At 41.8% G+C, this 72,089-nt stretch overlaps 1 protein-coding gene and 1 pseudogene across 4 annotated transcripts; one reads left to right on the forward strand and one right to left on the reverse strand.

Moving 5' to 3' along the window:
- Window positions 1-10,149: 10,149 nt before the first annotated feature.
- AZIN1 (antizyme inhibitor 1) lies at window positions 10,150-40,924 on the reverse strand. Of its 4 annotated transcripts, XM_068525524.1 has the most exons (13): window positions 40,592-40,924; window positions 36,033-36,170; window positions 28,797-28,942; window positions 22,616-22,813; window positions 20,568-20,741; window positions 19,211-19,383; window positions 17,419-17,553; window positions 15,993-16,074; window positions 15,559-15,633; window positions 14,806-14,965; window positions 13,517-13,632; window positions 12,977-13,191; window positions 10,152-12,387 (listed from the first exon to the last, which is right to left on the reverse strand). In XM_068525524.1, exons 4-13 carry the CDS (start codon window positions 22,715-22,717, stop codon window positions 12,276-12,278), a joined length of 1,344 nt encoding a protein of 447 aa, XP_068381625.1. In that variant the 5' UTR covers window positions 22,718-22,813; window positions 28,797-28,942; window positions 36,033-36,170; window positions 40,592-40,924; the 3' UTR covers window positions 10,152-12,275. The 4 variants fall into 4 exon arrangements, with proteins under 4 accessions (XP_068381627.1, XP_068381625.1, XP_068381626.1 ...); XM_068525526.1 differs by lacking the exon at window positions 28,797-28,942 and having other exon boundaries at window positions 10,150-12,387; window positions 13,517-13,629; XM_068525525.1 differs by lacking the exon at window positions 28,797-28,942 and having other exon boundaries at window positions 22,616-22,795.
- Window positions 40,925-54,260: 13,336 nt separating this feature from the next.
- LOC137751052 (large ribosomal subunit protein eL8 pseudogene) lies at window positions 54,261-55,060 on the forward strand (annotated as a pseudogene).
- Window positions 55,061-72,089: the final 17,029 nt, after the last annotated feature.

Genomic DNA, 72,089 nt, shown 5'->3' on the forward strand with positions numbered 1-72,089 from the left:
TTCCAGAACATTTTGAATTTGAAGAGACTGCACTAACCTCAGGCACAAGGGTCTGAAGACGTGAGTGAGTCTCTGCTGTGTGCGCTTGTTTTCCCATTTGCCTCAGTCTGTGCTCGGTAATCGCAGGTAATTGAGGTGCCAGCTGATGAGAATTGAGTGAATGTGGGGTGCCATGTGAAAGGCTAGGATATGGTTGGGTTAGACTTTTGGATGTGGTCACACCTCCTTCTCTACTCCAGGCTGCCACCTTCAAACCAATGGACGTCACCACTTGTGTGGTTGCCTTTGTTTCTTCCTGGATTCACTTCTAGGGCTATGCTTGTCCCATGGACCTCACCTGGGGATTTTGGAAGAGAGCCGAAGTCCCCCAGAACACCCGCACCCACCTATGACCAAAGGGGCATGACAGTAATTTCTCCAAAAGGGCATGTCATTCAGCTGACATTCGTTGGTTGTGCTGTTACACATGCACAGAACCATACGCAGCCTCTGGGCTGGGCCTCTCTCTGAACTCCAGACTGAGTACCCAGCCTCCCACTGACATCCCCACCCCAAAGTCACCTCAAATGCAACATGTCCAAGACCACACTCACAAGCCTCCCCTCAAAACCTGGTCCTCTTCTCTTGTGACCAACGTGTCAGTGACCGAGCCCATTATCCAGTTACACAAGCTAGAAACTCAGAGGCATCCTCCCCCTCTGTCTCCTCCATCCTTATCCAACTCATCACATCTTGCCCATTTACCTCTGAAACAGCCCTTCACTGCACCACCACCATCTGGTCCCAATGCCAGAGCCTAACCAAGCCGCCACTCCCAATTCTTGCCCTCCTCAGGTCCTTTCTCCACAATGAAGCCAGACGAATCCCTTCGAACACAAACTCAATTACTTCACATACACTGCAGGACCACCAGGAGCAGCTCCAAGGTTTATGGCTTCACCTAGGATTTCTGCAAAATCGTTTGACAGCTCTGAAACACACCCCACCTCTAGCTATAAAAAGAGTAACGCCACCCCCATCTTTCTTAGGATAAAAATAGAAATCCATAAAAAGGCCTGCAGAGCCCAGCCTGGGCTGGTGCATCCTACAGAATGCTTGTGCTATGAGTCTCTACCCTCCAGGAGCACTGACCTTCTTCCTCAGGCCCTTGAATTTCCATCTCCTGGCCTTTGCACTTGCCGTACTCCTTGCCTGGAATATTCTCCCTCCATCTCTTCACCTACTTAACTCCACTCTTCATTCACATCTCAGTGCAACTATCATTTCACCAGGAAATCTTCCTGACCAAGCCAAGTGCCCCATCATCTGCTCTTTAGCACCAGTGCTGTTCCTTCAAAGCTGAGACTCTATTGTAGTCTTATATGTATTTGTTGATTCCCTCAGGACATGGTCCTGTCTGGTTTGCCCATCACAGTGTTCCCAGCACCTGGCCCAGTGCCTGGCATAAAGCAAGTACTTCTTGAATATGTATTCCATGAATCCGCTACCTTGTCTGCTCACCCATCTTGGGACAACCCCGGAAAGGAGGCGGTGTTGTGAGTTCATTCACCCACCCAACAAAGAGCATCTGTTATGCACCGGGCTTTGGGGATATGAAAAAGATACAGGCATGACCTCAAGAGCTACTGGAAGATGGCAGACTGAGAAACCAGTTGACTGACTGCCTTCAAGATCTTAACTTCTAAATCACAAAAACTGATTCATGGATCTAGCAAAGCCATAGTCACACAGAGAACATTCCCCACAGATAAAAAGATCCCTTCTTTGAACCTGAACCAATCAGCAAAATTCCCTTTTCTCCCAACCCACCAGCCCTAATCGTTCCCTGCTTTTCAAGCTGGCCTCAACCACTTGATCCTACGAAAAGCCCAACCTGACCTTCAAAGACTGAGAGGGTCCAAAGGCTTGCCTGGTGTGTGGGTTCCTTGGATGCATCAAGCTATGTAAACTTGGTTTTGTGTGGCCATAGGTATGTCATTGGTGGACCTGACATCCCAACTTGGAGTTCAAAATGCACCTGGAAAAAGCCACAAAGTTTAACCACCACATTCCTTGAGTGTCTGGGTCTTCTAGCCTTTGGTTATATTGTCTCACACCCAAGAACAAGGGTCCCTCTTGGGCTCAGAGTTGTCACGGTAACTTGTCAGTGGGCTCAGCTCCAGCAGTTGTCATGGTCACTGCAAACCTGTACTTTGTTTGGGATTTGCAGTGGCAAAAGCTGTTGCTAATGGGGGTGGGTGAATGGAGGAGGGGAAGGAAGGTGAGGCAGAATCCCCTCTTCCTCCTGGCTCCGCCCCACCTCGAAACCCACTGTAACAGTGGATTAGGACAGAGAGGCGGAGGCTTATGTGACGTTCAGAAACATGGTAGAACGTAAGAATTTAATACTACGTGAAATCAACTAAGAAAACTGAAAAACAATTGCTTGCTGCAACTTCGAGGCACTATGAGCAAAGATAATCCACGAGCGCCATCTAGTGGGCAGATCAGCCATTGCCGCCCAACACCTGAGCCCTTCTTGAGTGGCAGCGATGTCTGCTCTGTTTCCACCAACAGAGAAGGCCAGCTATCTGCATCTGGGCCCTTGCTAGAAAGAGCATTTTGAGCTTAATTGCCCCTGGCACTGTGCTCTGCACTGTGGAAAGAAAGCTTCACTCATATCCTATGGATACTTTGAATTTTGTTAACATTTTTTAAATTTGAATTTAAAGTGTTTCCCTTTTAACTCTGGCTGCTAGGAACCTCAGAGACAAAGCGTGGTCAGACTTTAGCAGCACCTTGTGACGATCACTTTTGGACTAACCTTGACTCAGTTTTATCTAATATTTAAAGTTGTTCTCCACTTTACTGCCATATTCTTATCAAGTTTCTTTTTTTTTTTTTGGCTGCATTGGGTCTTAGTTGCAGCACATGGGATCTTTCCTTGTGGTGCACGGGCTTCTCTCTGGTTGCGGTGCACGGGCTCTAGAACACACAGGCTCAGTAGTTGTGGGCTTAGTTGCTCAGCGGCATGTGGGATCTTAGTTCCCCCACCAGGGATCGAATCTGTGTCCCCTGCGTTACAAGGCGGATTCTTAACCACTGGACTACCAGGGAAGTCCCCTCTAGTTTCTATCTTATATGAAGGATATTTCAAAGAATTTTTGGAAGAAGGTGGAGTCACCAGTAATTCCACACAGACTCCATTACCAAAACATCTTATTCAGGAGTCATCAGGAGCAAGAGGGTTCCAAGCCCCAGGGAGATTCAATGAGCAGGAACCCAGGAGATATAATGGCAAACACATACTGAAATTTTACTACATGCTGAGCACTTTAAATGTAAAAACTCATTGAATTCTTACAATCCTATTTTTTATAGATGAAGAAGTGAAGCTCAAAGTTTGGGGGCAATTTGTTATACATCAATACATGGAAGAGGTTAACTGAGGATCAGAGAAGTTAAATAACTTGTCCAAGGTCACACAGCTAGTAAGTGGTAGAAATGGAGTTACGATGCCCCAAGTCCATGTTCTTAACCACTAGGCTCTACTGCTGCTTCATGAACTCTGAGTCAGGCAGCAGCCGAGGCCAGAATGGGGAAAAGAGGCTTTGTTTCAGGGTCGCAGACTGAAAGAGGAACTCACAAGCAGAGCTGTGTGGCACAGAACCGCCTGCAGTTGTTGGTGTGTAATTGAGGTTGTGTGGATATTACACAGTGGCTGACTCTTGTCCAGCCCAGCATCCTGGATGAGGGATGCGGGGGACCCTGAAGGGTCAGACCACTTACTGTAGCAGGCCTAAAGATAAAGTGGGGGCCGGTCCATCCCTCAGAATCCAGAAGTGAGCTGAAAGCCTCTAGGATGCCTCCTGAGATGGAAGTGCCACGTGGGCCGGGATTTAGGGGTATTTTGTTTACTGCTGTCCCAGTGCTAGAATAGTCCCTGGCCTGGAAATATCAAAAGATATTTGTTGGAGAATAAATGAACAACCAAAGGAATGAATGAATGAATGATAAGGTTGAACTCACCCTCGGGCATTGCTGTGAAGGAGCTACACTGTCTGAGAGGTGCTGCGGGATCTCACAGGATGAGTAGCAAGATGGCACCTTTGGGGTTTTTTTAAAAAATATTTATTCATTATTTATTTTGGTTGCGCTAGGTCTTAGTTGCGGCATGTGGGCTCCTTAGTTGTGGTATGCGGGCTCTTAATTGCAGCATGCATGAGGGATCTAGTTCCCTGACCAGGGATCGAACCCCAGCCCCCTGCATTGGGAGCATGGAGTCTTAACCACTGTGCCACCAAGGAAGTCCCTGCACCTTCAGTTTGAAGGCTGACCAGGGCCTAGAAAGCACAGATCCCAGACGGGACTGCAGAGGGAGACTTTAAAGCAGATTAGTGATTTCATCAGACCCGTTTCAGGAGCTCACTCTGCAGCCATAAGGATGGTGGCTCGAGGGGAGACCCTAGTAGCAGAGAGACTAGTTAGAAACCATTGAAATAGTCCAGGTCAGAGAGAGGAGGCAAGGCTCTAGAACCAGGTCTCTAGCCTGACTCCGTCCCCGCTGTGGCGTTGGGGTAGTTTGGGGCTGCAGATCTTAGGGGTCACGTGGTGTGGGTGGTCTGTCAGCAGGTGGAAGCCGGCAGAGGTAAGGGAGCTACAGCAAAGTGGGTGATGGCCTTCTGAGCCGCTGGTCTGGGGGCTGAGTTGTGGGAAGAGAGAGGTTAAAGTGTTGAAAATAAAAAGGGGCCACTCAGGTTGAGGAAATTAGTTCTTGGACATGCTCTCACACCTCCAGCTGCCCTCTGAGCCGGGCTGAGGCCTGAACTCAGGCTCACCTTCCCCTAGAGAACCATCTGGAGGGTGGCAGAGTCGCCACATCCCTTTGAACTTACCCTTCCCAGGCATTGCAGGCGTACCTGAGGGCTCGCCTGAGGGGTGAACCGACTTCAGATGGTCTCCCCAGACGTTCCTCTCCTGCAGGTTCCTGCACTGTTCAAGATAAAAGATTTGAAATGATTGGAAGTGGCAGAAGTAAAATGCTGGGTAGTGTCCATTATGGTCAGACATTTTCCCGAAGGAGAAAGAGGGTTGGAATGTTGGAATAAAAACAGGTATCTAGAAGGTAGTGCCACAAAATATTAAAAGCAGTTGTCTCTGTTGGATAGTTTCAGGTGATTTTTTTCGTCAGTTTTTCTAATTTATAAGAATTTTATAGTAATAGGAAAAAACAAAGATCCTTTAACCTTGTAAGAAAAAGGGAAGATAAAGAAAAGATAAAAAGCAGGAAGCCTGAAAATGTGCTGAGGAAAGGAAGGCAGCAGAAGAAAGGAGCAGCTACTGTCAGGGAAGGGAGTGGGCAGGCAGGGGCCACCAGGGCAGCTACAAACATATCTGTGTTTATAGGTTGTGTCCCCCTAAATTCACATGTTGAAGTCCTAACCCCCCAGTACCGAGGAATGTGAACTTATTTGGAAATAGGGTCATTGCAGACATGATTAAAGTTAATATGAAGTCATTAGGGAGTGACCTAATCCAGTATGACTGGTGTCCCTGTAAAAAGGGAAGTTTGGAAACAGACTCATATGCACAGGGAGAATGCCATGTCAACATGAAGACGGCTGTCTACATGCCAAGGAGAGAGCTTAGAAGAGATCTTTTCCTCACAGCCGTCTTAGTTAACCCTTATCCACACCTTGATCTGGGACTTCTGGCCTCCAGAACTATGAGACAATAAATTTCTATTGTTTAAGCCCCCCAGTTTGTGGTACTTTATTACAGCAGCCGTAGCAAACTGACACACATCCTAGCAGAAATTGCAGTTCTGACCTTCTTAAATAGAAATTGAACATGATATAGTCTTTTTCTTTTAATGACTGAGTACAGAGCGCTCTGTCAAGCTGCTCTGCAGGGCTGATGGACGCATCCCCCAGATACTAGCTAGCAGCCACTGAACGCTCACAGCTGCATTCTTCACTGGGAATTGGCTCACAACTTTGTTCATCTCTGAGAATTGCCCTCTGCCGCAGGGAACTGCTTGCCCAAGGTTATGTCTCTTCACAAGGTGCAGCTTTGTAGCCAACGGCTGGCTAGTACTGTGATACAAAGTCCCAGCCCCGCCTTCTCAATTTGGTCCAACTCTGAAGGGCCAGCCCAGCTCCAGAACCCCCCACTGGCTCAGCTAAGGACTCGGCTAGAAATACATCATGGATCAGCTTCTCCCTCTGCCCACTCCTGCCTCCCAGCTCCTACGAGCACTTCCAGTCAACCTTCTGCGTGCAGCTGTCTTCACCTGTGTTCAGGAAACCCAGTCTAAAACAATGACACAGGTTTATCAAGCCTTAGGTTCAAATCCCTGCTCTGATACATCTTAGCTGTAAAATTTGGGGGCAAATTCCTTTACCTATCTGAGTCTCCATTTCTTCAAGTGTAAAACAAAGAAATTAGATAAGAATATCCCTAGGATACTTTGAGCTCCATATTTGTGTGTCACACAGAGGTATCGTGAGGCTGTGGAGTTGCTTGTCCTTGACGAAATAGCTTAGGCTAGGCTTTTAGTTCCACTGTGTCCTATGTTTTTGCTCTTCTTTTCTCAATTGCCGTCAAACTGCTGTAGTAAAGACTTGAGTGTAATCCTTTATTATTGATACACTCTTCAAACCTACTCCCAACAGGGTGAAGAGTAAGTCAGTTTTGAAACCGTTTGTTCCAGGGTGATTGGTTCATTAGGGGTCAACGTTAAGATAACTTGAACTTCGTGGTTCTTAACATACGAATATGCAAAATACACACTCCTCAAATATCTACCAGCTACCTCAGTTCACCAAGTGTAACAAGCCACACCCACCCGTAAACTGATGTTACCACTTTCAGATAACCCCCTTCCACCACTTCACAACTCACAAGCTGCAACACTTCCACAAACTGTGGGTCTTTTTCAAGGTGACGTGCTACAGTGGCTGTAGTATCTATGTATTTGTTTAACATGTGTACAGCCGTACAGCCATTTTAAATTGGCTACCATCAATATTGTAATGTCGCACTGACAGCATGAGTGCTCCCAACCTCATATTCCCCATCAGCCCATGGTGCGGTTTCACATAGTGTAATGATTTTTAGGAAAGCATATGCCAAGTTCTAGCAAAACTGACTGTACATAAAAGGGAGGGGGCAGTAGCATTGTGCCACTTGGGTAGTTACTTTCCTCCTCAACGTGAACTTCTTGTATGTCCGCATAGGTTCTCACATGAAGCTTTACATGCCCTCCCCGACATCAATCTAAAATACTCTAAACCCAGTTCCTATTGGGGCAACATGAAGGTAACACTAACTAAACCCATTTTTAAAAAAATTTATTTTTGGCTGCGTTGGGTCTTCGTTGCTGCGCATGGGCTTTACCTAGTTGTGGTGAGCGGGGGCTACTCTTCGTTGCAGTGCACGTGCTTCTCATTGCGGTGGCTTCTCTTGTTGCAGAGCATGGGCTCTAGGCGCGTGGGCTTCAGTAGTTGTAGCACGCGGGCTCAGCAGTCGTGGCTCAGGAGGTCTAGAGTGCAGGCTCAGTAGCTGTGGCGCACGGGCTTAGTTGCTCTGTGGCATGTAGGATCTTCCCGGACCAGGGATCGAACCTGTGTCCCCTGCATTGGCAGGTGGATTCTTAACCACTGCGCCACCGGGGACGTCCCTAAACCCATTTTTAAAACACATTTAAAAATGATGCCTCTCTTTTGGGAAACATTAAAGTTCTCCTCCCTCTCCCAGCAAGCTCTTTACGTGTGTTCTCTCGTAGAATCAGAAAAGGAGGAAACCAAACTTCAAAAATGCCCTCGCTTCCTTTATTTCTGTTGAGAATTTAACAGTAAGAGAGACTATTAAGAGGGTAGGTTTAAGTCACAGAAGTAACTAAAGCTGAGGGGCATTACTGAGCAGTAAAACAAAGAAATTGCCTAAGTGCATTAAGACTGGTTTGAAGCAACAAAAGCTGAGTATGTGACTGTGTTGCATAAACTACAACTTAAGAGCATCCCACTAAAATTAAAAAAGAACAGTTCTAAATAAATGCAAATTAAAATTCTATTCCCATATATCCCTTATAGTAAAGGGATTGTTGGTATACCCATAAAATTATAAAACCTTAAAATCCCCCCAAATTAAGCTCAGTGAGCAGATGGAAATAGTCTGAGTGGTCTCCCCAAATTTAAAAGTTCTCCTAATTTGACTGCTCATGCACGTAGTATATATTGAGAGGCACGTTTACAATAGTGGACTGGAAACACATCTGTTTCTTCCTGAACTAAGGCGAAAACTCACAAGGATGGAGACATCAGATGAAAAAATGAAGCTGGAAAGTGCACAGACTAGTAAATTATTTAGAAACTGCAGGAAACAGAATCCCAAGTTGCCAGGGGGTACCAAAAAACCCTCAAATTCTAAAACATTGCAGAGAAATTGGCAGCAGTCCCATCTGGAGGTGGGGCAAAATAAGGATTGTCTGGAAGTCTAAGCATTCAATTCCTAAATCCTTTCTCCTACACTGCACAGCTGGGCAAGAGCCCACTCTCATTCGTCATGACTGGAGATTCCTTCTCTCAAGTGGGTAAATGGGCCTCTGGAATAATGGACATGGAGCACTGCTGAGGGCAGGGGTACCCTACTGCACACTGAATACAGAAGCCCAACCCCTCTGACTCCACTTGTCTTCTAGAATGCTAGCAGATGGCCCATTATCCTTCAGGAAGGAGACATGAAAAGTGTTCACTGAGAATGAGCAAAGACTTCAAAATTATGACATGAGGTTCCCCAACCGATCCACTAGGACAGAGCACATTCAGTTGACAAACTGCACTCACAGCTTCCTATTCGCTCTTTAGCCCCCCACTCAGATAGAAGGGTTACCACACATCTGAAGAATGCCTCTAATAAAGATACAGACCAATCCAAAAACATACAGAGGAAAAAAAAAAAAAAAGACTTCCAAAAACAGAGAGAGAAAAAAAAAAAAAGACTATCTACGTCTGGGGTGGGGGTGAGGGATGCGGGGGAGAAGGGCTGGCTGGGGGGAACTTCCAAAAAGCTTTCTTGGGAGATCATTAGCTTGTAAAAATTGCAGAGATAAAAAAAAAAGACTTGGGGGACTTCTTCGCGGTCCAGTGAGTAAGACTCCGTGCTCCCAATGCAGCGGGCCTGGGTTCCATCCCTGGTCAGGGAACTAGATCCCACATGCATGCTGCAACTAAGAGTCCACATGCAGCAACTAAGACCCAATGCAGCCTAAATAAATAACTCTGCGCTTTCACTGCAGGGGGCGCAGGTTCCAACCCTGGTCAGTGAACTAAGATCCCGCATACCGTGCAGTGAGGCCAAAAATTTAAAAAAAAGATGGGAGGAAATCAATGAGATCCAGAGAAATAAAAATTTCTGAATTTTAACCGTGTCCCCCTTGCTCTGTACACCATCGCTAAAAATTGAGTGGTGACAGAACTGTAAGCACAGGCGGACAGGATGAAGTCTGGCACCGTCATTTAGGAAAAGCTCTAACTGGAATCTGAGACTGAATCTAATCAGAATAAGATCCTGCTGGTTTACCAAAGGATCTTTCTTCTCTTGCACTCTCATGCAACCCCTTTTTTCTATTGCCAATACATGCACTTCACCTGTTAGCCAGCTGTGGATTAACTTTCCAATTTCCCATAATTGATCCAGTGCTAAATTTCTTCGTAAGCCATCAACTACAAAGGGTTTTGACAGGCGTAAGAGGTATTATGTTAGAATCAGGATTTCAAAGATTAAAATGGAACTGCTTTTGAAACTAAAGCCAATATAGGTCATGGAATTCAGGAGTAAGAAAGATGGTGCTTACCTGCTCCAAGACAACACACAAAAGCTGAAATCTTTGGGCTCACATATATATTGGACTTTACCGAAGCCTTCAGTATTCCGTATGTAATATCCAGAATCATTTTACCAGATTCAATTTGTTACTAAGTGATAAAACAAGTTAAGATTCTGAAAGAATGCTTACAAGTTAACACACAAAGCTGATATGTAAAATTCCAAGTCTTTCACGACAGAAGCCAAAGCAAAGCAAAACTAAAATATGAGGAGGAATAAAAACATTTTATCTGTGTATTCAGAATCACACACAAGTTACCTTTACAGTTCAATTTACTATATAGAAATCATTTGGGTTTTATAGTTTCAGTTAAATTCTGAACTGAGATTACAATATTGTTTTTTAAAAAATGGTTACATTAATTCATTATTTTAAGCAAACCAAATTGAAATACATAAGTTCAAACTTCAGATTTATGGCAAACAGTCTTCAAATACAACACAGATATTTCTTAAAGTTACCGTATCATTCACGTCTTACTTGCAACTCTGAGCTGTTATACACAGAATAGCTCTCCTATAAATATGGCAAAATCGACACGCCATGAAGCTCAAAGTTGTATAGTCAGGCCAATGAGTCAAAGTTGTACCATCTCTTAAAAGATTTGGCATTTCTGGACCAAAAAGCACAACAAGTAAAGAAGGTTAGGAACAATTCCTCCTCCTTATTACAGTTAAAAAAAGTTGCATGGTAGCTTGGAATTCTGCATAAAACCCCACATTACGTCTTGGAAAAGCCCAAGGGTAATTAGATGACAACAGATTGGAGTCTTTTTTTTTTAAATTAATAGAACCCACATAATTCAAATGGGAATTAATCAAATCAAAAATATTAAGCACCTACTGGTTTAAGAGATTGAAATTTATTAGAGATTCATGATCAATTTCCTTCCACCTTGAAATCAAGGTGTAAAAACCAGCTATTAAGTGCATTCCAAACTTCTCCTATGTAGCACAGGTAGAATTTTCTGTCCATTGGCACCAAAGTGAAGTCACATTTCCTCTTGGTAGACAGAAATTCCACATCTGAACATAGAGTAAGTTAGGAAAAAATGACCCCTGTTGTTTATTACTATTGTGATTCTGAGATCTAGGATTACTAATATACTAGCAGTGAACAACGCAAATTCCTGGCAACAACTGTCATGTTAGTGACTCTAACTCACTTCCCCCAATCACCATAAAATTTTAGTATGAAAAGAATTAAAACTACACTAAGCTGAACAAATGGGAAATAACAAGAAGCTAAGTGAATAGCTGAAACAAAACAAACCCTAAGTCTGAAATCACTGCAATTGAGAAACTGAAAATAGGTGTGCTTCTCCCCACCCCACCTCACAATTTTCAATTTAAATAATATTCCGTGCAAAGGAGCATCAGGTTTCTGGATATAGATGTAGCCCTTCTTTAAGATTTAGTGCGCTGCAGAGTTTTCTGCAATTTTATTTCCCTCCCCCAAAGTTTTTTCAAGGTACTTAAGAGAATCTTCCATTTCAGCCAAAAGATTTGTGATTCTAAGATTTACTAAGGTACTCTATGCATTCTATCTGTACAGAAACACCTATTAATTATTACAATTGGTTTATGCAGGATTAACATTTTTGGTGTTAAAATTGTTAAACATCATGCTTACTGCACATCAACTCTCCATAATGAATCTCAACTTCACAATGATTTACCAAACATTTTACTTAAATTACTAATTAAATAAATGAAAAATGTACTGAGCCAAACTAAACTTAAATGGGCTATAAAGGAAAATAACCTTCTAAACAGTCCATATACACATCTATTTCGAAACTACCTTTGCTAGCTAGCCCCTCTCCCAAAGTTTTAGCCTGAAAAAACAGTAAAATCTACACAAAATTTTATTGCAATCATACAAGGGTTACATTAGGTCAAATACAACAAATACTATGATGCAATTTTACATTTATTAAACTACAGTTCAAAGCACAAATTTACACATTCTAAATACACTAAACGTATCTAATGAAATCACACTGGTCTTCCACTGACATTTGATATATCTGGGTGAAAGACATTAACTTTACAAGACTTTTTAAACACGAATCCTTAGTATAAAAACTGTGTACTTGTATGTAAACGGTTTAATGGGGAACCCAATTAATGGGCTTCCATCTCAACTAAGTCATCCATTTTGTTGCATATTTTATTTTAAACGCTTAAAGGGTAGGACAAACTGGTAAGTTTAAATGTGGATACATTATCTTAATCTCCCAATTACCCCCAGTGAATTATAGATGAGAGCTAATTTTGTCTGGTCCCAAATATTTTGTTTCCAAGAGAATTAACAGAATAAGATTGTTCAAATTTTTTCCACACTGGAATGTAGACCAGACAAGCTTAACCTGCAACTTCAGATCTAAAAAAGCGTTAATGCCTGCTTAAGCTTCAGTGGAAAAGTTGTCTTCTTGGCTCAACTGAATGCAAGAAGGCACAAAGAAGAAGTTCTTCATCATTGTGTCTGAAGTAATTCCAGCATCTTGCATCTCATACCTACATAAGAAAAAAGTAGAAAATTTGAATTTAAGGATAAAGACCACACAACCACATAACAAATGGACAATGAAATAGCACTGTAAAATAAGTGGTCTTCCAATTACTCTTTTTTTTAAATTTTCATTTATTTATTTGGTTGTGTTGGGTCTTCATTGCGGCACGCGGGCTTTCTCTAATTACGTCGAGCAGGGGCTACTCTTCATTGTGGTGCGTGGGCTTCTCATTGCAGTGGTTTCTCTTGTTGCGGAGCTCAGACTTTAGGAGCGCGGGCTTCAGCAGTTGTGGCACGTGGGCTCAGTAGTTGGGGCTCACGGGCTCAGTAGTCATGGCTCGTGGGCGCTAGAGCACAGGCTCAGTAGTTGTGATGCACAAGCTTAGTTGCTCCGTGGCATGTGGGATCTTCCTGGACCAGGGCTCGAACCCGTGTCCCCTGCATTGGCAGGCGGATTCTTAACCACTGCGTCACCAGGCAAGTCCCCCAGTTACTCTTAAAAGATCATTTTGCTATTACTTTTAAGTTGTGCGTTCATTACAGTTCTGTCACCTCAAATACCCAATCTGCTTTAAAACAAAAACACCATCTTACCAATCACTGTATGACATCATATAATAAATAGCTGGCCTCTGAAAATCATTAAAAGCAGATGGTTCATGGAAAGAATCTGCTCCCATGTTATCAAAGATAAGCCAATCTCCCACATTCAGCTCAGGAAGAAGACAGTTTTCCACAATTTGATCAAGCTCATCACAGGACGGACCCCAAAGGCTGCTTGTAAACAGAGGCTCATCTTCCTTGTATTTCTGTAGGAAAAAAAAGGTTGTTGTTTTGTTAGGTTTTTACTCAGGCAGGCACTGAATTTGAAGGTGGATAAGAGCATTTTTTCACTATCTCAGATCAAATGTGCCCCTGGAAGAAAGGCCTAGAACCAGCGGCAGTGATGTTCCTTAACTCCATCTAAGGAAGCAACTAAAGGAACTCAGCCAGAGATATGCAAGTCCTCAAAAAAGGGGCAACCTTCCCCCAGCCTAAAATATTTCTCTAACAATTGGGATGTATCTTAAAAATAACAGCTTGTTCATAAACTGCCATATAAGCAGTTTTTATATTATTTGTAATAAAACTTGCCTTGTGAACCTCTGGAATGGTATTTAAGTCCTCAGACAGTTTACTTGCAAAAGAACCATAAACACCATCGTTCATATAATACATAAAGGTTGGTTCATCACTTCCGGTTTTTCCTACTGAAATGAAACAGGAAAAGTAAAGACGAGTTTATAGTAAAACATCTAAAAGGTGTATCAAAGTCTGAATTAGTATTTACAGAACTGACTCGTAGGTTTCACATTCCTCAAAACATAAACACCGATATATATATACTGATATACCTTAAAACTGTTAGCCTAAAATACTGAACACACTTCACAAAGGACGGTAACCAATGAAGACATGAAAAAAGTGCTCTACATCATTTGTCACCAGGTAAATGCAAATTAAAACTACAGTGAGATACCACCACCACACGCCTACTGAATGGATAAAATTTAAAACACTGACACCCCCCCCAAAAAGTCAGTAAAGGTGGGGAGCAACCAGAACTTGCATATATACATTGTCATTGGAGGGGCAAAATAGTAACACCATTCTGAAATCTTTGCAGACACCTACTCTGTGACCCAGCAATTCTATTCTTAATCATTTACCTAAGAGAAATGAAAAACGTCCACAATACCAGTAGTACAAGAATGTAGTAATAATTTTATTCTTAATAGCCAAAAACTGGGAACAATCAAATAATCATCAGCAAGAGAATGGATACAATGAATATACAATGTATATTCATTCAGAAAATGGAATATTAATTGGCAATAAATGTAAAACAAAATGGTTCAGACATTATACCGAGCTGTCTTAAACAGAAGAATATATGTTATATGACCTCATTTATATGAAGTTCAAGAGCAGCCCAAACTAATCTATGGTGGAAAAATAATCAGAGTGATTATCTGGCAAAGGAACAAAACTGAGAAAAAACTTTAAGATACGAAAATTATTTGTAGCTTGATAGGGATGACAGTGTAAGCCTTCATTAACTTGTCAAATCATACATTTAAGACTGTACTGGTTCTTAAGGGTAATCAATCACCTGGGTAAGTTTATCTAAAATAAGCCTATCTCAACATCAGTATCAAGAAGAGCTGGATTCAGAAAGTCTTATTATGGAATGGGACCTTGGCTAGGGCATTTTGAAAAGCTCCCTAGCTGCTGCCTACTGATGGATGAAGACCACCCACAACTTTATAATCCATGAAATGTCCTACAGTAAGTTTATACCTGAGTAGTACCTGATAAACTCATCTTCGAACTAATTGGAATTACCTACTAACAGAAACAAAACTATAAACTTTGTAACTTACCTCCAGAGGAAAACTTATTTTCAACAACTTTCTTTGCAATGATATTAACTGCAAGTGTAAATGCAGAAGACACATAGTAGCTTCCGGGTTCAGAAATTATCTTAATGCCGGATCCTTCAGGAAAGTAGACATCCAACAAAGGGCTGATAACATGATTAACCTATGGATTTAAAACCCCACATTATGGTTTTAATACTGGATTAGATAATTCACAATAAGAGACTAATAGCTATAAAATTTTCTAGGAAAATTAAGTAGTTGAATTATAGACCATGAAGCTTTGCAATAAAGCAGGCTTTCAAGTCATCAAAGTTTATTTTCTAACTATCAGAATGGCATAAAAAAAAAAATATCGTAACTCCAATGGCAAATGGCTACTGGTGATTGTTTAAAGTCATGTCTCTATATTCAATCACTATCAATGAAGGAGCAAAATTTCAAATCAGTTTCTATATATTAGGAAGGTGAGGAGTGGTGTGTATCTGGATAAAATAGCTCAAGCTCTCCAAGTTATGAATTCATCTGTGCCATCAAGTACGGAAAATAGAAACTGTGATAAAATTATGCTATAGAGTTTTAACTTTTCAAAGTTAAGCTATCTTCTCATTGCCTATTCATTTTCTTAGAATAAAATTTTAAACAATGTTACACCTTTAGTTGCTGCTGTAAAAACTCTAGTCTACAAATCTACCAGGTAAGTAGTAAAGAATGAGAGATTATTCCAGTTATGTCCACCAACTGAACAAGGTTTACCTCTTCCAATTGAAATTCGGTTCCTGTGAAGCCTCCACCAATGTCTAACATGTTCATTGTGAAGCCAAATTCTCCCTAGAGATGTGGAGGGGGGAAAATCTTTAAATGCTTTTCCAAATTGTAATGCATATAGGGACATTTCAAAAAAAAAAGGAGGTAAATAATCTCTGTTCTGACCTTTAGTACAGTAAATTTCTTGCTTTCTACTAACAGAAGCAGATTCATTCAATGTTATATGTATTGTCTTCCTGATGTTTCCGTATTATCTTTAGACATATGCAAGTAAATTACTATTTCATCCCTTCACACCCATTTTTAAAAATGTGCATGTCATAAAAATGAATGAATGAAGAGTACTTCAGAGGTAGAAAACCACTGAATCTTAGATAACATCCTGGCTTAAAATATCGAAATAATTTAAGGGAAAAACTTACAGCCATGTCAAATACACATCGAGCATCAGATAAAGCATGTACATATACTTGAGATTCTTTGCAAGCACTTGAAACATGAAATCTGAAAGAAATAAGAGTAATAAATTTGAAGCTGCTGCAAGTTTTAGAGGCCTTTCCTATAAGTCCTTTCTCATTCACCATACTGACACAAAAAATATTCACATTAACCTTACCAAATATTTAAAGCATTAGAAGCACGAGCCTCTAATCATCCAAGTTACAATACCAGCCTTTTAGAAAAGTATTATCCAATACTAGAATACTGTAATTTTATAAACAATTTTTTATAAGTTATCAGTTATGCTTCATGACTATCAGATAGGGACATGCTTTTTACGCATATATGGTAAAGTAACAAGCATCACCCTACAAAACCTTTAATTTGAACGCACAATTTTATCTAAAAATATAAAAATGTTATCTATTGTGAAATAAATACAAGTGAACATTAATTCAGCTGAGTAGTACTGATACTTGTTAGCATTCATTAACAGTGATACTTATCAATGATTCAGACTATTTAAATTTAAATAGGGAATTCCCTAGCGGTCCAGTGGTTAGGACTCCATGCTTCCACTGCAGGCGGCCTGGGTTCAATCCCTGGTTGAGGAACTAAGATCCCACAAACTGCATGGTGCAGCCAAAAAATAAAATAAATTGAATTGAAATATGGTTCTTTCTGTACCCTGACTGTGGCAGTGGTTACAAAAATACGTTAAAATTCATAGAAGAATATACCCCAAATCAATTTTCCTGTGTGTTAACAATAAAATTTAGCTGAACTATGAAAACTCTCCAATACTGTTAATATTATCAAGTAAGGTAGATTTAAGCTTAACAGTGGTGATTCTTTATCCGTCTTAATGAGCAGTTTTAAAATTTGGAGCATTAAGCTGCTCCAAATTTGATTCAGATCATGGTTCTGAAACTATGATCAAAATCATTAACTCTCTGGGTCTTAGTTTTCCTCACACATAAAATTGAGAGGATAAAATAAAGTCTACTGATTTTTTGAAGTGCTCCTGAGGGATTAAAAAGGAGAAGAGAAAAAGTCTTAGGATAGGAAAAAGAAAAAAAAATGACATCTCCAACAACTTAGAAGCTGAATGCCATTTTGGTATTCATTAGAATTCTAGTAAATCCCTCCATTCAATTTAAAAAGAGGTGATTTACATTACTAACTGAATTGTTATTTACTATTTTCTCTCTTTACTGGGTGAGGGGAAGGTACAGGTACAAAATAGTATGAAGGATAAGCATATTTAGTTGCTTTCCTGAACTAAGGGAAATGTGTATATTAAACCCAAAGTTGAATCTATTAGAGTTCATGCAAATGAAATTCTAAATCAGTAAACAGAAAGACAAAGATTATCACCACAAAATGAAGTTTAAAACAAATACTCACTTAACCCCAATAATTTGGACATCAAGTTCCTTAGCACATTCCAAAAGATGCCTACAGTTCTTCAGGGTAGTGCCAAACTTCATGTTACCCTCTTCACCTCCAATATTATCTTCTGTTGCAATATGTAGTAAGACCCTAAGAGAAGGGGAAGATGATTGGGGCAGAGTTGGTTTACATCATCATCAGCACATGTGAAGCCTGAAGATTGTAGGAAGTGTGTTGATTATGTTGTCAGCGCTCCAAAATCCAGCGTCGGATGAATCAAGTGAACCTAATGAAAAACAATCCTGTATAGAGAAAAAACTAGCAATTAGGGCCTAAAGCATGAAGCTTACAAGGATGGGAATTTGGAAAATGCAGGAAGTTAAGACTCTGTTGTAGCATCAAGAGTCGGTTGGGCTCTGTAATGAAAGACATTACTTTCAAATCAAGTCCATCAGTCCATAAATCCACCTAGAAAGACTAAATTGAATAGCAATGCCATCATTGTCTTTCAGTAAAAATGATCAGGGCTTTAAATGTTCCAAATTTCCTAAATTGTTCTAGTTAGCTAATCTTCTACCACTTATTCTGAACATTCCTCCCATTAATTTTGTACATCTAACAAAAAAATTAGGAAGTCCTACGTTATTTTACGTATCTCAACAGCATCCTTTTAGACTGCTGATTCAAACCTATTTGGTATTTCCTTCCAAACCATGACAACCAAGACAAAATGATCAAGACTGTCAGGCAATCTCCAAGTAATTACTAACCACTAAAAAATGCAATTATACAAAAATGCTGTTTGTAAACGCAAAATTATTCTACCTACAAGTAGAACCAGCTCTATCAAGAATATACCATTCCATTTATAATCTAATACAGTAAACACCCCAAATCAGGTCACAGAAAAGTAAGACTCCCCCCCCCCCCACCACCCCCAGAAGACTTTTAAGAGAGACAAGCGGTTCCCTAGAACCACTTTATCAAAAAACTGGCCTTTATCAAAACAAAGGTTTTCAGAGTAATAAATCCTGTCACGATACCTTTCTAAGAATACCATTAAAGTCAATAAGAAAATTATGAATACAAGGAAAATATGGATATGATACACATTTTCGGCAACATATAACATACACAATAACTTACTAAAAAGGAAACAATTTTGTACTAATATACTTTCAGTATATTGTAAAATCCTCTTGATATACCAATTCATGGCAATATTAATTTTGCCTTAAATTCTTTTGCTTTTAAAAAGTGAAGTGTTTAATTAAAAAAATAACTCTTGGGATGCATGTAGGTACAAGTAAAAACATTAAACTTCCTGTTTGAGGAGAAGGGCCTTAAAGAAATCCCAGGAATCTATGGACTAGGTTCCTAAGACACTGACACAAAGGACAACCATTCAAGAAACCACATCTAAGGGCAGATTAAACCCTCAGCTAACCAGGAAAAAAAGCTGACCAAAACACATCCTGTTCCCAATATGACAAATAACTAGCATGGTTAATGTAATTGTGAAAATATAGCTGTGGCTCTAATTTGATTATCCTACCAACCAGATTCTCTTCCTTGAATTAAAGATTATAAATTCATATCCCAAAATGCCCTTATCTCATCCCAGCTCCACAGGAAGGATCAGAAGTAGCCAATAAAATGCTAGTAGCATTTTCCATAAAGGAACTTGAAATAGTCACAGTAATCACAACATATACCACTGCTCTACATAAATGCCCCCTTTTCCCAGGCTAAAGACAACCCCAAACCCTAGGTAATAATATTCCCATGTACCTAGTTTTACACTTACTTGGCATTTGGGTGATTACGTGCAATTTTCTTCAATTCGACTTCATTGTCACATGTCATGATATTCACTCCAACTTTTGCTGCATACTTTATCTGAGACACTTGCTTGCAAGGACTTATGTAAATGATGTTTTCTGGAGATACACCCAATTCTTGCACTAAAGCCATTTCAGTCTAAAAACAGATTTTAAACAGTGTCATCTAAAAGGCATGCTTTCTATTACTTTTCAATCACTACCACATACCTTTATTTTTTGGTTAAATTCAAATTATATAAGGTTAAATTAGGATTATGTATGTCATAGTTCATATTCCGGTAATGCTTACTATACTGTACTCTGTTAAAAACCTTTTAAAAAGGTATACAGGGACTTCCCTGGTGGCGCAGCGGTTAAGAATCCACCTGCCAATGCAGGGGACACAGGTTCGAGCCCTGGTCCGGGAAGATCCCACAAGCTGCGGAGCAACTAAGCCCGTGCGCCACAACTACTGAGCCTGCGCTCTAGAGCCCGCGAGCCACAACTACAACTACTGAAGCCCATGCGCCTAGGCCCATGCTCCGCAACGAAGAAAAGCCACCACAATGAGAAGCCTGCACAGCACAACAAAGAGCAGCCCCTGCTTGCACTAGAGAAAGCCCACACGCAGCAACAAAGACCCAAAGCAGCCAAAAAATAAAATTAAAATTAAAAATAAATACTGATCCTACTTTTTAAAAAAAAGGTATACAGGCATATCTCATTTTATTGCACTTTGCAGATACTGCATTTTTACAATTGAAGATTTGTGGCAACCTTGTGTTGAGCAAGTCTACTGGAACCATTTTTTCAATAGCATTATTTTTTTATTTGACGTATGTACATTATATTTTAGACATAATGCTATATTGCACACTTAATAGACCACAATATAGTATAAACATAACTTTTATATGGACCGAGAAACCAAAAAATTCATGTGACTTGCTTTATTGCAGTGGTCTAGAACCCAATCTGCAGTACCTCTGAGGTATGCCTGTAATTACCATCAGAGAAATCTCATAGTTTAGGATATTATCTTGCTGTCATAAGAAGTAATTTGGTCAAGCTAGCTCTAGGCTAAAAATAAGGAACAAATAACAGTTTTTGATTAAAGAAAAATAAAGCTTATAAAATCTCATCTCACTGAAACATTCCTTGAAAGGTACACTTGAAAGTTTGTAAATTTCCAATATTACACTGCAAATTTAAACAAGAGTTAGGAAACACATTCAAAAGTCAAAACTTCCTTGCAAGTGTTCTCCTACTGCTGTGGGTCACCAAAAATTAGTCAATTTTAAAATGCTGCAGTTTAGTAATAAAGTAATGAAAATGACTTACTTTACTGGAACAAGCAAATCCAGTTCCAAGAGCTGCCAAAATCTCAAGTACAGCTGGAGTGGAGTTGCACTTTACCGTGTAGAATGGCTTTATCTGAGCCACTATGTTCTGCCACTGACTGTGTTTCTTCACAATCTTTCCAAGATCTCCCACAAAAAATGCATTTTTCCCTGTCTATTACGGTTATGAAAAAGAGAAACATAAAAAACTATTGAAAACAGATTATCAAAAGTAGGAAAGAACTCCCTTGGATAAACATTTACATACTACCACACTTAAGGCTTGTTTCTTTTTAAATTTGACTCTGTGCTGTGCTATGCTATGCTGGTATAGAAAATATTCTCTTCGATTAAAAAAAATGTATCAATTATAGCGACTTTCTACTTCAGAAATGCCTCAATTTTACTTTTGGGGAGAGGAGGGGAAGGAGACTACTTATTTCCTTCCATGCTTTCCTTAACTGTTTAAAATAAACCTACTTTAGCAGTATAGGATCTAATTTCCTAATACGGTGAGTAGAATGAGGAATCCTAAACAAAAAGGTGTATCTCCATTATGAATTTCACTTAAAGACAGTAAAACAAGGAAACAAAAGAAACCCATTTTTAAGGAGATAAAGTTGGTAGTTTGTGTGCATATAGGTGGCCAACTTGAATTTAAAAATACAGAAGTACACTAAATGTCAGATAAATCTGAGTAAGGATATTCTTCCCTCAAAAGAAAGAAAACTGGGGGACTTCCCTGGAGGTCCAGTGGTTAGGACTTGCGCTTTCACTGCTGTGGCCTGGGTTCAATCCCTGGTTGGAGAACTAAGATCCCACAAGCCACATAGCGTGACACAAACAAATAAACAGATTTTAATTAGGGATTGGGAGAGATCTGTAATGATTTCGAAGTTGGGGCTACTCTAGGGGTAGAGAGATGACTATGCATGTCATCCAGAGCATAAATTACCCCATGTTAGATGGCAGACAAAATAATCTTATTAAAAACATACAACATCCAAGTATTGTTTGAAAAGCCATGAAGATATTACTGTTTTCTATAATCCACATTATTTGAAGATATACATTACTGGAACATACTGACCAAGAAACAGACACGACTAGAAACTATGGGTTACGGGTGGCAGATATAGGACAGTTGTACTGAAGTTACCCCATCCTTAAAAAACATGCTGCCATCCCCAGGAAGTGTGCTGTAAAAGTGCCATCCCCAGGAAGTGTGTTGTAAAAGTGACTAAGACTAGTGACATCAGAGAATTAATTGTAGAATGACTTAGCTATAGAACAGACTGAACGGTAGGACAAGTGTCACTCTTCCTCACCCCCCAAAAAGAATTCTGATGGCAGAAGAGAGAAATAACAGGATTTTGCTGGTGTGTGAGAAGACTTAAGCACATCTGTAAAGGTCAAGAGAAGAAGAAAGTTTTTTGGATATCCTATTACTGAACACCAGTAACACGAAAACAATTGTTCGAATTTGGGGAATATGGGAAATTAGCTTCAACAAAAATTCTATCAGTAAGGCGATAAACAAAATTTTTCTATCAGTAAGTATGAAACAAAAATGATCTTAAGTAGCAATAAATATGATTCTATAGAAATTGACACTTGGGCAGTGGAGAGTAAGTATTCAGTATAAATTCTCATTCAACATACATAACCAAGATTATCTGAAATATAAATTAAAATCTAATTATAATTTATAACTGTGTACTGAAGTACACAGTTGAGAAAAATGGGTAAGAAGCCACGTACTGATTAAGTGGATAGCTGGCAACATATCAAGAAAATAAAAGAACATACAAAACCAGATGCTATAAAGCACAGAAGAAAAAGGGCTGTCAGGAAGCATTTTTTTTTTTTTTTTAAATGTGAGCTAGAAAGGAAATCTCATCACTTCTCAAGGGGAACTGGGGTTGTCAAGTCAAGACAACCTGGAACAAAGTTCTTTTATCAGATTAAGACCTTGGAAACAAAGCATTGATGCTTCAGATTTCAGAAATTTATAACACTGCTTTCAGAAATGTGAGATGACACACTTACCAGGGTATGTTCATAAACATAGTTATCAATAACATTTCCAAGGTTTGTTCCTTCATCCAACAGGCCAACGGAGTAGTTTGCATCGTCAATAAATCCTTTCATCTCAGCCGTATTCCACAAAGCCGAAAGTCATAAACCAGGAAAAACAAGAGACGGGCCACCAAGCCTTACGTCTGGGTCCTTAGAATATGCAACAAACTGTCAAAATAGAAGTTATTTCCAAGTCTGTATTATTTCATTAGTCAAACTTTATGTATGAGTTGTCAATGAGAGTGTGTTAATAATAAGTACCCAATTTAGTGAAGAATCTGTGATCACTTAACACTTTCAGAAACACTAGATCACTAATATCCTTTCCTTTAGTGCCCATTTTAAAGCAAATAAATGTGAATTTATACATTAAAAAAATAAGCTTAATATGACAATTTCTTGAGAAGGTAATTGACACATATGCACAAAATATTACAAGTAGACATGGTCACCTTACAGAGTTGCAGAGCCAGTCTGTTTTATTCATCTTGTTTCGTGATTCCTCCATCACACACACAATTTTACTCATTTTAAGTAAAGAAAGCTAGCGGAATAAATGTCTGCAGCTAAGAAATCAAAATAGTCTGAACTTCAATACACTGCCAGCCACATTAACAGTGTGCTACCAGGTAACTGCAGATAAACGTCTTCTAAGTAAAATTCTAGAGTAGGTGATGTGCAAATATCAATAATAGGAATGAGTGAAAGTGGAGGCCAACTTTAGGGGACAATCTGTAGCTTTGATACTCACTATCTAGATCCCACCACAAGCTAAAATGGACTAGTTAAATCAAGTTAACAGTGTTAAGTCTCTTATGAGGTGAGCTGATTGGTGAAAATGTTACTGGACTGGAAGTCAGAAGACCTAGTCCTGGCTGTGTTATTTAATAGCTGCACAATCTGAGGTCAACTTCAGTTAACTACCTTAACTACTTCCTCAAAAGATTGTTGTAAAAAACAAAATTAAAATCACTTGTTTAAGTGTTGACTCGGAAGGGCTAAAATTAAGTCGTCAACTGCCAGAAATACAAAAATGCCATCATAATTTGAAACTAGGCATAAGCTAGGGACCTATACATCCTAAACCATTTATTTACTAAGAACTCTGATTTTTAAAAGGGCATCAGACTAAATCCAACCCTCCCCCCCAATCAAAGTTTTCCCTCTTTCTCCAAATCACCCACTGTCCTCTGGAGCGGCACACACAATAAGTTTATGTTCTTTGCTGAATTCACTGGTCCTTACATTACTTTAGGCAAAGATTTATTTTAATATAAAGTCCATAAACAAAACAAGTCCTCTAGACAGGATGCTACTCATTGCCTGGGACTGATTTCTGGTTGCCACATTAATTATAACGGACATAGACCAGCTCTTGGCAACCTATTTTAAAACCTGCACAGCTTTGCCTACATCCTTGATTGCCCCCTTTCCTTTCCCCTCTCCCTGCTCTATGCAAGAGTTCACCATGGGTGACGGCCCCTGTCCTAAAAATATACTCCATTTCAATGGTTCTCAAAAGTGTCAGCTTTCACGGAGCAACTAAGCCCGTGCGCCACAACTACTGAGCCTGCGCTCTAGAGCCCGCGAACTACAACTACTGAAGCCCATGCGCCTAGAGCCCGTGCTCCACAACAAGAGAAGCCACCGCAATGAGAAGCCCACGCACCACAACAGAGTAGCTCCCGCTCGCCTCAACGAGAGAAAAGCCCACGTGCAGCAACAAAGACCCAATGCAGCCAAAAATAATTAAATTAAATAAATTAATTTAAAAAAAAAAGTGTCCGCTTTTTGGTTGTACCAAAACAAACTCATCAATAAGCCAGAGCATTAGTCAAATTTCATAAAATACAAGCAGTATTTTAAAAATGACAATTTTATTTCCAAGAACTCAACTACATTCAGTTTAGCTGAGCAAATCTCTTAGATTATGATACCAGAAATGATTTAAATCTGTGCCCAGAAAGTACACATTTTAGGCTTGAGGATACATGTTTATTTTAAGCAATATAAGACCAGCTGGAACATCAATTTTAGAGGGATATTGAACTATGCACTAAAGGAACAGAACAGATAAAACCTACTCATTCAAAAAGATCAATAATTCTATTAATGATGAAAAATACTTAATCAAGATCTTTAGCCTAGTATTTCCGCTCATGAGACTCCTAAGGAGACTCTACTCTCTATGCAGTATTTACCTGGGAACCTTGAGTTATCAATTACTGACCATCACAGGCAACTGCTACCAAATGTAAAGTCTAGCTTTTAAAGCCAGGACAAGATGAACCTCAATTTCCTACAGCTAGTGTTTACAAGAAGGCTAATTTTCCTCTAACATCAGGATCCTAAACAGCTGCAAAAACATCAGGCCCATTCAATCCAGTCTTACCTGCTGAATGCCCACATTCTTCAGAAATTTTTCTAGATTAAGTAAGGTTATAGTCATAGGGATAGGATATTTTCTCCAACTATTTTCAAACTATATAATCTACAGGTTCAACTCTCACTGCCTGCTAAACTAGCGTAAATCTAAAAGCAAACATTTTTTATAGCAGTGTGCCAAGTACTTTATACAATATTCTCTTAACCTTTAAAACCACTATGACAGGGACTTCCCTGGTGGCGCAGTGGTTAAGAATCCGCCTGCCCATGCAGGGGACATGGGTTCGATGTCTGGTCCGGGAAGATCCCACATGCCGCGGAGCAACTAACCCCACGCACCTAGAGCCCCTGCCCCGCAGGGAGAGAAGCCACCCCCACTGAGAAGCCCGCGCACCACAATGAAGAGCAGCCCCCGCTCGCGGCAACTCGCAACTCGCGGCAACTCGCAACTCGAGAAAGCCCGCACGCAGCAATGAAGACCCAATGCAGCCAAAAATAAATAAATGAATAAATAAATATTAAAAGAAAACCCCACTATGACAGTATTATTCTGTTTTACAGATGAAGACACTGAGGCACAGAACAACTAATTAGGCTAGCTCTAGAGATGCTGATGATCAAATTAACAGGCATACCTTGGAGGTTCAGTTCCAAACCACTGTAATAAAGTGAGTATTGCATTAAAGCCAGTCACACAAACTTTTTAGTTTCCCAGTTCCTATAAAAGTTATGCTTACACTATCCTCTAGTCTATTAAGTGTGAAAAAAAACCCAAAAAAACCCACACACACCCAAAAAACACAAACAATGTATATACCTTAACTAAAAAATAATGCTGTTGGAAAATGGCACCAATAGACTTGCTCAAAGCAAGGTCACCACAAACCTTTAGTCTGTAAAAAGTGCAGTATTTGCCAAGCGCAATAAAACGAGGTATGCCTGTCTGTTAAAAGGAAAACTCTGTCTCCCCTGCAGTCCCGTTCCTAGAAAACACAGGATTCCTGTTTTGGAAATCAAACACAACTCTCAGTCTCTTTGATAGACTAAATGACACCCCCATAATCAATTAACCATTTCTCAGACATATAAATTCCCATAGTTCTTAAACCTCTGTATAATAAAGTTTATTCACATGTGGTACCAAAACATCCTATCATGCCTTCTCATAGCCTTTCAAACCTTTCTTTATGACTAGTTTCTACATTTCAACCTTGCTCCTTCTATATCTTTTGTCTAAAACTCTCAGGTAAACTCTAAATTTGAATTAGTTTACATGCAATAACGTACACCCACGCTTTGACTAATGTATACACCATTGTAACCAGCACTACCATAAAGATAAATTTCTTCATGTCCCTTTTGTCCACCTCAGGCAACCATTTATCTGCTTTCTGTCACTACAGACTTTTGTGAAGTGGAATAATTTTTTTTTTTTTTTTTAGAGCTCTTAACTAACTTTATTATGGTAGTCATTTTGCAACATACACTCCTAGCAAATCATTGGGTTGTAAGCCTTAAACATACACAATGTTATATGTCAAGTATATCTCAGTAAAGCTGGGGGGAAAAGAACACAACGTGAGATCTACCCTCTTAACAAATTTTGAGGTGCACAATACTGTATTGTGAACTACAGGCCCTGTGTTGTAGAGCAGATCTCTAGAACTTACTTGCCTGGCATAACTGAAACTTTACATCCACTGAGGAACAACTCCCCATCTCCCCTTCCCTCAGCCCCTGGCAACCACACTGTATTCTCTGTGAAGTGGAATAATTTTAAACAGTAAAGGACAAACTAAAACAGCTGACAAATAAATGTACTACCAACAGGAATAAAGATATGTTAAAGCATGCCCTGCTCTAAAGGAAAGAGCGAGAGTACATTAGAGTGGCTATATTACCATCACTGAAATGGAACTCTGACTTCTGAAGTAACCGTAGGGTTAGTTTACCAATCCTTAGCTTACTCACAAAAAGACTGTGATAGAAAAATAAAATAAAATGTGCTATATTGGCAGGACCTGACAAAAAGGATTTTGGGACCAACACACCTGCAACAACTAAGACAGATGTAAACGTAGTATTTTTTACTTCTGTAATTATACCAAGCACTGCAATAACAGTTGATTAAAACCAATACTAATAACGTCTATGCATAAAAGATGGTAAATGTTGAGATAAGTGAGCTCTATCTCGGTTTATCTTCTCAGATGCTCCCTAGGAAGGTCTTGAGATTCCCATAATTTCCTAGCCCAGAGTAGGTGCTGAGAAACAGATGGACAAAGGATGATTCTAAGAATGGGGAGTTCTGAAACTTAAGGGTTGTGGTGATGACAGGAAAGAACTCCCTCAAGTGTGTTGAAAAAGAGGTCCATCTTTCACATCCTTAAAAGGAGCCCAAAACCTTGATATACAAGTGACCCACATGTAAATGCAAAGCTCAACTGTCAGTTAAAAACTAAAAGCTATGCCCAGGAAAAACTAATTCCTCAAAAGAATCCACAAAACACAAAGACCTTCAGGAAAGAGGGTTTCTAACACATTTTGAGCCAACAAACCCTGTGCTCAAATGAAATGTTCACTTGGAAGCCCAGTAAGTTGGTGGCTAAGCATAGACTGTTCTTGAGTCTTTCCTACGCCTGATCTCACTGAAAGAGTCCTAAAAGCAGTTCATAACCATACCCTCAGAAGCCTATGCTTGCAATTTTCTTAACACGTGAGCAAAAATACTTTAAAGTTTCAATGTTGCAAAAAGGTTCATGTTCTACATTTCTGCTTTACTAGGCACTAAAGTAAAGAAATATTTGAGTAAAATGTTTTCAAGAGGCACTTAAAGTTACTTGGTGGTAATATTAAACCAAAAATCTGACACACAGCATGTCCTAGGGAGTCAGAATGAAAATAAGTGTGCATGTGTTGGCGGTGAGCAGAGTTTATACTGTATGCCAGATCCACCAAGTTAATCCACACCACAGGGAATTTCCAGGAATCTCTCCATTAAGAACGCAGACGCAGGGAATTCCCCTGGTGGTCCAGTGGTTAGGACTCTGCACTTCCACTGTAGGGGGCCCAGGTTCAATCCCTGGTTGGGGAACTAAGATCCTGCAAAGTGCTCCGGCCAAAAAAAAGAATGCAGCAGACTCAAACCCAGATGATGCCAAACTTCCCCCATGTTCCAATCTAATCCTGGTTATAATTCCCAACAGACACTGCACCATTTTTTTAAATGGTGTATAAATCAGAAACAGTACTGATTTATTGGTTCCGACATGTTATAGACCACTACATACTATAGTCTAGTGTTGCTGGACGTTGACTTATTTAAACTTAAAAGAGCAAATCCATTTTTAATAAAAGCTCCCAAGTTTATTTTTATCAATAGACACTAGAATGTGCTCTCTATTCACAAGAGCCTTTGAGCTATTTTCACAACCAAACACCTTAATATATGGTGAAAGAAAGCTCAGCTTATTTTACACTAATACAACTGCTGCAATCACAATACTATGTTTATAAACGAAATAATTTCCTCTTGGACATCATAGCTGGGAAGAAAAGAACATGTTTAACATTCCTTATTTACACCTTCATATTGGTGTTTTTTGATAATACATTTTTCAGGAAGAGCTGCCAAGGAAAGAAAAGGCTCCCAAGAACCACACACTGCTCCCTGGAGTCTTTCATGAGGTCGTGAGTCCTCATGTCATCGAGAGGGTAGCTCCAAGAGGAGTGGTTGCAGCAGCTGGGCACTTGCCTTGTTACACACCTGCTACAAAGGCTTCTACAGTTGATTGTACTTCAGAAGAAACTGATACATCTCTCAAATAATCACAAGATAATTCTGGCAGCAACAGCCCACTTGACACCAAGCTGGATGAATATGAGTCTTGGATTTCTGAAGTGAAGACCTCCCTGGAAGTAGAACAGGGAGAGCTGAAAGTTTGAGAGTACTGTTTCAGAGACATCTAAGCAGGAAACCCAACCTTAACACATGACCAGTTTTCTAAAAGGACTTTTACTCATTAAAAATGAGAACTTAAGATATTTTGAAATTTACACTACTATTATTATTCTGAAGAAGCCTAAGGGTATTTCTACCTTTATTATTACTTTTACATAGGCATTTGATGACTTAGCACTCAGCTCACAGGTTTAAAAATAGACACAATAGGGAAAAAAAAAAAAAAGATAGACACCATGCTGTCAAAGTCACCTCTGCATTCTACATCCCACAGAAAAATGTTACTTACCACAGAGAATACCTTTAGAAATAATCGGCCAGAAGGATGACACTGGTACTACAAACATGAGGTCTGGAGCAGGCCTCCAGGAAGGTAGTTCCAGGAAGCTACATATCAGAACTGGTAGGTAGAAGTTCCAATAAATTGTGTGATCATAAGACCGTATGAACTTTTGCCATGTTGGACCAAAAGTGATGGATAATAACAATAGCCTACACTGAGTACTTAGGATCATCAGGACAGGGGTTGCTTTAATTGACAGCAAGAGGAAAGCCAATAATGGCAATAAACATCCTTAAGTTTATTTTTCAGCTGATAAGGTTGAAAAAAACTAACTCTAGAGGAAGAACACTAAAGGTGACTGCTGAAGAATTATTTTTAAAAAAACAGACAAGAACAAGAATGAATAGGAAATACATAAAGGTGGGGGGAATCCTAAAGGAAATGAGCCCAACAGGCTAAGTTTGAAATGCTTGGGTAAAGGCTGCCCAATGAAATGCCTCACATTAAACTCTAAAATACATCTAAATGAGAAAATGGAAATACAGGATTTTCATAGCAATATACTTTTGCAAGTGAAATTGACAAGATTAGGCTCTCTTAAAAAATGTGTCTTGACTATCTGATGTGAAGACTAAATTTCTTCTGCAACAAGTATGTACCTGTACAGAAGTGAAATATGTAAATCCCTATGGTAATTAAAATGTAGTAACATTACAGATAACTATTATAATGCAACATGAACAGCAGCAAATACATAACCATATTATTTCAAGCTTTCTAGTTTTCCTGGTGCAGCACAGGAAATAACCTTTTAAACAAATGCACTTAACTACTATTTTGATTACCCTAGGGCAGATCTCATTGCCACTTCACCAAGAGGAAAATTTACTTTTATTATATAAAGCATGTGTCCATTACAATGACTGCAGTAAACACCTGGTTAAGGAAGACTGAATACCTCAGAAGCCCCTAAACATCTTTACCAGGTAGCAGTGGTTGCATCTCCTCTAGAATAAGCATGTTCAGACTTTTCCAATCATCATTCCCTTGTTATTTAATCTTTTTATTCCTCTATCTGCCCCCTAAAACATCGGCTTTACTGGTTTTGAACCATGAATGGAGTCACTGTTGCTTTCCTACTATGACGTCTTTTGCTCAACTTTATAATTTCAATTCCTTCACACAGATAGGTGGGACTGGAGTCCATTGATTTTCATTGCTGTGTACTATTCTTTGTAGATGTACAACATTTATTTATCCAAAGAGGACCTATAGGTTGTTCCATTTTTTTGCTATATTGTTTATAAACACCATAATATAATTTCTTGCTGTTATTTATGTACCCAAGGGGAACACTGCTCAAGTTGTGGTCTGCAAACTAGCTGATCCACAAATGAAGAACCAAGCAGTGTGCTACTTCACCTGGGAGTGAAACTGCTATGTTGCTAGTGAAAAATTGTTTTTAAGCCTTTTGCTCATTTTCCTACATGTTTTTTGCTTTTTCTTATTGACCTATAAGAGCTCTTCGTGAATTCCGGATAGCAAATCTCTCTCATTTTGAGTTTTATTTATTTTGCTATAGTATCCATGTTGAACATACTAGAATATCCCATCCTACTCTTGGTCATGCCAAACATAACATGCAAACCATGCTGAACCTAGATGACGAACTAAGGAGAGACTATACTTATTTAGGAGCTCTTTATATACTGGGCATCACAGTATCTTTGCAGTAAAAAACAACAAATAGGGAATTCCCTGGCGGTCCAGTGGTTAGGACTCCACGCCTCCACTGCAGGGGGTCAGGGTTCGATTCATGGTTGGGGAACAAAGATCCCACAAGCCAGCCCCCACCAGAAGAAAGAAACAGATCAAAAATAATCTGAAGTCATATATTCAATGTAAACCTAATATTAAGTTCAGTCTGTATGAGCACATGAAGTATAGCAGGGAGCTGGATCTTAAGAACATGCTGGGCAACTAAAGAATTCAACTAGAATATAAAACTGAAAAGCCCCTACAGTCAAGAACAGTTTATTAGACAAACCTAAGGAGAAAGAAGAGAATGTGTAATTCTTATGATTCTTATTAACAGATATTTTAAGATTAATATGGCTAATACCACTCACATTCACAGTAACAATTATCCTAGAGTGATGCTGTCCAACAGAACTTTCTATGATGATTGAAACGTTCTTTGTCACTGTCCAAAACAATAGCCATTAGCCACACATAATTCCCAAGCACTCAAAATGTGCCCAAGCAACTGAACAGCTGAATTTTTAATTTTATTTGATTGGAATTCTTTAAATTTATATAGCTACCTGGCTAGTGGCTACTGTACTGAACAGAGCAGTTCTAGAGAATGCTGTTTTCATAAAAAAATTTTAAACTTCTAAGGATCAAGTCCACACACATCACAGATAAAAAAACAAGAACAAAAACCATGGTACCCCCAAATAATTTTGCTCAAGGTAACAAAGATCAATTCACAAGTTTACAAAACTAGACAGTAAAGGAAAGAAAGGTCGAAACTCCACACCAAGTAAATCCTAGAGAAATGAAATGTGTGCTTACATAAGATAATGAAGAAAGGTGGAAAAGTTTAGAGCAGAGCATCCCAAAAGGGTTTTATCATCTTGGCTCCTGCTGCAACTCACTCAGTTACAGGCATTTAAGACCTCATGGTGGCTGGGTATGGTTTGGGCAGGCTGAACTTCATCAGCCTAATCCTTGCAACTCAGTACGCTGCACAAATATTTTCTACTTATGCCATAATGTTCTTCACATTATTCCCTGGATTAGAAAAAAGGATGGCCAAATCTTTGTTTCGGTTAGGTTGTGACAAACTGCTTCAGTGTGCATGGATGGCCCTGGAATGGAGGTGAAGGACAAAAGCATCTGTGTCTTCTAGGCCTTACCAGCACGACAGCATTGCACTTGCAAGGGCCTCCTTAGGCCAGTCTGAACAATGGCCAGCCTAAAACTGCAGCCTACCATTTACCTAGATTTTATAGCTTAGGACGTACAGTTTACACAATATCTTATTTACTCCTAATCAGAAGAATTAAGTGTCTCTAAATGCTTTTTTGAGGGCAGAGGAGAAAAACCCCAAACTCAAAAACTCTGAAATTAAGACCAAAGGGAGTATAATGGAATACACAGATTGGTAGTGACTATTAACTTTCTCAGCTCACTATCTTCTGTAATAAATGCAAGAACAATTTTATTCCCTTTAAAAGTGGTCTACACTGCATTCTAATCTATTTGGCCCCCCCAGAAAAGTTTAAATTTGCCTGAAGAAAGAATACCATGTCCCCCAAACCGTTTTATCCATTAACATCCTATTATTCCCATTGGGCTTATAGAGAATGCTTTTTTGCTACTTTACACAAGCAATGAGGCACCACTGAATACTACTTTTTGCATGCCAAGGGCATACACATACTTTAAAAACTGGTCCCTAAATCTGTGTGTTTTCAATGATAGTTTTATTCGTCTTCGCGGTCAAAGAGCACCAACAACCATTAATAAAAGTTCTGTGAATTTGCTTACATCACAGAATCTTTAAATTACCAAATATTGGTAATTTAAATTGAATATTTAAAATTTTAGACAAAATTTGTCCGTTTAGACAAATCAATTAATTGAATCCCTTTTCTAGTCTTAGAAACAAAACATTAAAAGGTATATGTTAATAATTAATTCAATCTGACTTCATCACTAGATCTGCTAATAAAAGCAGCTGGTTAGAAGAGAATTTAGTTTTCTGAAACAGACTTTAAAATTTTTCCATTAGGCTGATCTATTAATTATAATCGGAGCTCTAGCTAAAATACCTTGAAAATATAGCCCACTGAAAAAACTACTGCAGCGTAGAGCCTAAGAAATTTAAAACGTACACAAAAACTCTTCCACAATTAGAGCCCTTCAGTAATCTGAGATATTATTAAGCTTAAGCATTTGTTATGATATCTTTACAGTGCTCACACATTACACCACACACACATCCAAAAGAAGAAATTTTACTATGCAAGCAGCTTATAAAGTTTCCATATACTTAATGAAATGAACTATCTAAAAATTCAGATGGTTACCTGATTTGAAAACCTAAATCTGAAGCCAAACCCTAGAGCTTAGACCACCTGCACAGAAATCCTACTGGAGTACTAGACGTATAACATGGTTCATGTAATTATATATTTTGCAATGCTATGTGCTAAGTGTTTTCCATGAAGGCCAGTGTGTTAAATCCTTTGACTTCTAATTTTCCAAACAGTATTGTCGCTCCACAGGAAATATCAGGATTTCAATGTCTAGTACTGCAAACAGCTATTAATATCTAAGGACATTTCTGGAATGTAGAATTTCTCTTGCCACCTTTACTAATTCTAGTCAAGAAACCTTTGGGGCAAGATATCTTTCTGGATTCAAAATTTCTGATTTTAGAATGGCAATTTAGTACATATACGTTTAATATATTATTTAACGCTCTCCAGGAGGCAGCAGAATTAGGAATATTAGCACTACATGGGATAAGTCAAAATAAAAATAGCCTCAAATTAGCTCAGATTCAGGTCAACTTTTTGTTCCCCAATCAGGTTGTCACATCAAGGAAGCTATACATTTTTTTTTAACTTTTCAATTTTGGAATTACATGAATAAGGGATTGTGGCTGTAGCTTTATAGCAAAGCACCAAGAACTAAAGTTTCACTTAACATAATATACACTGTACCTGGGCATAATAAATCAGTCAGTCACTTTGGCTGCCGGAACCTTCAGAATGAAGTGTTAGCATTTTCTATCTGTGCCTATATACACTACACCTCCACAAACAAAAAAAGAGGGGGAAATTATAGACTTTCTGAGTTCTACAACATTAATTATCTTAAAGACTTTTCCCTGAGTTGGCAGAATCATTTATAAATGTATGAGCTCACTAATATGTTTCTCAAGTCTAAGAGGAAACACCAGTAGAAATATAAAATATAATGCAAAGTTAGGTTTCCATTAAAGAGACTTGAAATAAAAATCTTATCCTTTAATATGGTCTTCCTTAAAACATGAAGCTTGTTATGAAATTTCCATCTTAGAATCTATTCCCCTCTCAACTATGGAGTCAACTACACCCCACCCAGAAAAGTTTTATATCTCTAAGACAACTTGGGAGAAAACATCAGATATGCTGGAAGGAGAATAGATGACTAACAAAAATTAAAGAGATAACTGGCTTGGCACTGAACTGGTGGCAACTGTACTTCTCTTTAATATGCATACAAGCCACTTGGTTAAAATGCAGATTTCTGATTCAGGTTTGGGTGGAGCTGAGAGTCTGCAGTTCTATTCTAGGTTATGCTAATGCTACTGTTCCAAAGACCACACACACAGCATTAACAAAGGGCGATTAAAACCCTCAAAAAAAGAGAAATCATTGTATCAATTTACAGTTAAAGGAACTGTTCTAGTTCAACTTTATTTTACAGCTGTGATTTAAAAAATAAGCAATTCGCTCAAATTCACACAGCTAGGAGAAAGCCAGTACGGGAAACCCTCCAGTCTGTGTTCCAAGTCAGTAGAACTTCCAAGAATTCGTATTATTTAAACTGTTTCCCCCCTTTCTCTTTAGACTTAAAAAAAGAAGTCTAAAATTGTAATTTGAGGTTAACAGTAAATGTGTTGAAAAGGTCTGCTTTAACATACGCTATCCAATTAGATCTCTTTCCTGAAATTTTCTAATGTTACTCCCTCCAAGTCTCTAGCCCACTTAAAGACATCCAAACCTCAACACCAAAACCCAAATTTCAATGGCAAGAAATCTACAAATAATAAAAAATTTTAAATGAACCACACAAATCTAGCAGCACAAGTTCGAACAACAGTTTACTGTGGCACTGCATTTTGCACAGAGGTTTAAATTCAAAGTTAAATCCATACACAGAAAATCAAGTATAGTCAAAAACTACCCTGAAAATCTCTTGGGAAGGTAGCCGGTTGAGAGATAAGCATGTATCATCTCTCAGTAATACCTCTAAAGACAACCAGTTTTTCTACCAGGTGAGTAGTATACAAAGTCTTTTTGTGAAAAAGAACATAAACTCTTAGAAATTACATTGTATTTGGCAAGATGCTCATAACTAGAAAAACCAGAACTAAGATTCACCTCTTATATCCCATGCTCTGTGGAAGAGGTCTGAGTGGAATGGAGAGCAGAATTTTTTGCTTGAATACTTGAATTCAAGTATTGAATACTTGAATTTTTTACTTGAATACTTGAATACTCCAAATACTTGAATCTAACAAGTTAAATGGTTGAATGGCGTGATAAACTACTACCCACACCTCATTAAAACACAAACAAAAAACCATCTCTCCAACTTATATTAAAATCTGGAATAGTAAGATTTCCTAAAACTTACCCTGCAGTATGTACTTAGATATAGTAACAAATAAGGATCCAGCCACTAGTAAACAATGCATACAACTGAATCAACTTTAAGGGTAAGTGGGGGAGTTCCCTGGTGGCCTAGTGGTTATGATTTCAGGCTCTCTCACTGCCATGGCCTGGGTTCAAGCCCTGGTGGGGAGCTGAGATCCCTCAAGCCACCCAGTTCGGCCAAAAAAAAAGGTGGGGGGCGGGGTGGGGCGTTAAGTGGTAAATACAATTTCAAGTTTTGAAAAAGACTGAGCAACAAGAACTCTCCTTTACTTCTATTTTACAAGACCGTCCCTCACCCTCTGCAGATGTGAAAATACTTACATGGACAAGTTAGGAGATGGAACCCCCCTATCATCAGCTAGGTTCCCAAGGTGGCTCAGCGTTGAAGTCGAACTGCTCTCTATACAGCACTTCTCCTAGGCCCTCTGGGTAGTTGTATACTTGGTCAGAAAGTTCGCCCTAAAGAGGAAAATAAAAGTATATAAGTCCAGTGGTAAAAAATGTTAGGTGGCGCTTCAAGAAGGTTAAATTGATGTAAAGATTAAGTGCGGGAAGAAGTTTTAGTTTGAAGTGTTTCATTAAAGCACATTACACAAGATGATGTTTTCAAACGGTTTATCACAGTACCAAGTACTTTTTTATGTAATAAGCATTTCCAAGCTGCTAGAGTACAGAACTGACAGAATTTGAGGTCATGGTCATCTTACCAAGTTACTCTATCTACCTACTCAGTTTCCAGTCTTCACCGAATTTCATTTTTGCTTTTATTTGTCCTCCAAAACCCAAACTTCTAAGTGGCCTAAAATTTTAAGATCTCCAAGTGCCCTCACTAACCTGGTGTGTGTGTGTGCAAGATTTTATATGTATATCTAATAGTCTGAAACTACCCACAAGCCTTCTTCTACTCTCCAAATTCTAAGTTCTTCTTTGCTTAAGTGTAAAATCCTACTACATATCAAAAAGAAAAACATTTTGTGACTTAGCTAATACACTAAGTACACATGTGAAATAACTTCTGAGACCTGCCTTACATATCCGACAAGTAACCTCTTAAGGTTTACCTCCTCCTCATTCCTAATCTAAGTCACTCTACTATCACTAGGAACAACATATGAATGTGAACGTGCTTGGCACACTACAAAATGCTAAATAAGTTTTAGAAGTGGTTTTTACCTATTATGATTTGACAGGATAGACTTATCACCTCTAACCTAAACAGCTACATCTATACTTCTATTTGTAATTCAGTGATTGCTACCTTAAAGTAATACAACCTGACAGTATCTGCTAGAAGATGGGTGGTAAGAAGGGAACCAGAAAAATAATGAAATTTAGGAATTAGAAGAATCTGAGATTTCAGAAGCACTCTAGACACATATTAAGCATATCTCATCTCAACCAGGATAGAGGCACCCTTAGGGGAGGTAAAATGTTCTTTCAATCTACTAGGGGTATCCTGCTCACATGCTCAATGACACTTATGGACAATGAGGCAAAAATCCATACTAGTATGCAACAGTGACTATATCATCACGTTAGATTCCAACTAAGTACTCCAAAACAAAGGTTCCAATTCTTCCCAAACCAAGGTAATTTTAAAAGTAAATTAAAAGCCGACTCACGCTAGCGACAGAGACAGAGTTTATCCTTAACTGTTCTAAGGAATAGGATAATTATCCTGGCTGAGACATTTTCATCCACACCCCCCCCAACCCCGACCCGCTATAGATCAATAGCTATTTTGCTGCTTAATGCAACCCAGGAGCAGTACTGTGAAATGTTGAGAACATTACACTTCAGACATTCAAGAATGTTCTTCAGCAGGATCTCTAAAATATTTCCACCTAACGAAAAAGATACTAGTAGGAAATGAAGGCTCTAAACTATGAAAGGCACCCTTTAATATAAATAAAAGGGGTATAGGGCCATTTACATACAGGATGAACTGAATGTTCACCTGTACAGTCACGATAAACCATAAGAGAAGTTTAAATAAAAATATGAAGGGTTTCCCTGGTGGCTCAGTGGTTGGGAGTCCGCCTGCCAGTGCAGGGGACGTGAGTTCGAGCACCAGTCCGGGAAGATCCCACATGCCACAGAGCAACTAGGCCCGTGAACCACAACTACTGAGCCTGCACGCCTAGAGCCTGTGCTCCACAAGAAGAGAAGCCTCCGCAATGAGAAGCCCACGCACAGTGACGAAGACCCAATGCAGCCAAAAATAAATAAATAAATAAATTTATTAAAAAATAAAAATATGGAAAAATAGAAGGTAAAGGGAAAGATAAATTTTTCTCATTTAGAATGTTTCAATCAGTTGGATCATGTACAACACTGCAATCAAATTCAATTGTTTGAAGAGAATGACCCTTGCTACACTATCTTGGCAGACAGCACAAGGAGAACTAGAGTTAACCGCGTCAGCAGCTGGCCAATAAATCACCAAAAACCTCCCATCACTTTTGACAGTAACTACCCAGAAACTTAGTATCCCCCAAATTATCAGTATTTCTCTGAACAACTTACACTGCCTTTACCAATGACTTTTCAAGTTGTTCTGGGTATTCTTTCCAAAACCCCCAAACCCTAGTCCAATCATGAGAAAAATATCAAACCCAAATTGGGGACATTTTACTGGATATCTGGCCAGTACTTCTCTAGACTGTCAAAGACATGAGAAACTGTCACAAATCAGAGATGACTGGGGAAGACATGACAACTAAATGTAGTGTGGTATCTTGGATTGGCCCCTGGACAGAAAGCACATTAAAAACTGGTGAAATCTAAAGAAAGTCTGGAGTTTAGGTGGGAGTAATGTATCAAAGTCAGTTTCTTAATTTTGACAAATGTACTATCAATACCTCTTATAATAAGGTAAACGAGGTGAGAAGTACAAAGTAACTTCATGTTATCTTTGTAAGTTTTCCATAAATCTAAAATTATTCCAAAATAAAGTTTAAAAAAAAATCAGGCAACATATTCATATAATGGACTACTACTTGGCAGTTAAAAGTAACAATTTACTGATGAATGGATGAATATCAAAAACATTGAGTTAAAGAAGCCTTTTACAAACTACAACGCATACAGTATATGCCTATGGAAGTTGTAGAATAGACTTCCATAATAACTAACCTATATGGTTAGTAAAAAGTCAGAACAGTGGTTGCCTCTGTGGGTTGTGAGGGATGGAGTTTGAAGGGGCAAAAGAGAATTTTCTGGGTTTGATGGCAATGTTCTCATCTTTTGTTAAAGGTCTGGATTACTTTTTTCTGTCAAACTCGTCAAATGGTAAACTTAAGATTTGTACATTTTGCTGTTATGTGAATTTTACCCTATTAAACTCTATTTAATGATATGTGCATACTGAAGTTGGAGGGGTGAAGTGTTCTGGTGTCTCCAACTTATTTTAAAATACATAGAAACATAAGATTGATGAGTGCACAGTGGAATGGCAAATAAAGGAAAATGTTAAGTGTTTACTGAACGTAGGTGAGGGTACAATTCTTTCACTCCCTCTGTTATGTTTGAAAATTTATAAGTTAAACCTGGGTGGCAAGAGGGATGGCACTGATTATTACTTGATTCCGGCGCCTACCATATCACCTATAATCATCAGGAGCCTATCTTTCCTTCTAACTCTTCTGGGCTTATTTGCCTTCATAACCAGCATCTGTACTCTCCTATAGTTGCAAAAGAAATCAAAGGACTGTTAGAGCCTTGCCCTATAATCATTAGCTGTATTTCTGCCAGGCTCGTCCACATCAACCTTTCCTTGATCACACATCAATTCTCTCCCTTGAGTGTCCTCCGGTTCCCATCCAAGCAGGGGGTTCAACGGTGGAAACCCGACGGGACACAAAGCATCTTAATGTATCCACGAGGCAACCACAAAAGCCAGTTAAATCTGCTGAAACATGGGGCCGTAAACTGTGTTCCCGACCGTTTCAGGTCGCCGAACCAGCAGCTTAGCCTAAGAAACACACGTTCAGGATATACACTGGGGAAGGGTTAAAACGGCACCATTAACTGCCAAAACAGTGCTTGATAAGCCACCCAAGCCTACCGCTCTCCCTCTCTCTGCCCTGGAATCGTGGCGTGGCCGGGAAAACGAAGCCATGGTGACTAATCCTCGGGCTCCAGGAGGTGGCTGGGGTAAGTGAAGGCGACTCGGCCCAATCAGGAGCGCCGCAGGGGGCGGAGCAGCAGCCCCGAGGCTTCCAAAAGGGGCCAAAGGCCTCTCGCTCGCTACCTGACACCGGGGCTTCCCCGCCGCCTGGCCCCTTGCGGCGTCAACTTTCCTCCAGCAGAGGGGGGCCGCACTCCCCGCACCCTCGAGCACCCGTCCTCCTCCGGCAGCTGTCACAGGAGGCCGGCGCCAGGCCCGCCCCGCTCCATTCATAACCTAAGGCCGCGGCGGTTGCAACCGGTCGCGCTCCCGCCAGGCTCCCGGAGGCGAAGGCGCGGCGCCGCTCAGGGTCGGGCGGCGGGACCAAGGCCCCTCAGGGCTGCAGCCCGTCCCCCTCCCCGGAAACAGCAATGCACCACGGGAGCGGGGTGGGGGCCGCACGCCGCCCGGAGGCGCCGCCGACCCCCGGCGGCGAGACCCCCGCGCGCGCCCCCCACACATACGCCCTCTCGCCCCAACAGCAGCTGCTCGGGCTCGGCCCGGCGGCCAGCGGCCGCCCGCCGCGCGGCCGCCACCGCGGAAGCACCGGCAGCCGCCACACACGCCGCCATCCGCCATGTTCGAGGCGGCCGGCCGCGGGGCGCTGCGGGGACGCCGACCGGGCGGCGGGGCCCAGCCGGAGGCACCCGGCAGCACCCCGAGGCCGGCCCCGCGCCCTGGCCCCGGCCGCGCCCCTCGGGTCGGTACTCACGTGAGATAACGGCCCAAAGAGTCGGGTAAAGCGTCTTCTCTTTTTAGGCGGAATTTTTAAAGAGGGATGTGGTTACCTTGAGCAGAAATACCCAAGGCGGCCTGGGCCATAGGCTGCGGGGACGACGTGGGGGGAAAAGCGCGGCACCGACACCAGCTGTGCAGCAGTGGCGGCGGCGGCCGAAGGAGAGAAATAGAACAGCGCGGGCAGAAGAAGAAAGGCGAGGGCTGGGTGCGGAGAGGATTCAGCCTCGTCACACCGCAGAGCAGAGAGCGAGAAAGGATGAGAAGAGGCAGAGAAGGCGAAGGAACGAAACACTGCAACCGAGCGAAGAGCCAGAGAGTGTGAGAAGGCGGCGCCAGAGACGCCATTATTTATATCAAGGGGGCGGGGCATAGTGACGTCACAGCGGCCGGGTCGCCGCGGGAGCCGGGCGGAGCGGGGCTGCGGCCCGGAGAGAAGGGAGGGGGCGGAAGAGAAAGCGGTACGGCGCGGAGGGAGAGAAAGGGTCTGGGGCCGGGCGACCCCGCGACGCAGGTGCCGGTCGTCCGGTAGCTTCCCGCCCTCGGCAGCTTCCCCGCCCGAGGAAGACCGCCGCGCGGACGTGGGCGGGCTGGGGATAAGGGAGGTGGCTCCGGCAGAACGCTGCATCGCCCGCGCCCCCGCCGCCTGGGCGCCTGCGCTCACTCCCGAGGCGGGCCCGGGCGCTTTAGGAACTGGGCCCGGCGGCCGCGGCGCCGAGCGCAGTCCGGGGCCATAGGCTGCGCGACGCGTGCACTGCCTGGAGAGGGTGAAAGGGAGGTCCGTGCCAGCCGCCCCCGGAGACTCCCTCCCTCGAGAGCCTCCGCTTTGGAGGGCTCTGTAGGCTGCGCCTGGGGACTGCCCTCCCAGGGTGAAGCTCCAGTCCCCGCGGGATGCAGCGCTCCTTTTTGGAAGCGAGTTCCTAATGGCCAGGACGGCTCGGCCCAGTGTTCGGGTGGTTGCAGAGGCTCGTGACCGCGTGGAAATGTCCCCGTGCTCGCACGTTGCAGTGTGGTGCAGTAGCATTTTTTTTTCTAAAGGAGTGACATTTGTGTCTTCCTTTTTAAAAGAGTTGGTGCAGTCAGACCCAGTCCTTATTAATGAAGGACCAGTGTCGTAGAGGGCATTACCGACGTTACAAGGGCACATTACTTTAACCCCCTACGTCTCGTTGCGCGGTCATTGAATTTTACTACTCCGTAACAAACTTATTTTTACTGGCGAACCTAGGACGACCTGCATGGCTTTTAGTTTATTCTCATCTTTTTAAAATGTCTTCGCTCTACTCATCAGAAACCCTGAGTCCTCCCGTGCTAATGCCTTGCAACTCAGACTCAATGAAATATGTACTGACACACCCCTCCAAAATCTTTGAGATAAAGACCCAGACTTTTTTCCTCTGGTACTTGCCGACCGTCTGTTTACTTTGTGAGCTGCACTGTGGTTGATTACTAAATCATGAGATAAGAAAGTAAGAGAGAGAACATTCCTGAGTAGAACGGTAGCAACGCTGAAATGTACGCTCTGGGATGAAAGTATTAGGTAGAAATCAGGAGCTGTGGACTTTTCCTGATTTCATATCTCCATACTTCACTCTGCTGTCTCTTGATTTTCTCTTTCACTCTATAAAAATTATTTTCGCTTCAGAACATTTATAAGCACAGCACTTTACTAGACCCCGTCCCTGGTGGAGGGAGGAGGGCTAGAAATGAATACCCCACTTGAAATCTTGCTTACAATCTAGCAGGGGAAATAAAACAACTACACAAAATAACTAAATTGTTGACAGATAAATAAAATGTTGCACGGAACCTAGTGGAAGTGGGAAATGATTGCAGCTAAGTGAGAGAAAGGCTGGTGGGGAAAGGTAGAGATAGATTTTGAGAGCAGACATTCCAGACATGGGAAATAAGTGATTTTGAGAGCAGATATTCCAGGCAAGGGAACTATGTGAGAGAAGGCACAGAAATGGGCCAGTTCAGAGAACCGAGTGACCTTTGTGACTCCAGCTTAGGGCATCGTGTTGCAAATGAGATGGAAAAGGTGGGTTAGGGTGAGATCAAGAAGGGATCAGAGCTTGGACTTCATTCTGGAACCATTTAATCAGGGACATGATATACTCAAAGATATTTTTAAAAGATTACTCTGGCATCAGTGGAATTGAAAACAGAAAACGTGGAAGAGGGAGACAGTGAAGGATACTCTTATAGCAGTTAAGAAGAGTACCAGGAGTTTCAGAATAGATGGGAGGGAAAAGTCAAAGAAAGAGTAGAGGTAATCTTGAATGTCAAGGGAAAGGAGAACTTGTCAAATGATTTGGAGATATGAAACTAATCAACAGGGAGAATTCTGGAATCATGAACAGAGATAGAATGACCTAGTTCAGAGGGAAGACTATGAGCCTTCCTTGAGCATAGTTTGAGCTGTTGATGAGATATCCATGTAAAAATGGTCCAAAAGCCCCTGGAAACAGGGAGATCTGGAACCCTTTTGGCTGTGAATTTGGGAGCCTCTCCTACAGACATGATAATTAAGGAAATGTTAAGGTCTACAGGAAAAGGGATATAAGCACAGGACTTAGAGAAATGCCAGAGAGAAGATAGGCCAGTAAAGAGGACCAGCCAGAGGAGTAGGAGGAGAATCACAGTAGTACCATGTCAAGCCATTCAAGGAAGGTGTTTCAAGATGGAATGAATGATCAGCATGTCATATCCCTGAAATGGCTGAAAGGGGGTTCTGATTTAGGAAAATGGCAAGTCATCGGTAAACTCCAAACTCAGGTTAAGAAGTCTGGATTTTTAACCCAAAAACGTTTCAATCATGGGAGTGATTTGAATTTTAGAAAAGGGGAGAGTGTAGGGGTGGGAAGAAAAACGACTATACATGTGTGGCAGGGAGAACACTTGGAAAGCTATTATAAGGATCCAGTAAGGAGAATGATAAGGGCCTGAAAACAAGTTATGTGTGACCTTTAACTGAATTTCAGTGGAGTGGGAGGCACAGATATGTGGCAGAGGTTCCAGTGGGGAGCAGCTGAAGTGAAGTCAGTGAATGTCCACTCTTTCAACTGGATTAGACCCTAATCCAACACCATTTATACAATGAAGCAACCCAACAATTTATCATTCAGACTATGTGCCCTCACAATTAGTATTTGTGTATTCACATCTAAATAATGCTAGCTTTTAATGAATACAATAGAGCCTTAAAAACTGTATTTCAATGAACTAGACAACATAGTATGTAACTTTAACAGAATGATAGCTGCCTAATGAGAACAGCATATTTAATTGCGTTTCGAGTTCGAGGTTTGGGTTTTTTTTGCCAAGTCAGGTTACACATACACAAAAACACAGGTAGTGCCAGAGAAAGTATTATCATTAAATAGAGAGCCTTAAGATAAAATGATATAATACCATTTACACTTAGATCATACTGGTCTGTTGATTCAAAGTTGTTTGCCTTTGTGCCAGTAGATATAAAAGACTGAATGAATTAGATTGTTGATAAAGACAAGTCACTCAAAAAACAATGGGTAAACCTAAAATTACTAGCCTGTAATAGAAATATCTTGTAGTCACATATATAAATGTGACAAAATAAAGAGCCCAGTGGTAACTGAGAGTGAAAATCCTAATTTAATGGGAATGTTTAAAGAGAGCTTAATAAGAATTTCTATTGCTAAGGTACATTCTTAGAGTACGCCTTATTATGTAGAAAAGCAAAATATATAGATTTCAAATAGTTAAAACATTCACACTTTAATATGTTATGATATTTCAGTTGTCCACCACATCTTTTTGTGCACTGATAATATTCGAAAAAGCTAACTTGCTTATCAAGAATCTGGTGCTATGTCTTTTACGGACAGGTAAAAATGAGTAATTACTTGCTCTGTAAATTACTTTGCTGAGCACAGAGTTCAGATTATACACCATTCTCTCTTTGAACAGAATGGATATAAGGTGCTATCCTTTATTTGCTAAGAATTTGTTGTTATAATCTTTTAGAGTCGTAATTCCTTTACCTAGGTTGATTTTCACCTCAGATGAGGAATCACTTAATTTGGAAGGAGACTTTTTATTGTCATATTTAATTTTTTTTTCTCACAAAATGTAGGGATCAGGTCAGCAGGGGTTATGTGGCATTCCAGTCCAGGTACCCTGCATCCCAGCACTGATTTGAAATCGCTCATGTCCATCACCCATATCTTTGTCCACAGGACAATTTGAACTATAGAATAGTATGCCTGGCAAGCAAAGGGTGAGAGAGCCCAGATACAAACCCAGTTTGAGGGAAAAGAATTTTTTTCTATTTTCATTGCAGTGGTTGTGTATGTCATTAGATATGGGTCAGCATATCTCCCAAGTGATTTGGATGGTTTCTAAGATAAGCACGTCATAAGCAATACACTGACGTCTTTTATTACTTCAAGAAATAACAAATTACTCACTGTTAATTTAAGAGGACTGTTTTGGAAACCTGTGTAAAAGGGCAAAGCAATAATCCAGCTTTACAAATTAAATGTAACATACAAGTATTCCCTCGTGCTCCAGTGGTTAGGACTCCAAGCTTCCACTGCAGGGGGCACGGGTTCGATCCCTGGTCAGGGAACTAAGATCCCACATGCCACACAGCTTGGCCAATAAATAAATAAATAAATAAATAAATAATTTAAAAATAAATGTAACATACATGACTAGAATAATCAATGGACCTGACCCATGAGTTTACTCCCTGATATCTTTCTCTAATCCTTGGAAGTTAGGAAATCCTTGGAAAATTAATCTCATTTTCACTTTGCTGTCAGGCATTATCTGATAAGTGTTTTGTTTGTTGGGTAATACATAGCAAGATAAGCTTGTATCTCTCTGTCTCAAAACAACTTCCTGGCAAACATCCTAAACTTTTTGGTTCAGGGCATATAGAATATAGGAGCTCTGAAATCTATTCTTGTCCAGTTTGAATTATGGTTTACTCTATTTTTTAAAATAAATAACCTAGCCTAGGTGCTGTCACCTGAGCACCTAAATGATTATTAATAAGTAACTGCGGGCTACATTTTATTTAATGAGAATTTTTGTTACTTTGTCATTTAACTTGAAGTTTTGCAAGTTCTCAGATAAACATTTATATCAATCTAAATTTGCTTTACCTAATACTAACTAAAAGGAGAAAAGGCCATGCAGTAAAGACAATAAAAGATTAGTTCCTTCTTTACTTAAATAGGGAGAAGAAACGTAAATGACTTGATTTCACAAAAATAATATTTTTGTGTCATTCAACCATCTGTAACAACAGTAGTTTGAGAATCTTCATTTCATCTAGGTCCTACTTGTCTAAATCACTTAATTCTAAGCCACCTCCATTGCTTTTATTTATTTATTTATTTATTTATTTATTTATTTATTTATTTAATTTTTTTGGCCGCACAGCATGCAGGATACTAGTTCCCTGACCAGGGATCGAACCCGTGACCCCTGCAGTGGAAGCTCAGAGTCCTAACCAGTAGACGGCCAGGGAATTCCCCTCCATTGCTTTTAGAAAATGTATTCCTCATTCCTTTGGGAGAACATCTCCCCTGCCATACCCTGAGTTCTGCTGGGAACTGCTACCTTCTCAACCTTCTGCCTTGCTGGGACAAAGTAACCAGTTTAAGGGTTGACAACTTCTCACCCTCTCTTGGGGGCAGAGGCAGCTCAATAACGATTGGCACATTTTTGATTCAGACCTTGGTTGGAGGGAGGAGGAATGGACGAGGGAATCATTTTTTCTATGGCTCAAGTCATGACAGTATGAGCCAGGAGCTGCTGCCATAAGGGTCCCAGTAGAAAGCTATGTGAGAAAATGAAGCCACTGCTCATCATGAAGAAGGGATAGTCAGCATTCTAGTTGTCCCATTTTTCTTGCTCTTCAGTTATGCCAACAGAAAAATTCGTCTTTCTTACTTAAGTTTTTAGTTCCAACTAGCTTTCTGTTACTTGCTACTAAGAATCAAGGCCTACACAGGAGAGTGAAAGGAAAAGACCTTCATTTAGGTTAACAAAATCAATTGCATGGGAATTCCCGGGCGGTCTAGCGGTTTAGTGCTTTCACTGCCGTGGCCCTGGTTCAATCCCTGGTCGGCAAACTAAGATCCCACAAACCGTCTGACCAGCCAAAAAAAAAAAAAAAAAAATCAATAGCACAAGTACAAGACAGGAGAGACCTATTGTTCATTAATTATCTAAATAGTGCCTAGAGAAGGTAGTTGGCCACAAGCTTGCCATGAACTGATAAGGCATGTGTGGAATTGCTAAAAAACAAAAGCAAAACAAAAAAAAACTTGAATGCAATAATTTTGAACATTCAATAAATTAATGCATTAACAGAAGTACAGGTTAGAAGGGAAGTAGTGGTTTGGTTTACTGTTTTGGTCAGAAACCAACGAACAGAAAAAGTAACATTTTGGGGGGAAATTTTTATTGTTGTAAAGTTCAAGGTAGCACATCGTACAGGAGAATGAAAATGAGATAGTTTGGAGGAGGATAGCCATAAAGGTGAGGAGGTCTAGAAACAACATATTATTAGGAGTGATAAAAATATTAGAGATAAACTGGGGAGAAAAAAACACAGGGAAAATGAAAAAAAAGTAAAAGCAAAAGCTACAATTTTTTATACACCAAGTGCCAGGCACTAATGCTAAAGCCTCTTATATTATTATTTAATTCTTCAGTAAGTTTGTCAGGTAGGTCTTACTATGCCCATTTTACAAATGAAAACACAGAAGTACAGTGAGGTTATGTAACTTGCTCAAGGTCACCCAGCTAAAAAAGAAAAGGTCCAGATTCATGTCCAAAGATGTCTAATGCCCAAGACCCAGCTTCAAGCCCCTCAACTATATTGCCTCTTTGGACTCATCTATAGACTATGTCAAGCTCTACAAGTGGACAAGAGAAACTACAGTGTCAGTCCAGACAGCGGAGCTAGGACCAGTGGGTTTCCTTGGCTAGATGTGCTATCTCATTCCTCCCCTTGAGTTTCCACAAGGTTTGGTTTGTGCCTTTCTATAGCCCCTTTAATTTCTTGTCTTATGTTATTGTAATTATTGTCTGAACTTTGTGAAAAGTTCACAAAGCTTCTTTATGGCAAGGATTTTATTCTTATTTTTTTAATCTGATGGAACACTCAGCACAGTGCCTTGCACATAGACCTCTGATTACTTCCTAACAGTGTAGTAACTGGCAGTGCCCTAGGATGTCTTGTGGAGCAGAAAGCTATCAATATCTTGTCACTGGACTCACTCAGAGATACAGAGGGGATTTCTGCCCTGGGAGGATGTTGGAGAAGAGGGACCTCTTAGACACTTTCCTTACTTAATCACAAAGTAAAGGTGAAACATATTCATTACTACTCATTAAATGTTATTTTTTAAAAACCAGCAAAATTTAGCATTATTTTAACTTTAAATGTGATGATTGCATATTAACATATGAAGTTCTATTTCTTTATAATGCATTATTTACTCATACTAAAATTAGGATGCATTTTATCTGTGATTAGCCATTATTGATTCCTCCTCCTCCCCAAGGAAATCAATAGCCTACAGTAGGAAAAAAAAGAAAAAGAAAAAGAAAGAAAAGAAAATGCCTCTAATTTGAGAGAACTGAATAGTGCTTGTTTGTTTGTTTTAATTTTAAATGGTAGTCATAAAAATGGAGATAAACTATCCAAGAAAAACTGGGGTGTTTTATGTTTACTTGTGTGCCTAATTACCAAGAAAAGAGTGTTTGCTTTTCAAAGAAAGTGAAGAAATAGAAAATGAGGGACACTATAATAGTATAACATTAAGAATGCTTTAAAAGAAAAAAGTCTCAGTCATTGTTCTTTGTACACAAAAACAATGGTGCTTAACAACATATTTGATTCCTAAGTCAAATTTCCAGCTGCCAGCAGCAGCCCTTGAGTGGGAGATGATTTAACACAGAGGGTCTGTGTTGTGGCATGCCTCTTACTTCCCAGGCACCGTACCCACTGGCAGCAGAGTTACATGACTATCAAGCACTGGGATCCAACATTTGGTTGCTAATACCACAGTAAAATGATGAACCAAACCTTTTAGTTGTTGGAGAACAATGGTCAGAAAATCAAAATCAATATTCTTCCAAATATGATGAGCTGGCATTACTCAGGGCCTCCCGTCACTTCTTGTTCTGCCTTCTGGTTGCTTAGATCTGGGGGAATTAGATTAGACTGGGCCAAAGCCTGAGTGATCAGACAGCCCCAAAGAGTAATTCAGACTTACAGGAAAGAAATGGGACTACCCATTCTACAGTGATAGCCCTAGTCATGAGGAGAGAAGCCCTTAGAGAAGCTCCATAATGTTCTGTCATTTTTGACACTTTGGGAAACTGCCAAACCAGCTTACTTGAAGTTCAGCCATACTCATAATCCTACGCATCCAGAATACTGAATGTATGGGTGAGGAAAGCAAGAAGGTACTAGAATGTGTGTCAACTATGGGGGCCTACAAAGCTCACAGAATTAGTAAAATCAACAATGAAAAATAAAACTAGAATTTCAGCTTTATCGTACTAGAGTAATAGCACTGAAAATGGGAGAATAGCCTTTGTGTTTTTCCTAAGTACATTCTAAATTGTAATCTTAAATTTCTGAATTATTTCATGCAAGTTTTTAGTTGATCAGTGTGCTCATAAAATATTTTTAGAAAACAGATGAAACTTAGGAGTGTTAATTTAGTAAAATGGGTATCAAGATCTTGTAGACTGTGTTAAACTATTAGGATTTCTAAAGATATATTTGAAATCAAATGATAAAATCCTGTGAATCGCTCAATGTTTCACATTTTGATAAGATTGGAGACTTTTCAAATTAGGAAATATTTTCTTCACGCCTGCCATATTTCCACTCAACTTTAAAATCAGTACCTAAGAACGCCACAGTCCAAATTATAATCGTTGGATAAACTTTTTTTTTTTTTTTTAAATAAATAGGTATTTTTTATAGTGGGTAATGTGAAGACTTAAGATGAAATAGATTGAGAAACTGATTGGAAATTGAATGCAAACTAAGACCACTTGACTGTTACTGAAATGAATAGCCCAGTTTGCTTTTTTTTTTTTTTTTAAAGAAATTCACGTTCTTTTATTTATTTATTTATTTATTTGTGACTGTGTTGAGTCTTCGTTTCTGTGCGAGGGCTTTCTCTAGTTGCGGCAAGTGGGGACCACTCTTCATTGCGGTGCGCGGGCCTCTCACCATCGCGGCCTCTCTTGTTGTGGAGCACAGGCTCCAGACGCGCAGGCTCAGTAATTGTGGCTCACGGGCCCAGTTGCTCCGTGGCATGTGGGATCTTCCCAGACCAGGGCTCGAACCCGTGTCCCCTGCATTGGCAGGCAGATTCTCAACCACTGCGCCACCAGGGAAGCCCTAGATAAACTTTTAACTTGGCCATCTTGTCTCCTGATAAACTCCTGTTTATCCTTTAAGAATCAGTGCAAGCGGGATTTCCCTGCTGGTCCAGTGGTTAAGAATCTGACTTCCAATGCAGGGGACTCGGGTTCCATCCCTGGTAAGGGAACTAAGATCCCACGTGCCACAGGGCTACTGAGCCCACGCGCCACAACTACAGAGCCCACCCGCTCTGGAGCCCACGCACCAAAAGGAAAGATCCCACGTGCGGCAACTAAGACTGACACAGCCAAAAAAAAAAAAGAATCAGTGCAAGCATAATTTCCTCTCTTGAAATTTCTATGACTTTTCCCTCTAGGTAAAATTGCCTTCTTTGTGCCCCACCTGTGCCTGTGCCCACCTCAGTGGATTCAATATTTATTAAATTGCCAGTTTAAGTGAACTAGCTACAAAAGTAATGAGTATGAGTGTCTAAGAATATAACTGTTAGATATTATGGCAGGCAGTCGCTAAAATGGCCTCCAATAATCCTGCCCCCTAGTAGTCACACCCTTATGTAACCCTTTCCCCTTGACCCTTGACTTGTTTCTAATGAATAGAATTTGGCAAAAATGATGAGACGTTACCTCTGAGATTCGGTTGTATGAGCCCGGGGCCCTCTCTCATTCACTCACTTTCAGAGAGAAGACAGCTGCCATGTTCTAAGTGCCCGTATGGAGAAGCTTACGTGGTAAGATACCAAAGTCTCCAGCCAACAGCCAGGGACCGGAGGCTGCTTCCAAGCTCACTCAAGGCTTGGAAGCAGATCCCCCAACCACACCCGACCCCGACCCTGGCAAGCCTTGATATGACTGCCGTCTGAGACCCAGAGAAGGTCAATAAATTGTCAAGTTCCTATAGCTAACAAATAGCAAAGCCAAAATTCCTGTCTCTTTTCTGCCTCTTGATTCAATTCTCTGCTGTCTCCTCCTATGGCTTTTCTCCTCTTCTCACTGTTTCCTCTCCCTTGGATAATTCATCCATTCCTATAGTTATTTGACAAGACGATGCCTATGACTCCAAAACGGATATCACTAGTTTTGATCTGTCGTTAAAGTACAGCTCCGAATGGCCAACTGCCTCTAGGACATCTCTTCTAGGATGTCCTGTGTTATCTCAAATTCAAGATTTCTTTATCTATATAACATGATCCTTAGTTGTTCCACATGGTTAGATGCAAAGTCTCACTTAGCTGTAAGACTCAAATGAATCTTGGTCCCAAACTAAATTCATCACTGTCCACTCCACTTCTTCCCCCTAAACTGATCCTCCTCTTTCAGGTCTCCCCTGCCCATTCTTGATATAACTCTCAGCCAGGTTCAAATTTTTGAAAAATTTTAATCCCTTCTTTTCTTTATCTCTCCCACATAAAAACCAAGTTCCGTTTGTTTTTATTTTGAAATTATCATTTTTTCCCCTCCCTAGTCCAATCCTATACCACGTCATGTTTGGATAGTTGCAAAATCTGTGGCAAGCCCAATTTTTCCTGCCCCAATCCACTTAGCATGGATATTTCTCATACTAATCTTCCTGAAATGCTGTTTTCATGTCCTTCCACTGGTAAAAACCCATAATGAAGCTTTGCTTCTTACAAATCATATCTTTTTTTTTTTTAACATCTGTGTTGGAGTATAATTGCTTTACAATGGTGTGTTAGTTTCTGCTTTATAACAAAGTGAATCAGCTATATATATACATATATCCCCATATCTCCTCCCTCTTGTGTCTCCCTCCCACCCTCCCTACCCCACCCCTCTAGGTGGTCAAAAGTAGACTGCCTATTTTCTCTTCATTTGTTTGGTCTGGTGGGTTTTTACCTTCCTCCTTCATCTGCTGTGTGTTTCTCTGTCTTCTCATTTTCCTTAACTTACTGTGTTTGGGGTCTCCTTTTCGCAGGCTGCAGGTTCGTAGCTCCCGTTGTTTTTGGTGTCTGCCCCCAGTGGGTAAGGTTGGTTCAGTGGGTTGTGTAGGCTTCCTGGTGGAGGGGACCGGTGCCTGTGTTCTGGTGGTTGAGACTGGATCTTGTCTTTCTGGTGTGCAGGACTGCGTCCGGTGGTGTGTTTTGGGTTGTCTGTGACCTTATTATGATTTTAGGCAGCCTCTCTGCTAATGCGTGGGGTTGTGTTCCTGTCTTGCTAGTTGTTTGGCATAGGGTCTCCAGCACTGTAGCTTGCTGGTCATTGAGTGGAGCTGGGTCTTAGCGCTGAGATGGAGATCTCTGGGAGAGCTTTCACCATTTGATATTACATGGAGCCGGGAGGTCTCTGGTGGACCAATGTGCTGAACTCGGCTCTCCCACCTCAGAGACACAGGCCTGACACCCAGCCGGAACACTAAGACCCTGTCAGCCACACGGCTGCTAGTGTTGGAGGGTCTCCTGCAGAGGCGGGGGGTGGCTGTGGCTCACCGTGGGGACAAGGACACTGGCAGCAGAAGTTCTGGGAAGTACTCCTTGGCGTGAAGCCTCCCAGAGTCCACCCACAAGTCATGTCTTGACTCCTCTGCTGGCTTATAAGGCTCTTCAGACCCCAGCCCCACCCTTGGGAGCCAGCCTTCTAAACCCCCATACAAACCTTCAGCTTCGGTTTGTCTGGTTTGCTCGTGGGCCCTCGAGTTATCCATGATCGAGTTATCCATGATCGTGTCTGCCTCAGGGACTTTGTACTGCTGTTTTATTGTCTACCCAGATTCTACTGTCCAAAGTCCCAGCTGAAGTCCAATATCCTGTTTGGATCCCAGGAGGCCTGTCCCACTGTTACTAAACTTGACATCACAGGTCTTTCTGGGCCTTTAAGGCCACTATGACTCACTGAACTACCCTATTCCCATCCCATATAAGTGCCAAAATGTGAATGCCTCTGGTCATCCATCTTATCCTGTACACTGGTCCCCAAACTGCCCTGTGCCTTCCCACACGCATTCCCCAGCTGCTCCTTTCCTTCTCACACTTTTCTGTTTTCTCTGGAACCCCCATTTCATGGTGAACAAATCCTTCCACATCCCCAGTCTGTCTCCCATTCCTTGCCTTAACTGAAACCTGGCTATCGTCTTGAATTGAGGGGTATTTACTCTAACAAGCCTCACATACTTCAGGGTTGGAAGGCAGGATTGGCCATTTCCCAGCTCCACAATATTACTGCCAGACCATTACTCTGAAAATAAATAGGAGATTAAGTCAGCTGGCCTGCCCACGCCCTATCCATGCCTGTATCATCTGACACCTTGCTGCCACTCCCACGACAATTAAAAAAAAAGGCACTTAGGTCATTGTCCTCCTTTCCTAAATTAAAGTTCCTGTATTATAGCTTTAAAACAACTTTCATTATTCTTTCTCCTTAAAAAGATACTATAGTAATAAAATTCCCCTATAATCTCAGCTATCCCCACCCCACTCCAGTGATGGCCACCATCCCTAACTGGACATGTATCCTTCTGAAGTTGCAGTCTTGAATCTCCTTGTGAAGTCAGTGTTTTTGGAGATAAGGTTTGGGTCACCTTAGCTGTTTTTACTGCTCAAATCCAGGGGCCCTCACCTGCCCTAAACTATTCAGTATTGGAGTCTTCAATCCCAATATTCCTCCCTCTGATCGCAACCTCCTTTACCTTCCAGCAGCCTCATGCCATCCCCATACCTGCTCTTCAGGTATAATTGCCCAATTTTTTTTTTTAAATCAAGCTGAAATTCACAAAATGTATAATTAACCATTTTAAAGTATAAATTCTGTGACATTTAGCGCATTCAAAATGCTGTGTAAATACCACCCAATCTGCAGATTCAAACGTGATTGCTATCAAAATCTCAATGGCTTTTTTTGCAGAAATAGAAAAACCCATCCTAAAATTCAAATGGAATCTCAAGAGAATAGCCAAAACAACCTTGAAAAAGAACAAAATCGGAAGACTCACACTTCTTAATTTCAAAACTTACTACAAAGGTGTAGTAATCAAAACAATATGGTACTGTCATAGGACAGTCGTATAGGCCAATGGAAGCTAATAGAGAGCCCAGAAATAAACCCTGAATATACGGTCAAATGCTTTTTAACAAAGGTGCTAAGACCATTCAATGAGGAAAAGACAGTCTTTTTAACAAACGGTGCTGGGAAAACTGTATATCCACATGCAAAAGAATAAAGTTGGACCTTACTTTACGTCATATACAAAAATCAGCTCAAGCTCTCTCTGCCAGCCGTTCAAGATGCCGAAGGGAAAGAAGGCCCAGGGCAGGAAGGTGGCCCAGGCCCCTGCTGCCGTGAAGAAGCAGGAGGCCAAGAAGGTGATCAATCCCCTGTTTGAAAAAAGGCCCAAGAATTTTGGCATTGGACAGGACATCCAGCCCAAAAGGGACCTCACCCACTTCGTTAAACGGCCCCGCTATATCCGGCTGCAGTGGCAAATCCTCTATAAGCAGCTGAAAGTGCCTCCTGCGATTAACCAATTCACCCAGGCCTTGGATTGCCAAACAGCTACTCACCCGCTTAAGCTGGCCGCCCAGAAGTACAGACCAGAGATGAAGCAAGAGAAGAAGCAGAGGTTGCTGGCCTGAGCTGAGAAGAAAGCTGAGGGCAAAGGGGATGTCCCCACCAAGAGGCCACCTGTCCTTCAAGCAGGGGTTAATACTGTCCCCACCTTGGTGGAGAACAAGAAGGCTCAGCTGGTGGTGATTGTACATGACATGGATCCCATTGAGCTGGTGGTCTTCCTGCCTGCCCTGTGCTGTAAGATGGGGGATCCCTACTGCATCACCAAGGGGATGGCCAGGCTGGGACATGTGGTCCACAGGAAGACCTGCACCACCATTGCCTTCACACAAGTCAACTCAGAAGACAAAGGGGCTCTGGCTAAGCTAGTGGAAGCCATCAGGACTGATTACGATGATGATATGACAACATCTGCCGTCACTGGGGAAGCAACATCCTTGGTCCAAAATCAGGGGCTCGCATTGCCAACCTGGAAAAGGCAAAGGCCAAAGAGCTGCCTACCAAACTGGCCAGCTGAGTGTACACTATTGAGTTTTCTGTACACAAAAGTAATAAAAATTCTTTGGCCAAAAATAAACCCAAACAAACAAAGAAAAATTAGCTCAAATGGGAATTCCCCAGAGGTCCAGTGGTTAGGACTCAGCGCTTTCACTGCGGGGTCCTGGGTTCAATCCCTGGTCAGGGAACTCAGATCCTGCAAGCCACGCGGCGCAGCCAAATAAAACAAAATAAAATAAAATAAAATAGTATATATGAGCTATGTATTATATGCACACACACAGAGACTGTAAACTTCATGAGATTTGGGGCTGTATCTCGCCCCAAACATTTTTTCCCACAGGTCTGGTACACCACAGTCTTGTCCCACAGGAAGTTTTCAATATATATTTTTAATTGAATGAAGGAGAGAGAAAGAATACTCTGTTTAATTCTTCCATTATCACCAGCATTATTTTTCTAAAATTCAGAGGCAATCAGGCCATTTTTGGCTCAGAATTCTTGCATGACTTCCCTCCCAGAGCCTCCGGAGTCGAGTGTGGACTCGTTACCTGGCAGGCAACCTCCCTCCCTCTGCTCTCTGCCATCCTCTCCACCCCATCCTCATCACGGTACAATGGAGGGAATGGCTTTGGCCTTTGTGCACTTGGTAAAATAGGGGCAATCGACACCACCTCAAGGATTGCTGAAACTATTAAATGCGGTGACATCTGAAAATGTCCGGCATATACTTGAGACCAGTCAATTCATGCTGGTTTATTTTTCTCCCTCCTGCACCCTGCTCTTCAGCCACATTGTAGTTTTTGCTGTCTCAGAGCACACACATAGTTTCATTCCTCCAAGTTTTTGCTTATCCTTTTCCCACTGCTTCACATATGTCCTCCTGGTCACTCTATAAAAATTTCATGAACACTTCAAGACATATCTCAAAGTGCATTTACTCAGTGAAAGTTTTCTGACTCCCCCAGGAGATTTAAAATTGTCTGGGGGCTTCCCTGGTGGCACAGTGGTTAAGAGTCTGCCTGCCAATGCAGGGGATATCTGTTCGAGCCCTGGTCCGGGAGGATCTCACATGCCGCGGAGCAACTAAGCCTGTGCGCCACAACTACTGAGCCTGTGTGCCACAACTACTGAAGCCCGCGTGCCTAGAGCCCATGCTCTGCAACAAGAGAAGCCACGGCAATGAGAAGCCTGCGCACCTCAATGAAGAGTGGCCCCTGCTCGCCGCAACTAGAGAAAGCCCGCGCACAGCAACGAAGACCCAACGCAGCCAATAAATAAATAAATAAATTTATGTATTTAAAAAAAAGCTGTCTGGGAGGAAGAAAAGCTTACCTCTACCCTTCTAGGTTCTCTGGCTGGTCTAAGAATGAAATTGATGTAAGACTGATGAACAGGAGAGAATCAAATTTTAATCTGTGCATACGGAAACCCTACATACATGAGAGGTTCAGAGACAGAAAGATAAAATGAGGCATATATGCCATCCTGAGCTAAGGAATGGGATCGGGGCCTGGAACTTCCAAGGACAGGAAGGCAATTTCAGAATGATAAGAAGAGCAGATGGCTGGGAATTAGATGTTTACTCTGCCATGTAGATGGCGCTGCTTAGATAAAATTTATTTCTGGTAATAACTCTTTTTCTGGGAAAAATCCCCAATTTTAATTCTTCCAGGTAGTTAAGGGAGGGGCAGTAGTTTCTCTTGAGCCTACAGGGTCTCCATTGCCTTTAGCACAAAAGAATCCACATGCCAAATAAGCACACCTTAGGGAGGCCTGTTCTTAACCCTTACAATCCTTTTTAAAGCTTTCATGTAATTTTGTAAGTTTCTTAAAAGTTTTCTTTTTTAAAAATATTTATTCATTTATTTATTTGTTTATGTATTTTTGGCTGCATTGGGTCTGCGTTGCTGAGCGCAGGCTTTCTCTAGTTGCAGCGAGCGGGGGCTACTCTTCGTTGCGGTGCGCAGACTTCTCGTTGCAGTGGCTTCTCTTGTTGCCGAGCACGGGCTCTAGGCACACGGGCTTCAGTAGTTGTGGAGCATGGTCTCAGTAGTTGTGGCTCGTGGGCTCTAGAGCGCAGGCTCAGTAGCTGTGGCGCACGGGCTTAGTTGCTCCAAGGCATGTGGGATCTTCCCGGACCAGGGCTCGAAGCCGTGTCCCCTGCATTGGCAGGCGGATTCTTAATCACTGTGCCACCAGGGAAGCCTCAGTTTCTTAAAAGTTTTCTAAGAAACTTTCATAGAATTGTCTTGTATTATAATTATTTGTGGGCATATCTTATGGGCATATATGTCTTATCTTCAGAGCCCAACACAATATTTATTAAATTGAATTTTTTTTTTTTTGGCCATGCTTTAAGGCTTGTGGGATCTTAGTTCCCTGACCAGGGATTGAACCCTGGGCCCTCAGCAGTGAAAGCATGGAGCCCTAACCACTGGACTGCCAGGGAGTTCCATTGAATTGAATTTTTTTGACCAGGAAATTTGGGGCTTAGATTTCATAAATGAAATACATCATAAAGTCTTTCCAAGTACAGTCTCCCTATAAATAGCTTCTCTCTTTATGTGATAACATCCAGCCTGGCAGTTTAGCACCCTTGCCACCCACAGCTCTCTGGAAGATATAGCTATACAAGACAGTGTAAGATAATGTGACTTCTAGGGATGGGCGGTGGAGGTGATGGGGGCGGGGAAACGCACAGCTGATTGGACCAGGGGTGAGCACACACCTGACCCAGCAAGAACCAATCATTTGCTCAGAAACGACTTGTGTGGCCCAGGTTTCCTCAGAAGAGCCAGGCTAGTTCCTTCCTCTCTGAAGGACTTCAGTGTGTGTTGTCAATTGAGGGTGGGTCCTGGAGCTTACCGGCCATGGTGTAAGTCCAGGAGGACCAGGCAGGCTGTGCCTCTCGCAGGGTGAAGGAGCAGAGAAAGGAAGGCAAAATGGAGGAAAGGCGGAAGCTGGCACAGAAGCAGAGACAGAGAGACACGGGGAAGAGTCACCCTGCTCCTGAGGGCTCCCCAGTTCTCTGGCCAATCTGAATGGAGCCCAGCAACACTTCGTTTTCTGTTCTTGGATCCTGTGAGACCTCTGTATACTCTCAGTAAGTACCCCGTTTTACCTCAGTCGGACTGATGTTTCTTACAGTCACGCACATCCTGGCTACAAAAAGGAAACTGTTTTGCTGAATCAACTCCAGCATGTAATGTGTCCAGTCACCTGAATTTATATCTCATCTTTGTCCCTCCTTTACTAGCTAATGATGACTTTCGGCAAAATTTTTGCTCGCTCCATGTCTCGTTTCTTTAATAGGTAAAACGCAATAATTTCATATCATGTTTTACCACTTACCAATTACTTTCCATACATTATCTCACATGAATTTTTTTAAAAGTTCTTAGAATACGGCAAAGAATTTTTATTCATATTTTACAGACTTCCCAAGATCTCTATATACTCAGGTCACTGTCAGCCTACCTCAGAGAATATAAATTTTTTTTTTTTCAGTTTATCCCTTCATTTTGGAAGGCCTTTTTTTAAAAAATTTTTATTTACTTATTTATTTATTTATGGCCATGTTGGGTCTTCGTTTCTGTGCGAGGGCTTTCTCTAGTTGTGGCAAGCGGGGGCCACTCTTCATCGCGATGCGCGGGCCTCTCACTATCGCGGCCTCTGTTGTTTCGGAGCACAGGCTCCAGACGCGCAGGCTCAGTAGTTGTGGCTCACGGGCCTAGTTGCTCCGCGGCATGTGGGATCTTCCCAGACCAGGGCTCGAACCCGTGTGCCCTGCATTAGCAGGCAGATTCTCAACCACTGCGCCACCAGGGAAGTCCAGTATTTTTTAAAAAGGATAATAAATTGTAGCTTGAATGAATGAATGAATACACTCTAAATGAATGAATGAATGAATACACTCCAAGATCTCTTCCATGAGAATTTTTGTTGAAAAACTTTCAAGTCGTTAGAGGTAACAGTGACTTCATATTCTATTTATATAAGTCCTGTTTCAAAATATATTGATACTGAGTTCAATAGTAGGACCACTAGATTGAAGACCTCTGGTTATGATAAAGTGCTATATTTCTAAAAATATGCATGATATTTCTGCCTGTGGCATGTGCTTCATGAAGAATTCCAGTTACCATCTGGAAGTTTAACTTCAAGGCTACAGGCTCAAGACCTTACCTAGACCTGTGAGCAATACCTGGTACTTTCCCACTTTAAAAATATGCTATGTTGGGTCACAAAGAACTTTCAGTACTAGCATGATGCCGCACAGTCCTGTTCCCCAGAACTTCCTCATGGTGTCCCCAAGGCCACTGACACAACCTGACCAGGTCCCACCACAGGCAACTTTCTTCCTCTCCTTCCTACCGGCCAGGGCTGCCTGACAGGCTGATTCTGCTCAGAACTCGCAGCCCACACATGGCTTAGGGGGAGGCTGATCGTGCTGCTCCCCAGAGCTGCCCTGCACTGTTCCACGCAGAGTCCTGCTGAGTCACCACCTTCTCCTCCCAGCTGCCGCCATCAGACCACATGGCTTCTTTCTCATTTCAGCCCGAAAGAGAAGAGCACCTTATGCAAACTAGGCGCGAGCACAAAAACGCAACCCCCTTCCTCCCTCACACCAAAAAGCACGTCCTTATACGATGTAGGGATTAACCAACACAGCGTGTTGTAATTGCACCCACCTGAAAAAGAGACGGAAGGAGAAACCAGGTTTGGGGTTGGTTCACTGCTGAAAGAGCTGACCCTCAGTTGGACCTGTTCAATACCGCTCCAAGAGAAGCACCAAGTGTGTGTGTTGGAAGAGATCATAACTTTCAGCTCTTTTGCTATAATGCTGATAGCTCCCATCATAGTCATATGTAATAATGTTAGTAACATTGACATCATATGCTATGTTAATTCCTTTATGTACATTCTGTACATAATAGAATGCATGTAAAGCCTTTAACATAGTGCCTGTCACAAATAAGTGTACAGTGAATGACAGATATAGAAGTAGTGGTAGTATATTATGTTATTATATGCATAATATATTATTATTGCAGTACTAGTAGTAGTATCTTATTTATCCCCCCCCCCCCAAATCTTTGCTGAGCTTTTGCTTATCCATCAGTCATCCCTTCAAGAAACATCTACTCAGCATGTTCTACGTACGGAGCACTGTGTTAGGCCCTGGGGGCACACAGAAGAATAGGCCCATGCTCTTTCAGGCATCGGTTCCAATCTAGCTTAACCACTATCTTCTGGGTGGTGTTGGGCATGCTCTTTAAGCTTTCTGAGATTAAATTTATTCAACTGTTAAATGAGTACAATAATTTCTGTGTCATAGGATTCTTGATGGGATTAGAAGCACATGCAAAGGGCTTAGCCCAGCACATTACTCATACAAGGAGAAGCTCTTAATATAATCTTAGCATCATTTAATATGGAATTTTTATATATCACTCTTAAAAAAGAATCCTGAGATTTCCCTGGTGGTCCAGTTAAGACTCTGTGCTCCAAAGGCAGGGGGCCTGGGTTCAACCCCTGGTCAGGGAACTAGATCCTGCATGCCACAACTAAAAAGATCCTGCACGCCACAACTAAGACCCGGCGCAGCCAAATAAATAAATAAATAAATATATAAAAATTTTTAAAAAAGAACCCTAGGAGAGAATTCCTTTTCAAGCTCACGCAGGGATCACTAGTAGAACCTGGGACTCAAACCCTAGTCTACCTGCAGGCCACATAATGAGCCAATGCAATTCTGAGTTTGAAATCAGGATTTTCTCTTAGACACCCTGGTATATCTAGATTTCACATGTCTCCTGGACAGATGAAGCATCGATATACATGGAAAGGAGATTTTTAAAAATAGAGGAATCTAACTCAAGCATAAATTCAAATTTTTTAGAAATCTTCAGACACCTGATATGACATGAAGTTAAATACAACGGCATCCCTGTTCTGTGATTTTTCTGATGAAAAAGGAAGAAATGTGAAGCTGTAGAGCCAAACAAACCTCAAAAACCCTCCGGAAAAGAATTTTTTCTTTGTTGATTACCATCCAGACCTAACAGTTTTGGAAACTTTGAACAGAATCAGTTTGCAAGGAGGCAACCCTTGCTCCTACCCCTTCCCCCCACACACTTAACTGTAACTTATGTTCTGAGAACGTTAAAGTCTTCAAATCTGAATGATTTGCAGTCCCAGTGAAAACTAAAATCAAAACTGATTTGGGGAAAAACAGTAATTTTCTGACCTCTATGTACTCACTCTTCAGAGCATTTTTTATGCTTGTTTATTTTCGTAACGTCTCTTGGTTATGTGTTTTTCTTGCTTCGGTTTCATATAAGAAATGTTCCATCTGTGTATTCATTTTCTGGATTTATTCCCTAGAATTTTAAGTAAAAGATAGCTTAGAGCAGTGTTTCTCAAACTTTTTTTCTCTTCAATCTATAGTAAGAAATATATTTTATATTTTAACCCAAATACACATGTATTTACAAATACCTAAAAGTTTCATGAACTAATATCCATACCATGAGGTATGCACTATGATTTTTTTATTCTATTCTATCTTGTGTATAAAAAATTGAATTACAGGTCCAGGAGGAGTGGGGGAGAGATGAATAGGCGGAGCACAGGACATTTCTAGGGCAGCAAGACTATTCTGTATGATATGGTAATGATGGACACATGACATTATGCATCTGTCAAAACCCATAGAATAACAGGAACAGTGAACCCTAACATAAACAATGGACTTTAGTTAATAATCGTGTATCAATATCAGTTCATCAGTTAAAAATGTCCCTTCTGTGCAATTTTTGTGTTAACCTAAAACTGCTCTAAAAAATGAAATCTATTAAAAAATATCTTAAAAAATAAAAATAAAAGTGGGTTGTAATTTATAAAATTAATTTTACTACCTGCTGGTGGCTTCTTCTCCACAATTTAAAAACTTGTGGGCTTCCCTGGTGGTGCAGTGGTTGAGAGTCTGCCTGCCAATGCGGGAGACACGGGTTCGAGCCCTGGTCTGGGAAGATCCCACATGCCGCGGAGCAACTAGGCCCGTGAGCCACAATTACTGAGCCTGTGCGTCTGGAGCCTGTGCTCCGCAACGAGAGGCCGCGATAGTGAGAGGCCCGCGCACCGCGATGAAGAGTGGCCCCCGCTTGCCGCAGCTAGAGGAAGCCCTCGCACAGAAACGAAGACCCAACACAGCCAAATAAATAAATAATAATTAAAGGTGCTAATAATTAAAAAAAAAAAAAAAAAAAAAAACAACTTGTGACCTGTAGAAAGTGCCCTGGCCTTCTAACCAGCTCTGTTGCTCCGTGGAGCCTGGCCTTAGACAAACCGCATGATATTGTGTCAACTTTCCCATCTGAGAAATGGGGTGTTTTGATCAGAAAAATGCCAAGATCCTTTCCAGCCCCCAAATGTAAGTATTAATTCTAATAAGAATCTTAGAATGAAAGAGAAATCATTGTAAATTACATATACATTATTTAGGTTAACGCTATTTTTATAGGCATCTCATGGGCACTGTTATTTTGTCTATTTAAAATAAATAAATAAATGAAAAGTAATGGTTCCCAAACAAACTATATAATTGCATTTTTCTCTGGGTTCCTGATTCAAGATCCTTGTGGGAGAAGCAAATAAAGAGCATTTAGAAAAGATGCAAATGGCACTTCTAGTGTGGGTATTTGTCTGCCCTACTTCCATGGCCTGGCTAGAGTTCACCTGAACTCGGTTCTCATTGTTTGCCCCACTCAGTGTTTGCTGAGAGCCTACCGTAGCCAGGCGCTGTGTTGGGGGTGAGTGCAGTGCTGTCCCACCTCTTGTAGCTTGGGTCAAGAAATGGAAATCAGGCTACCTCACTCCAGATCTTTCTTGCTTTCCCTACCTCAGGACCACTATGGAGAAGACAGCAATCTGGGAAGGATGCACGTAAGCTCTGGCTCAGGCTGACCTGGGGTGAATCTCAGTGCTCAATGCTGCTTCTCAACAGCTGTTGAACCTCAGGTAAGTTATCTGGCCACTCCCCTCAGTGTTCTCAAGTGAAAATGGGGTAATAATATCCCACCTCATAGGACTTTCCGAGGATGAAAGGGGGAATGGAGCTGTCATCTTGGTCCTACACAGTACTGCAAAGCAGATGAAGGTGCCTTGGAACACCCTTCCCATTTTTCATATCTGCTCTGCCCCCTCTCTACCTCACCCCTACTTTCTGCAACCAACACTGTTATAGACGCTTCCCAAACACGTAGTGCTTCCTCTCACCCATTCAATTTATTTGCCTTATTTTCTAAGAATGGATGACCCTAAGCAAGTTGTGGAACAAATCACCTGTGTGTTTCCCCTCCCATGACAAGAAGTTCCTGTAGGGGAACCCAACTGGCATTGAACTTCAGAGGCAGCCTAGAGAAGGAAAAGTCCATCACAGTAAGAGGGCAACACTCTGGGAGGTGCAGTTGCAGTCTTCCCGCTCTGTTTTAGTGGGACTGCTTTTAGGTTGATTGCACAGCAAATAATAACAATAGCATCTAGGTTATTTAATGAAAATCTATAATTTGCTGGGCATGTGCTAAACAGTTTGCATAAATATCTCCAGGCCTCACAACCACCATGAAAGGCTGGGTTTTCCTTGGTGTCCCTTGAGCCTCTCCATGAAGCAGCAACATGAGCTTGAATTCTAGGTCTATTTCCCTGAGATCAGGGAAGCACAACCTGACAGTGGGGTGTGGGGATGGAGGAGGGGGAGGAGCAGTTGCTTTAATAACAATCACAGAAATCCCTCAAGAATAGTTACCAGGGTGAGGGTACCAGCCAAGGGAACACCCGGGAAAGAGCAGCCCCCAGCAGGGAGGGGGCCACCCCTACTGGTGATTGGAGTCCAGCAATCCCACTGATTGGAAGTGGTGAGCCAAGCCCGTGTCGGGCCTCGCTGACGCATGGCTGGGCTGAAGAAAGAACTCATTGAATTGTTCATGGAAAAGAGTGGTGCCTGAGAGGCCAGAGCTGGAGAATGAGGCCGCCTCAAGCACAGGGCTTGGCAGGACACCAAGGTGAAAGGTACAGTGAAGGCCTCCCAAAATCAGTTCTTGGAGCAGGGTTTTGCGTCACAAGCTGGCCACTGAGGGGAAAGATGGGCACTCGCAGGTTTCGCCTGTGTGTTGAGGTTCACTGCTGACATCAGATGTGTCTGAGCTGCGGCTCCGCCTTTGCGTGAAAGGGGAGACCTGGACCTGCCTGAGCAGGAGGTGCCCGAAGCTGGACAAGTCAGGCTATGCCCTGGGGCTTTGTCAGCGGGCCCTGGCTTCTTGCTTCCTAGAATCTACCTGCACAGTCAGGAGCGAGAGGCCTTGGTGGCCAGATAACTTGAGTCTAATTCTGGCCTGCCAGCTGAACGAACAAGGTCACAATGATAAAACATTATTTACTGTGTGCAAACACTGCCCTAAGCACTTTGTGTCTCTTACCTCACTTAGTCTTCTTTTTTTTTTTTTTTAAATAAAATTTACTTATTTAGTTTTGGCTGCTTTGGTTCTTTGTTGCTGCACGCAGGTTTTCTCTAGTTGCAGTGAGCAGGGGCTACTCTTCGTTGCAGTGTGCGGGCTTCTCATTGCAATGGCTTCTCTTGTTGTGGAGCACGGGCTCTAGGCATGCTGGCTTCAGTAGTTGTGGCTCGCAGGCTCTAAGAGTGCAGGCTCAGTAGTTGTGGCACACGGGCTCAGTAGTTGTGGCGTGCAGGCTCAGTAGTTGTGGTGCACGGGCTTAGTTGCTCCGCAGCATGTGGGAATCTTCCCAGACCAGGGCTCGAACCTGTGTCCCCTGCATTGGCAGGCAGATTCTTAACCACTGTGCCGCCAGGGAAGCCCCCCTCACTTACTCTTCGAAGCAACTCTGGGTACTATTATTATCCCCCTTCTGCAGATGAGGAGACGGAGGCAAGGGATAGTTTGGTAGTTTGCCCAAGGTCACACTGCCAGGTACTGATGGAGTCAGGATTTGAACCTGGCTGTGTGACTCTAGGAACAGAGCGTTGGGCCGCTTTCTTACCCTGCCTCTGATTCTCAAGAATTGTAAAATGGGCTAAACAGAATGCTTCCTTCCTATGTGTGGTGATAGTCAAGTGGGATAACCCGGGTAGCAGCGTGGGCACAGTGGCTGCATGCAAAACAGTGTGAGCTGCTATTGGTGTGATTCATCATAGCCCTCTGCGGCCTTACTACTCTTTCTGTTTCTTCTTAATAATTTTTTGATTAAGCTTCATGAGCCTTTCAGCTTCTTGGGTTGGGACACAGTGTCTATTTGGCATGCGTGGAGGGGCTGGGCAGCAAAGTTTCAGAACCCTGTTGGGTAAGTGGGGATTCTGTGCTTACCTGAACAGTATTCCAAGAATCCTTCAAGGATGGAAGTTCAAGTTTAGTCCTCTGAGCAAAAAGTTTAGAGAGGTTCTTCTCTGCCTTTGTTTAACTGTAAAAAAAAAAAAAAAATTCTCCATAGTAATAACAACAAACCTCCTGGTTTTGTTTTGTTTTTTTGTGGCTCCCAACACTCACAGAAAAAGAAAACAGATAAATTAAAACCACTTATGTCCAAGGTTCCCATAGGTAAGAGAAGAAAAGCTTTCTCCTTCTTGGGTAGGGGCAGATATGTGGAGGCGAGGGAGGGGTTTCACACCATTCTGGTGCCTCCCCTCCAATGCCAAAGCTGAGGCAGAATGAGTGACTCAGGATAAGCCCCAGGGAAATTCTAGGTCTTGCTTCCCTGCATGCCAAGGGGATTCTTGAGTCTCCCCTCAAGGCAGGGAGCCCCTCAGATGCAGCCCAGCCCCTCCATGGGGAGAAGTTTCTACTCACCCACCTCTTAAAGAAGGTACCTGTCGATGAAAAATTAATCAGTCGATCTAAGAAAGAAATGGAAAACTTTATTGGAGCCAAATTTGAGGATTACAACGCGGGAAGAGCACATCAGAAAGCTCTGAGAACTGTTCCGCCGGTTAGAAGTCAAGGCACAGTTATATAAGTTTTTTGAGACAGAGGGCTGTACATAAATGACGTATTATTGACAGTTTACATAATCCATATCTAAGCTTCATCATCGTGGTGGGTCATGTGACCCCTTATAAGATCAAGAAAGAATGTTATCTTTTAAGGAGTTGTCTTGTTGTTGCTCTTTATGGCTGAGCAGGTATTGCTGCTCGTGGGGGAGGTCTGGTTGAAGTATAATGCAGATACACAATGCACAGTGAGGGGAGAAGGGAGGCCAAAGGGCAGAGATGAATTTTTTTTTTTTTTTTTTTGCCTCACCGCGTGGCATGCGGGATCGCAGTTCCCCTGCCAGGGATTGAACCGATGGCCCCTGCAGTGGACTCGCAGAGTCCTATCCTCTGGACCGACAGGAAATTCCCCAGAGAAGAATTTTTATGTTTAGATTTTTCTTGTCTTGCCTTAAAATATGAATTTTATGTCACATGCCTAAGGACTTGTGGATGGGGAGATTCTGGATTCCTTTTTTGTTCCTCTTCCAGTTCTCTTGGGCTCAGCTGTGTGCTGCCTGGTCATTAGGGACCTGCCAGCCCAGGGCCCCTGTATACTCATGCTTATCCATAGTGTTGTAACTGCTCCAGCCCTGATGTCAGCACTCTAGGTCACTCCAGGTCCTGCTGGACCACTGTGGGAGGGACAGAGCAGAGAGGCCTGGGTCAAATGGGCTGCTTCTGAGATTGCCCCAAGAGACCTGCAGAGAGCTGGTGGGCTTGAGGATTAAAGACATGAAAAGAGTCATAAGCCAGTGGCTCAGATTTCTCTTGCTGTTCCCATAGAGAGGCATTGGCTGTTAGAAAATACTGTGCGAAATTTGAAGCTGTGGCAATGTTTGTATGTCCAACCATCTTTACTTCCATATCCGATCTCTGCAATTGCCTGATAGGGCTGATTTGCCAGCCTCCAAAAATGTCTGTGGAGGGGAGCAAAGGCGAAGGCGCTAAGGAAAGATGAGGGAAAGGGAAAGAGGGGAAACCAATATCAAGGACTCTCTTAGGAGATTTTTCAGGGAAGGTTAACTGGAAGCAAAAAAAAAAAAAAAAAGTCACAAGTTTTGTTTTTAGAGGATATAATACATCTGTGTATATAATTACAGCCCCACTTAGAAATGCCACAGGGAATTTTCCTTTTCCTCTGCCTCCTCCCATGCAACAGAAAGCTCCAGTTTGGATTTCACACAGGAAGTGTGATGTAGTACACACGGCCACGTTACACCAACTTTCATGAAACCAGGAGGCCAGAGCTTGATGCTTCCCGGTGGGAAGGACCTCTGGGGGCTCTTGGGCCCCAAGGGCAGTAGCCCCAGGGGACTCCAGGAAGAATGATCTGGTTCACCTGTAACAAGTGGAGAGTGGCCAGTTCCGAAAGCTTGCTTTCGGCAAAGAAAAGCTGGATTTGGCTGAGCGATAATCATGGGCACCTTTGACCCTTTTGTGCTAGGCAAAAAGGGAGGAGGTTGACCTCCAAGAGATAGAGACTGTTTTCCTTTGAGCTAGAGGACCCAAGCTCTATTTTGTTTCTGCCTGGAAGACAAGTAGAGCTCATTCCAGTGTTGTCAAAGGTCACCAAATACCAGCACCCCTCATCAGAGTAGCCGTGCTCAGTGTGGGCCAAAGACACCTGGGTTGGTGGTGGTGGATTTTGTTTTGTTTTGCCCTGCAGGAGTGGGTACAACAGTCAGTTAAGGTCTGGTTCCCCTGGTGCCAAAAAACAAATCCTAGTACCTACGGCTTCTGGCTCAGTTGTCCCCAACCCTCGCAAGTAATCCAGCTGCAAGTAATCCAGCTGGAACATGGAGAACAGAAAGGGACCGGATCCGCCCCTTCCTGTGGGTGGGTTCCTTTAGAGTTCTTGCCCAGGTCAGCGCACTTCCCAGTGCCAAAAACAGAGCCTAGTGTTTGGGGCCCCAACTCAAATTACTTCACAAGACAGCAGCAATTAGTTGCCTGGGGCCAGTGACTCCCCACAATCTGCACTGCTGAAGTAGTCTGTCACAAACTGATTTGTAATTCCAAATGTACCTGTGCCCCACCCAGATGTCAACAAGTTAGTAATTACCTTAATCCTAAAACCTGGTGCCTGGCAGAAAGGAAGGAGGAGGGGTTCAAAAGAGCAGCTGCAGGGCCTAGATGTGCCATCCAACGCCTGCTAAGAAGAGCTCGCATTTATCTAGCACTCACTCTGCCAGGTGTGCCCTAAACACTTCTTTATTTCCTGTAATCCTCACCACAGTGCTAGAAGGTGCCGGTGATTCCCATTTTGCTGATGGGGAAACTAAGGCTCTGAGAGATGGAGTCGTTTGCCACGTGGCCAGTAGGAACTCACATGGCCAGTAGGAACTGAAAGCAACTTTGGACTCTCACCTGATTCTCAAGCCCTGAGCTTTGCAGCATCAGGGTGCACTGCTGCTTCAGGCCGATAGATTTAACAAGGGTGGGTGCCAGGAGATGCCAGTTGAGCCAGGAAGGCAGTCATTGCCAAAGTGTCAAAACCAGAAGGGGTCTGAGACCTGAGAAGTGGCAGTCCAGTAGCTGGAAACCACGGGGCCAAGCGGAGGTGTTCCTGGGACACTAAGTGGAGGCAAGAAGAGCAGACCCCGCATGCCTGTTGAGGAGCATAAAAGGCAGCACCCTTGGCCACTGCCTTATGCTAACCCAGTTTGGAAGTGGCAGAGGAGTGGAGAGCCAGGGAAGGGTTTCTGAATTTGTGTTAATGTCATCTCCCAGCTAAAGGCTGGTGGAAACAATGAAGTTGATGTTGCTTAAGTCATATGCAAATATAAACTGGTCTTCTTCCAAGATGTTTTGAATGGAATGAATGCCCCATCCGGGGTACCTCCCAATACGTAGCCCCTAAAGAGCCCCAGTGAGGCTTCTCTATCCTTCCTAACCTCGGCTTCCTCCCCGTACCCGGCTGTGCAGGTGTCTCCCTGTAATAGTGAGGGCCAACCTCTCCACTGAGTGCTAGCACTAAGGCGTGGCACCACGCTATCTTCTCCCTCACTGCACAGCCAGACATGCTGCTTGCTGGATCTGGGGTCACCCTCTCCATCTGTCTCTCTTTGATAGTTCCATTTTTCTTCCATTACTGTGCGTTTAGTGGTTGATGAATTCAGAGCATCACATACATTTTTAAGAGAGTGCTTACTGTACACCAGACACTGTTCTAAGTCCTGCGCATGTATTGACTCTTTTTATCCTCATAAAAGAGCATGAGGTGGTTAGTACCCTGATCTCCATTTTACGGATAATAACACTTGGGGTCCAGAGAGGTTAAGCTACTTGCCCGCGTTACACAGCTGATGAATAGCAGAGCCCAGGTAAGAATCTAGGCCGCCTGAGCCCAGTACCCACACTCTTAGCTGCTCTGCCATAGTGATCCTGGACTGAGTCAGGGTATCCATTCAGGCCTGTCTTCCCGGGCATGCCAGGCCTATCCGTGGCTGGGTTGCTGCTGCCATAACTGGCTCTGGGCTAGAACACTGAAATTATATCAAGTTCCCAGGTGAGGACGATGTTATTGTCGGTGGTCATGGAGAATGTCACAGAGCATTGTGGGTGCTCTGCAGAGGGTGGCGCTGAGTGACTCACCTTCCCTGGGGCACCCTCTTTTCTCGCTTGGTACCTGGGCACTGTGACTCAGTTTCTAATGTCATCGGGGGTGAGTCCCGGACCCCTTTGGCAGCATCATCACCTATTCGTAGAACATGCAGTCAGCCATCCGGGACAGGTGCAGAGCAGAAATTCACAGGAGGAACAGCATTTAGGGTCACTCACAGGAAAGTGCCAATTCCAGAGCTTAAGAGGAACCTTGGAGGGAGTGAAGATAATAATAACTAATGCTTATTAAGCCCTCACAATGTGCCATCCCTGGTCTAAGCACATTCCAGGAACTTTGTCATTTAATCCTCACCTTGGCCCTCTGATGTAGATCCTATTATTATCCCCCTTTGGCAGATGAAAAAAATGAGGCACAGAGATGTGATTTCCCAAGATCACGGGGCTCATAAACAGGGGATCCAGGATTCAAACGCAGCCGGTTTCTTCAAAAACTGAGCTCAAACATGGCGCTACTGGGAATTCCCTGGCAGTTCAGTGGTTACGACTTGGCTCTTTCACTGCCGTGGCCTGGGGTTCAATCCCTGGTCGGGGAACTAAGATTCTGCAATCCACACGGTACAGCCAAAAAAAAAAATGATACTACAACTGACACCTGAGCCCTTGTTCTTAACTGCAGCTCTGTTTGGGGGAGATGGGGACTTTCAGCTGTCTCATTACCAGGTCCATTGTCAGCCTTGGATGAATGAGGCCCCAGAAACAAAGTGAAAAGAAAGCTTGGCCTAAAATAACTGCATGACTCCTGACTGGGGAACAGGGTCGGGAGGTGAGGCAGGGGAGGGGGGTGCCTCCAGGTGGCAAATTCAGTAAGTGATGTTTCTGAGTAGGCTCTAGAAGCAGTCAGAAGAGACTTCCCAGTCAACATCCATGGCAGCAGGGGGCACAGGGAGGGAGAACCCAGGTTGTTCCCTTGACCCTCTGAGTTCCTAAAACAAGACTCCAGCTCTGGTCATCCTTCCCCTCCCACCCTGACCTTGCTGAGCTCTCATTCTTGCCACCTGTTGCTGTGGGTTGCTTGCCCCCATTTCTGAGGTGCTGACAGGAGGGAAATGTATTGCCCGGCTGGTAACAGAGCTTTCATTTTAGCATTGGAAAGCCTGGGCATCACCACTTCGATGGCTACTAAGTATAACGTTACTACTTTCTTTTGGATGAAATCTTAAAATTTTGCAAAGATATTTGCAAATCATATATCTGAAAGGGATTAATATCCAGAATGTATAAGGGACTCCTACAACTCAACAAGAAAAAAATAAACACCCGATTAAAAAAATGAGCAAAGGATTTGAATAGATATTTCTTCAAAGAAGATATGCAAGGAGCCAATGAGCACGTGAAAAGATGCTCAGCATCACTCGTCATTAGGGAAATGCAAATCAAAACTACCAAACCCATTTAGGATGGCTATAACCAAAAAAAAAAAAAAAAAAAGGGAAAATAACAAGCGTTGTCAAGGATATAAAGAAAGAACCCTTGTGCATTGTTTGTGGGAATGTAAACTGGTGCAGCTGCTGTGGAAAATAGTTTGGCAGCTCCTCAAAAAGGTAAACATAGAATTACCATATTGTACAGCAATTGCACTTCTAGGTATATACCCCAGAGAATTAACAGCAAGGACTCAAATACTTGTACACCATTTTCATAGCAGCATTATTCACAATAGCTAAAGTGTGGAAACAATGTCTATCAATGCATGAATGGATGAACAAATTGTGGTATACCCATATGATGGAATATTATTCAGCCATAAAAAGGAATGAAGTTCTGACACATGCTAAAACATGGATGAACATTCGAAACATTATGCTAAGTGAAATAAGTCAAACACAAAAGGACAAATATTATATGATTCTACCTGTATGAGGTACCTAACATCGGCCAATTCATAGAGACAGAAAGTAGAATGAAGGTTATCGGGAGCTGGAGGGGGAGATGAATGGAAAGTTCAATGAGGACAGAGTTTCTGTTTGGGGTGATGAACAAGTTCTGGAAATGGAGAGTGGTTACACAACATTGCAAATGTACTTAACGCCATTGAACTATACCTTTTAAATGGGTAAAATGATAAATTTTGTTATGTATATTTTAGTACCATTTTAAAAAAATCACCAAAAAAAAGTATATAAAAAGTTCTGTGGGGTTTCGTCTCAGCAGTTTATAATTCCATTGACAGTCACCATAACTACCCTACAGAGAGGAGTACCATGTGAAAACCACACTTGGCTCTCCAAGCCGGAACTGAAAACACCACTAGTCTACTCCTTGGAGTTCCCCCAAAGTGAATCGGTCCACACATGGTTGCTATTGGACTCTACCTGTTGCTACAGTATCACTGTGCTGTTACTAAGGAATGGGACATGTCCTGACTTTCAAAGCATTC

Source organism: Eschrichtius robustus, chromosome 17 (assembly GCF_028021215.1).
Source record: "Eschrichtius robustus isolate mEscRob2 chromosome 17, mEscRob2.pri, whole genome shotgun sequence".
Taxonomy (NCBI): domain Eukaryota; kingdom Metazoa; phylum Chordata; class Mammalia; order Artiodactyla; family Eschrichtiidae; genus Eschrichtius; species Eschrichtius robustus.

Coding starts and splice junctions, on each gene's coding strand:
- AZIN1 (XM_068525525.1), bottom strand. CDS start 22,717: ATGAAAGGATTTATTGACGATGCAAACTACTCCGTTGGCCTGTTGGAT. Junction 17,554..19,210: donor CGTAATCACCCAAATGCCAA/GTAAGTGTAAAA, acceptor CCCTTCTCTTAG/GGTCTTACTACATATTGCAA. Junction 12,388..12,976: donor ATGATGTCATACAGTGATTG/GTAAGATGGTGT, acceptor TTTCTTATGTAG/GTATGAGATGCAAGATGCTG.